Below are 60948 nucleotides of genomic sequence, written 5' to 3' on the forward strand. Positions count from 1 at the left end.
GGGAAATATGGGTTTTAGTTTTCTTGCTGAGAGTTAGGTGAGAAGTTTGATATCAATATGATCGTATGCTGAATATGAAGCTAGTGCCAGCTGCTGGTTAGCTCAGCACAAATGGGAAGAGGCTGGAATGGCCGACATCTAATCGTGCATTTAGGCAGCTTGTAATTGGGAAAGTACCCACTTGGAAACATCCCACTTTTGAGTGAAGAGTGTTCACAAACAGGCAGCAGGGTGGCAAATGGGAAAACAAGCTCTATTTCTGCTGTCAGATTGAGCGGCAAACAACAGTGACAACATCCATTCGTTTGTGAACTGCTGTTATGAGGTCTCAGAGTTTGAATTTTAGCCTTTACTGTCTTGCTAGCTCGGAGTGCTGGAAGCCAGAAGTGACCATATTTGGACAATCATGGAAGGAGTGAGTGGTAGATCTGATAAATGTCATTAGAAACTCCAGGACACTACGTCCCGCCCACTGATATCAGAAACCCGACAGCAACACAGGCCTCTCAATCAAACAGATTTTTTTGAGACTTATATTCTAATCAATGGGATTATTTTCAGATAGACCACCAGAAAACTAATAAGAAGGAGCGACTTTAGTAAACAACACCATGACAACTTGTGGAAAAACTGTATTGACTTTGTATTTCATGAGAGAAGTTGAATGGGACTCCATGGAACAAGAGGCTATTTGGAGCCAATCCCTGGTGGCTGTTGTTGGTATTGCACTTTAAGGCACTTCCGCATCGGCCTCATTTTAAAGACCCAGAAGCTACGTCCACTCTTATATACAGTCCATGTGTCAGATACAGAAACGTGAATAACAACCTGGTCATTATATATATTAACCAGCAGAGGGATGAAATGGAGCTCAGAAGGTTGTCATTTTATGTTCACTGTAATTTTTACACGTTTTGATGTTCTGCCGTTTTCAACACTGAACACAGCCAGCTTAATTTGTAGGCTAGGCTAACCAAGTCTGGCTATTTGACCTTATTTGCAGAGCTTCTACATTTCTTCCTTTCACCATAAACACTGCCATGTCAAGTGATGTCAAATCCATTTCTCTGAGCTCCCAAAACCTCTTCCCACTTTCCCAGTGATATTCCTAGTTTGAGAGACATTCTGTGTATTTTTCCACTCAGAGGGTGGAAGTTTCCCACTTCCCAGTTTGTCATGAATAAGTCTGTTTGCTCCTATGCTGTTTTATTCTCTGTTTTCTTAAAACTTCCCAGACCACAAAAGTTTCTTGAGGGCACTAAATTAGGAATCTTTACAGTGCAGTGAAGGTGAACAATTAGATCAGCTTTGCCTGCATGCTTTTGTGCTGTTGCTCATAATGATTTTCCCTGCAAAATTGGATCGTGAGTTGTTATTGAGGCAATTTTCTGAACCGGAACGTCTCACCTGACACTTTACCTCCTACCGGTTCAATGAGCTGGTTCACCTGCTGATTCCAGGCTGCCACATGCAGACAGCAACATACAGTAGCTGCTGATGCACATGTGCAAAGCCCTCAATGCAGTCCAAGTTTTTTTTTTTTAATGTAAATCAGGAAAATTCAATAAAAAAAATCCCAAACTTCAAAAAGTGTTTTGTTTTTGCCACCTACTCGATAATGTACAGTCAGATTCATATTACTGTGCTCTATTATGATGTTGGATTTGAATTATTCACAACTGCATCATTAAATGCTCAATCATTTCTTGAAAGAAAAAAAGCAATAATCAAAGAAAAAAAACTACAATTTCTATTTTTGGCCTTAAAACTTCCTGCAGAAATAGTGACTACACCTGTACATAGAGTACTTGTGGAGAACATTTCTGCCAGGAAAATAAAGAATGACGACGCTTGATTGTAATGTTCTCTGACATTTTGCAAAGAAAAAAGGCCCACTTACAGTTTTATGGTGATTGCATGTGCGAAAGAGGGACGGTTCCCCTGATGTGAGTCTGTAAGAGGAGCTGATGTGTGAAGTGAGAAATAAACATCACTCATCACGTTGAGGAAAAGTGTTAACACGAAGAAACTGCAGGCGCCATAATGGCTTTCTGCAGTTTCTTTGATGCTCTGAGCTCAGATTAAAATTGTATTTTAGATTTTTCTATGTTTTTAAATTATGAGTAGACTGTACACTCTGTGGTCACATAATAGCATTATAATGGGCAGTTTCATGTTTAATTACCAATATTTCAATTCTCACATCACATGTTAAGCATGGGAGAGTGCACTCTTTTGTGTGTGTTTTGAGATATCTTTTCCTTCAGTGCATTTACTCTTTCATGTTTGGACAAATTGATACATTAAAAAGTCTAAATGTAACTGAAGCAAACAAAAAGTAGCTCATGAAGAATAATAGTCTGGTTCTGGGTCAATGGCATGCATGCAGGGAAATAAAGTGAATGAATAAATAACATTTTAAAAATATTTTCTTGTCAATCAAATCATTCTATTTCAACAATAAAAGTATTGGCCTTCAATCTGCTATAAAATCTTGAAAAGAGCTAAAGAGGTCAATTTCAATTGTCTGCAGCTTTTATTCTTAATTCTTTTTTTTTGTAGACTTTAATTGTTCTCCTTGGATACAGTCTATGACAATGATTTCTGCTTCCTTATGGTTCAAAACTACATTGTTCAATAAAGCCTAGGAAAAAGGGCAATAAATCCAAAAACGACTATCTGGAGAAAAAAAGCAAAACATCTTTGTACAGTTTCAATTTTGTGTTTTATAAAGAAGCTCTTATGGTACCATTTAAGTTTTACCTCAAATGAACAAGAAAATACCTTTAGTTTACAGTTCCACCAATCAAATGCTTCAGCTACTTAACAGCCATATTTTCTATTAGGTCGTTATCTCTGCCAATAAAATGTGTTCATCTGATCTGTGCTTTTCATTATCCACACAGCAAATCTGACTGAATCATTACAGAGCCCGTTATCTTATTACACCAGTGAATAAACCCACAGAGGCTGTGGTGAAACAGGGCTATTGTGACAGCCGTGTAATGCCGAAATTATTTATCAATGGCTTTTCTTGTTTGGTGACTTTAAGCTGATGCGCTCAGTTAAATAGGCCTACTGTTTGTTGTTTGGTATTGACTCATCAATCCTCCATTTGTAGTGTGCCTGGTGCGACAGATTGAACAGAAGTTGTTCAGTTATCCACGTTTCACTTTTCAGTTGCATGTCTGATGTCTGTGTGTTTGGGGTGTTCACTACAGTGTTTGGATTCAAATACTGTATGTTGACATGGTGACATATTGGGACCCTACTACCACTGAAGAACATAATGAATCATTCAAGGGCTCAGACTTGGTTTTAGGTTACAGTGATGATGAAGATTTGAAGGGTTGACGTCAGAAGAATTTACAATTAGTAAGCAGTGTGAGAATACAAATTATTCAATACAATGTCCTCACAAGCCCAGTAAAAATCAACACGTGTTTGTTTCAGAGCTCAAATGTCACTGAGCTTGTTTTCCACATGTCACGACATTTTCTCTCTTCCCACTTCCCCTAATTGACATAATGGATGAATACAATTTTCAAAAGCCAAACTTGTTTTTGTCTTCCTTTTTCCATTTAGTTTGAAAAATCAGACAGATTGAAGATGTCTGTCGACCATTTCTTATTATAAAAGGTTGGTATTTTGTCTTAATTTTTGGACAGACATTTTGGACATCAGTCCCCTCCTTTGCATAATTAATGGTGTGTTCATGAGCAACTGGGAAGTGGGAAAGTTCTGCCCCTTGAGTGGGGGCAATAGAGTATCTCTAGTGGGAGACTTTCGAGAACTCTAAGTAGATTTGGCATCACTTGATATGGCAACATTTGTGGTGAAAGGTAAGAAATGTTCTTGCTACATGCGAACAAATGATGAAATAGACTTGGTTCGCCTGGCCTTCCTAGTCTAGAACTGTGTTAAATGTTAAGTATAAAAAATGGCAATACATCAAAATATGTAGAAATACATTTTGTCCTCCTGAGCTCACTGTGTTGGTTTATTTGGATGATGACGAGGTTGTTTGTCACTTTCCTGAATTCTGACAGCAGAAATAGAGCAACACTTACGTGAGCCCTTATGTGAATGCTCTCCTTGCAGAAGTGGGACGTTCCCAAGTGGGAACTTTCCCAGTTCCCAGCTGCCTGAAAGCACGATTAGTTCATGTCCTGAGCTGGCACGTTTCACTTGTTGTGTAGATAGATTTTTTTTTTTTTAATATAAAATAACTTCACATCACATAAACCTACAACATTGAAAAGTACATTAAATCATTTCAAATTTTAGAAAGCATTTTATGTATATCTTGCTGTGATTTGGTTGAGAAGATCAATACCACTCTCATGTTTGTGCAGTAAATATGAAGCTGGAGCCAGCAGCAGGTGAGCTTAGCTTTTATGATTATTACTTTCATTGTACTGACTCTGCCTAAAGAAAGCTATAGCTGGCTATGATCACCTTTAAAGCTCACTTTTGAACACAGTTTGTCTTTTTGTACATAAACCAAGATGCAAAAACAACTTGTGGTTTTGCCAGGGTTTGTGTGTGATTCTAGGCAAAATAATGTTTATTTTTATGCTGGTTTTCATTTATATTTTAGTGACATTGGCAAAAACATTGTATGCATGTGCATTTGACAATGCACCACACAGTCTATATCAGATGTTTGCTTCATTAGCTTGGTGCAGAGCTGTCATTTATGTCCGAGACCCTCCGACTCTGCAATGAGTTTTATTTGACAAACGCTCTATTTGGCGCATATATAAAAGCTGGCAAACAGTTCTCTCTGTGAACATTAACATATGTGAATGCTGACAAACAATCCCTTATTCGACGCACCTCAAACTGCTGTCGGGGTAAAACCCTAAAAAAGTGACAGATTACACAGTTTCTAAAATTCAGACAGTTGTAACCATCATTGTAGTGACTATGCATATAAACACTGCCCTAAAGTGATATACATCCGCTGCCAAATATCCAATATGACAATGCAGCAACTCCAGGCCTGCCAGGCTGCAATACGCTGCTGCTAAAGTCACAAACATTTTGGGAAATTAGTTTTTCCTGAGAACTTGGAAATGCAGATTTTCCTACAAATTTATGTGAATATTGTGTTCATCTACCTTGAAAAAGGATTACGTGAAGATGCCAATAAATTGGACTTTGTGATAATAGTACATTCATATGCTAAGGGCCAATCTGATTTTATTGACCGTATAGGCTACAACTGCAATGTCACGGGTCATTGAATCTGTGGTGTAATGGATAACTTTCAGTGACGTCAGCATAAAGTGTGCGTGGAGGGTTTGGCTAAGATGTTTTGAAACCTCTATATCAAAACAGAGTTGCAGTGTTTTAGATCTTGACTTCTGATTAGATTCAAACCTGTCAGTGACCTGAGAACAGGTTGTAACAATTTACACCTTCACATCCTTTCAGTTCAGTCTCTGATCCTTCTTTCTTTTTTTATTGACAAGCCTTGCTGCCTCATCCTGTATATGCTCCAAAACCGAACCGTATCTTTTCCCTAATGGCCCCGTGGCCCATGTTGCACCTGCCCTACGATATCCCATCATGTGTGAGCTCTGACTGTGCCTGCTTCTCGGTTTCATTTGCATCCTGCTGAAACAGTCCTACAAATTTGGCTGTTAAATTTTTAGACTTCATTTTACATTTGACCCTCACGCACTTAAACTTTGCAATTAGTTTGGATAGGTTTATTTCCTCTGCCAATACAAAGCCGAGCTAGGAAGGCTGTTTGGTAGTGAAGATTGCACTTTGTAATCTCCCTCAAATCTTGCTCGGCTTTTGCAGCGAAGAAATCCAAACGCCTGATAGAAGTGATCTAAATCTATTTGGGCATCCTAAATTATAAACATGCAAGAAAACTTACATTGATCGAATTTATTGAATTTGAATTTATAATAGGTTTTCTTTCAGCTGAATGTGTTCATCTTTATCACAGCCAGCGCACTGGGTTTAGAAATACTGGAGATTTCTAGTTTTTTCCCCTCCATGAGTGTGTTTATCTTTAAAGTTGCACCCTTTGAATAATGTCGGTAATATAACACATTCTAATATCTATATATCTAATATAATCATAAACATGCTATAACAGGCTCTGGATTGGAACAGCTTAGCAATAAGGGACATTTGACAGACCTTACACTCCTACTAATAAAACAAAAGATTTTGTTGAAAACTAGTGAAATATTCCTTTAATGAGAATTTGACTATATATGGATTGAATCTGTCCTCATCATCTATCAAACCTGAAACTCAGGTGACATTTGAGACACCACAGCTCTGATTTTGATGAGGGATGAAGCATCATTATGTTTTGTTGTGCCCTTGTCAGACCACTATAATTAAGGAGACCCTTGACACACACACATTCATGTTCCCATCTCTTCACATTACATTATTATTTCTACCCTCACCATAACCTTATTCCTAACGCTAATCCTAAACCAAGTCTTTGTATTAGAATTTAATTATTATGGAGACTTGTATTTTGTCCCCAAAAGAAAAGCAGGTCCCCAAATGTGACTGTGTAAATGAATTTATGTCCCCACAACATGGCTATTACAAGTACACACACACACACACACACACACACACACACACACACACACACACACACACACACACACACACACACACACACACACACACACACACACACACACACACACACACACACACACTCACCTCTAAATAACCTGTTCATTCAGAGCCTTTATTCTACTTTGTTGTTTTCTTTGTGTCTGAACATAAAACAGATTATAAAGTGTAAGAGGCTTTTCACTCAACCATTCAGCTGCTTTAACACAAAGGTTTTACAACAAATACACAATATTATTATTACATTTCCTCTGTAAAATGAAATCTCTTTTTCCTGCCAAAGTTGAATAAACAGCTTTGTATGAATCTGACCTAAACTAAAGGAGATGGTTTGATGTTAAAGTGATTTTGCAACTGAAAGACCGTTTGAAATCATATTTTGAGACGTGACTATAGAAAAGGAATTATGCTGGAAACAACATTTAAATTATGCCAATGTAAAAATGATAGTTCAGATTGTTGGTCGATAGATAGATAGATGGATGGATGGATGGATGGATGGATGGATGGATGGATGGATAGATAGATAGATAGATAGATAGATAGATAGATAGATAGATAGATAGATAGATAGATAGATAGATAGATAGATAGATAGATAGATAGATAGACAGACAGACAGACAGACAGACAGACAGACAGACAGACAGACAGACAGACAGACAGACAGACAGACAGACAGACAGACAGACAGACAGACAGACAGACAGACAGACAGACAGATAGATAGATAGATAGATAGATAGATAGATAGATAGATAGATAGATAGATAGATAGATAGATAGATAGATAGATAGATAGATAGATAGATAGATAGATAGATAGATAGATAGATAGATAGATAGATAGATAGATAGATAGATAGATAGATAGATAGATAGATACTTTATTAATCCCTCAGAGGGACATTTTTACGTTCCAGCAGCATGTACAGGGCAAAAATATTGAATATAATGAGCTGGAGGAGTCTATTGGAGAAAGTGCTCCGCTGTCCCTGCAGCAAGTGGTGGAGAGGGTGGTCAGGATTATCCAATATGGATAATAATTTCTTCAGTGTCCTCTTCTCCACCACCTTTTCCAGACTGTCCAGTTTGCAGCCAATGATGGAGCTGGCCTTCTTAACCAGTTCTTATGTTTGAGAGGAGGCTGCAGGTTGAAATTGTTATGAGGGACTGAAAATGTGACACCGTTCCTAGTTTAAAAAATTCATGGACAATATTAAACCGTTTGTTGTTGTTTTTTTTCTGTTCTTCAAGTGGCGTTAAAATTCTTTGTCCGCTGCATCAAATAAATCTTAAAATTCTATGTGGTCAAACTGCAACACACAGAAAGACTACAGAAATTTCTGGTCAAGTTTTAATCGGTTGAAGCAATTCCATGTCATAACCAATTCCCATCGCACTTTCAGTTGCTGGAATAATAACATTTTAGAAAAAAGAACGTGTGTAGCAAACATAATTGCTCAATTACAATATGCAGATTGCAAAACAAATAAATTTGGACAACATTTTAGCCAAAAAAACAGTGACTTCATATTCATTTATTTTAACTGTAATCTCTGCAAATGTTTTGTAACAATGACATTCAACAATTATTACATATGTTTTGGTACTGCCCCAAAGGTAGCTTTGTGTTACCTGACCCAAATTTACTGTGTAAATATATGTGGGTCTGGAGGAATTGTTTCCAGTCGTTGCATCCTACTGAACGTAGACCGCGCATGAATTTTGAAACTATTGGAGAAGCCTTTACCTTATCAGGTCGGACTACCAGTTGAAACCAAAACTCTAAAACCGCTGCACATACAGGAAAAAATGCTTGACTTCACCGTTGTCGCATTGGCCACCCACACTGATCACTGATTAGTCCGCCCTTCACGGTGGCTGTGAAAATGGTGAACAGGGTGTCCAGACTGTAATCACAGTGAAAGGCTGTGAGCAACAGTAGGGATGAGCCTGACTTCTCCACTGCACTGATCAGGACCTAACTTAAAATATGGCTGCAAGTATTGTATGAAGTCTGTACAGGACATGCAGACTGCAGTCACTGTTGATTTATGTGCTGGTAAATGATGGTGGTGGTTATTTTACTGTACTGATTTAAAAATGTAATGATTTAAACCCATTGTATTACGGCACAGTGGGTTATCATTAACATGAAGCAATGTCAGACAAGTACAAGACACATGTCAATAGATGGGAAGAGCTTTTGCTTTTTCAATTAGGGTTACTTTGATAAAGAGGACAAAAAAAAGATAATTTAGACAATAACCAAGGAAAATTAAAGATACTTGTCTTCCAACGCGGAGCCAGCCTTGAAAATAAATGCTCTTTGATTTTAAATGTAACCTAAGCTTTGGATGTTGACCTGTTGCATTCACCAGATAAGAGTATAGAAAAGCCCAGGATACAATAAAGGCAGAGAGAGAAAGACAGCGAGGGGGAGATGAGCCTCCGCCAAAACACACCTGCTGGCTGAATAAGTAAAACCATCTAGGAGGAACAGAATGATGAGAGGAAGCAAGACGGGGGAGCAATTCCCACCGACTCTATCATAAATACAAAGAGCAAAAAACAGGCGCATGGGAGAAGGTGTGAGAGCTGCAACAGAGACTTTCTCGTCTCTCCCCCCACAATACTACATCACAGACAGACATCAAGATTGAGAACCCAATGCACACAGACCTATTAAATAAAAGAGACTCTGTTTGAAGAGAAGGGAAAGGGACATTGAGAAACTACAATGCTACAATTTCTTTTCTGACAATTACAGACCAGCTATATTGCAGATCATGTTTTTTAGAAGCTGGAAGGGGAATGATTGAGAGGCCAGCAGAGTGTTGGCTTTTGGAGGGGAGGGAGTGTTGGTTGATGGCGTTGGGGGGCGGAGGAAATGTTTCTGCGAGAGAGCACATAGTGAGAGACACAAGGCAACAGATGGAGGGAAGAGGCCCTGAGAGGCAGCAGTGATACTCCAGAGAGGGGAGTTAGGGGGGGGGGGGGGGGGGGGCAGGGGGGGGGGGGGGGGGGGGGGGCTCTGCGTCTGCCGAATACCCACCAGAACTTTGTCAGGAGAAGCAATACTGTGTATGAGACTTTTAAACTTGAGATAGTGATTTTTAAATATGTGCTGCTGCAAAATTAATGACAAATTTGATTTAATAGTTAAACACTGAGTATTTTTTTGTATTTATTGCCAAGAGAGTGTATGTCTTTATACCAAACTGCATATTCTACAACAACGTAAAGCCATAATGTGCCTGCTGGAGGAGAGGCGAGAGAGCAGCGGAGGAGGGAAATGAAGATGAAGTGTTTGATGTATGTCTGGAGAACAAGAGTGGCCTTAATGATAAAACACTGCCAATGAATAAGTCTGCCAGTGGACAGGGCAGGCCTGTCAGCGTAAGCATAAAAGGTGATGAGTGAGAGCTTTGCACTGTTAAACCTTCATGCTCCAGGATGCACAGTGTTGAAGGCACAATAGGAGGGCCTGAGAATAGAAAACACAGTCGTAATTAAGCGCTGGCATGAAAGTGGCACTCTGTTCAGCGACACTAGAAAAAAAACAACCCAAAAACATGATTTCCTTCTGAATCAGAAACCACAATTTCAGGAAATTGTTTTCAGAATGTGACCAGAATCAAAGACTTGTTTTACAATTTCCGTCAGTGTTTTTAATTTTTTCAATATAATGGAAAATGTGAGGTAAGATGGGATGAAGGTGGGAAAACCAAATTCAGGTTGAAATTTTCATGCATTTCATTCTGTCTTTTTCCAACACCTCCTCCGTCAACAACATTGTATGTTAAACTTTAAGCTGTCTGATTTGATGTTTGTGGGTTTCATGTAATGACTTGATTACAGAATCCTCTTCCTACTTTCACATTGTTCCCTGAGGAACTGCACTAATTAAACATTAGTCTGTTTATAAGTATTTTTAGGAGTAACACTGCATCTAAAACAGTTGTGTAAAGCCGTTTGTTGCTCCAGAGGGAAATATGTGAAATATGATAAATTGCAACAAGTGTGGAGTAAGTAAGAAGAAACTAGTCTGCACATCATCTCTACCTGAGGCTAGCAGTTTAAGGCCATATTAGTCACAACTCCCGTAATACACTTATAGTCATGCATGAATTCGTTGGTACCCTGAACAGCTTCATTCCTCCTGAAAAGTGATTAAATTAAAAGCAATTGTCTCATACATATCTGCATGCCTTTGATATGTCATAAAGTTAAGAAAGTGTGAAAAATATATATTATTGCTTCTTAAACAAAGATTATTCAAAATGGCCTTGGCAGATTTGTTGTTACCCCTGGGAAAAAAAGATAAATAATTTGGTTATAGTGATATTTTAAACTAACTGTTTTCTTGAATCAGTATGACACATCATTTATTTAATCTCGTGTGGACAAAATGGACACTCTGCTGTTTGGTACCACCATGAACACTGAACACACTGAACCTGGACCAGAGACAGCAAAGCAGAGTTGTCTGAGAATATCAGACAGAAAATTGAAGACAAGCATGTTAAAGGTAAAGGCTATGAGACCACCTCCATGCAACTTGATGCTCCTGTGACTACTGTTGCAAATAATATTAACAAGTTCAAGGTCCATGGGACTGTGGTCAACCTGCCTAGATATGGCTGCAAGAGGAAAATCAACTGCAGATTTAACAGAAGGATGGCGGTGATGGTCGACAAAGAACCAAGGAAAACTTTGATATAAGCTAAATTCCAAGGTATCAGTGTCTGATTGCAGCATGCATTGCTTTTTGAGCGCAGTGGCCATGGAAGCAATGGAAGGCAACCCAGGAGGACTCTACTGTTGAAAGAACAACTAAAAAAGAAAGACTGAAATTGCAAAACAATCCAATATTTACAAGCCACAGAGCTTTTGGGAGAACGTCCTCTGAACAGATGAGACAAAACTGGAGCCTTTTGGTAAGTCCAGTTATCTCTAAGTTCACAGACAATGACATTAAGTTATCAGAGGAAAGAACACCACACTTGTGAAATGGATGTTTGGTTTTGTTTTAGGGCTGCTTTGCAGAGTCAGACAGAGGGTGCCTCAAAATTTGTGCAGGACACGGTTACATCTAAAGACTATCAAGGCATTATTTAGTCTTCAAACAGGATAATGACCCAAAACATACAGCTAAAATCACCATAGAATGGCTCAGAACAAAACCACTGGACTGTTCTGATGTGGCCTTCTATGAGTCGTGATCTGAATCATATCAAACGTCAGTGGAAACAACTGAAACGTGCAATCTGGAGAAGACACTTCAAATCTGAGACAGCTGGCTCTGGAGGAGTGGACCAAACTACATGCTGACATGTGCAAAAGTCTTACTGAGAGCTACAGAAGTAATTTGTTGGCAGCGATTGCATCTGAAGGTTGTGCAACAAAATATTAGTTTAAGGGTGCCATCAATTTTGTCGTTGCCATCTTCATTTGTTTTGTTATCTACAATATTCTGTACTTCAAAATCAAAAGAAAAGTCAGATTTATATTAGATATGGAATAAACAATGATGAAGGCTGATTACTTTTGTCCATTTAAAAATTTTTTTTTTTTTTTCTTTCTCAATGTAAGGGTACCAACCAATTCCTCCACGAACACTGACATATCTATCAATGGTTGTGTTGATTTATCATTGATAATTTTTTAATACACTCTCCATCAGTGAGTTTGACAGTGTTACATGAGTCTATTTATAAATTCTTAGCAAGTAACCAAGTAGCAGTTAAGGCTCGGGTTGGATAAATGTAACCTTCAGGGTAGGAATGAAAATCAATTTACTTTCCTCTCAATTGATAAAAGTGTTTGGCTTCAGTAATCTGTCATTTAAGATTAGCCCCTCTGAATATTGCTTGAAGCCACAGTGACCAAAATCAAAAGCTGAACCTCTGCAGATTTTTAAGGAGCTTTATCCAGTAATTTTGTGGATCAACGGAATATTTCACACTCAAATGGCTTTTAGTCTGCAAAGGTTTTCACTTATCTGCAATTTATCAAAACAAATTATCATTTTGGCCAACAGCCATTTTTATCAGACATGAAAATCTGCTTATCATAAACACCATTTCAACAAAAAGAACAAAATCAGTCACCAAAAGTTTGATTAGAAAATATGTTTAGGAAAAATTTATTTGTCCACTTTGTACTTTAGCTGCTCCATTCTGGTTCACCATACTTTCATTTACTACTCGAGGGACTACACAGCGTTCTGATATATTAATACAATAATGCCAGTGACACCGCTATAAAATGAGCTCAGGGAAGAGATGATATTTGATATAACTTATTATATCTAGTGTCTCATTTTATTGTGTCTGTAGTCGTGCTACCATGTTGGCTGTGGGCCTATAAATCGGTTGCTCGGTTTGTCCACCACTTTGATCCCTACTGAAATGTCTCAACAACTATTTGAACTTTTTCACAGATATTCATGTTTCCCAGAGTCTAAATTCTGATCTTTGTTAAACCCCCTGAATTTTAAGCTAGCACCACCAAACTTTGGTGATCACGTGACTTTTCCTCTCATGCCATCATGAGGTTGACATGTATGCTTTTTAGTGAAACGTCCAGACAACAATTGGATGGATTGATAAAAACGTTATAATTTTTCATTTTCTACTTTTATAAATTTCTGAAGTTAGGTTTGTCCATTCTGGGCTACTGTAGAAACATGGCGGTGCAACATGGTGCTCTCCATAGAAGTGGACCCACTCTCAATAGATATTTAGGGTTCAATCTAAGCAGTTGAAAACACAATAATTCTCAGTTTCAGGTGATTATACACATACAAATATTATGATAAATATTATGTTCAATTTCTTCTAAAAAAAAAAAAAAACTCCTTAAATCCCACACACTGAACCTTTAAGTGTGAATTAGCAAACATTATCTAAAATACTAAACAAAAAATTTGAACATGGTAAAAATATGGCTAACATGGCTGTAAACTCTGTCTTTTAAAACAGTCGACTTGGTTGAAATTCACCTCTATTTTAAAATCCACCTTGAGATTTAAAGTGCCTATGTCCACACACACACACACACACACACACACACACACACACACACACACACACACACACACACACACACGGAAATAAATAAACACACTGCAACAATTACCCTTGCAAAATTTGACTGTTATTACATTATAAATGCCAGCCACAGTGTGTCTCTGATGATGTCACTGCACTTACTTCTGCCGAGTAATGACAGTCCTTTGTTCCCCCAGATATATCAGCACACTCACTCATAGATTCACAACAATGTACTCTGTACGCACGACCAAGAAACTTACACCATGAAAACTAGAAATAAGATATATTTTGGAGCTGAAATGGATTTTCATGTGTGTAGTTTGTGATTTTCTCATTTAACATCAGTAAAAGTCATCTCAGGGCAAATGTCAGCTGCCTCCTCAAAGGCTTTTACATCCCTTTGAGTACAGCATGGCCAGTGGTCAGGCATTAAAAGCCTACAGTCTGGTAGGGTGAGGTTTACACAAAAGCACTTCCTCTCTATTGAAACGCACACAATGGCAGAGGCCCTTTTTGAGACTTTTGCTTTGCGGGTAAATTATGCAACTTAATGGATTCATCTCTGGTCCTCTCTGTTGAGATAGATGGGATGGAGGGAACACGGAGAAATGTCTGGGAATGTGGAGAATTATGGGGGATGAAGGGATATATGAATGGGAGCGGAAGAGAGGATGGAGAGGGGGAGATGGGATATCATAGAGGTAAAGATATAGCCACAGGCTTTAAAGCTGTGAATCCTCCTTTCTTGAAGAGATGTGGTTTTTTTTTCTTCTTTTTGCTCTCTTCCTTCTCCACCTCCACCACCCTCCAACCCCCTTCATCACACACACATAAACACAGACACTAACATAAATGCAGAAACACACTCCGATAGACTCTCGGCGACACAATCAATAAAATCCAGACATTTATATGGAATAGCCTGAAGTATAAGAACAGAAGGAAAATATGCTCTCACACTGATGACAAGAGAGCAGAGTACAGGGAACTCTTTAATATCACAAAATGTTCATTTAAATTACCTGTGAATGAATGCCTTTCAGCCTCTACATTCACTTTCTACTTTATTGAGCTCCTATAGTGATGACTTGCCATAATGAACACTAATGTTTGCTAATTCAAACTATACCTGCCTCTCAGAGAAAGTAACATTCATCTCAACTTGCACAAACATGTTCACAGCCTTTAGGCTACTCTGCACCAACACTTGATTTCACAACTTACTTGATATTTACCCATTTATATTTTGTTATGTTGTAATTTTCTTAATATTTACAAGCCATGGTTTACAGACTTTTCAGCTGTCTATGTTTTGAAGTTCTATAACCTACTCACTTGTGGGTTTTTTCATAAATACCTTTATCTTTAGTCTGAAATCAAACAGTATGTGTGAGAGTGTAGGTACAAACAGTTTCAAAAACCTTGCAAATAATATTTAGCAATTTTACCAGACAACTAAAAGCAAAGTTTTGGACTTTGGACTCCGGCACTGATTTTGTATAATCAGTTTGATAATCAATTTGATAAGCATCCTCAATGTCTATACCAATCAGTGTGGCAATAGATTCTCCATATTGTATGATTTCTCTGCTGTATATTTCATTTATCTAATGTCTTATTATTCCATTCCTATTTTTACATGATAAAAATATTAGTTAGCTGTTAATTTGTCATGTTATTTATTCCCAGAGATGTTAAGATTTCACACAATTAAAATAAAAAATAGTCACATTTACACAATGTTCTTGCTGAATAATCTACCGCTGAATAAACTAAGGATTTAAAAAAAAGTATGCAATACAATACAATATGTCAGGAAAGAGTGTGTGTATGAGTCTCTCACAGAATGTATTAAATAGAACTGGATATTGGACATAAAGATGGTCCCCATTATTTGAATGTAAATTTCTTGCCTGGTGCATGAGCCCAATTATACAACAAGTAGTTCCAACCCAGCGATCTGATTGGTCAACTGTACAAGCGCCTTGGTCTTGACTGCATCACTGTTGTGCCAATAATCACATTAAAGAACACCCTCTTGTGTAATATTGCTTAAATAAAGGCTTCTATTTTGCAGGTTTGCTTCCACATTGTTTGGCCCGCTGCACATGCACATTAAGTGTTTTCCCTGCTGGTTCCACTTGTAGATTCCCGCACACCTAATAGACATTGGGATGACGCCACACAAAAAAAAATAAAAAAAATAAAAAAATAGGCTTTTCTAGGGCTCTTGGAGAATACTACAAACTTAATCCAACAGTAACAAGACCAGGTTTGCAGTTGATGGCGTCCTGTCTGCAAGATATCTCAAATTAGGCTAAGTTTCCAGAAGATAAATCTCAGTCTGCTTGTGTTTTTGTGCAAACCTTATTCTACGTTTATACATTTGATATGTCTTATTTGGTCTATTTGCAATTAAATATGGATTTACGTGATTTGCAAATCATTGCATTATGTTTTTATTTACATTTTACAGTGTCCCAACTTTTTTGGAATCAGGGTTGTAATTTACTTTAGTATTTTATAGGCCGATCATGACACTAAAATAACATAATTAATAATAAAACTATTTGTACATTAATAAGATAATTTAAGCAGAAATATTAAAGTGACACAAAGGGTATGTTCACTAGTAACTTGAATTATTTGACAAATTGCTTCATATAAAAGTAATTTGTAAAATAATTCTGTTACTTTTAGAATTAGTAACTGTGACATATTTTTTGTAACTTGGACCACATTGTATACATGTTGTGAACTAAACAGCTGGTAGCTTACATCTTTCGATGATAGCTGTTACGTGATAATAAATTATGTAAAAGAAAAAAAGGTTCTAAAATAAACAAAACACAACAAACTTTACAATATTCTGACTTTGCAGCTTGCTTTGTGCACATGTACGATAAAAAAAAAATATATATATTTCAGTGTGTGGGGTTTCTGATAGGATATTCACTTTAGTTGCAGTACAATAAAAACACCTTTGCAGAGTTGGAAATTGCAAATATGTCAACAAAAGTGAGATGCAAGTTTTCCAATTTTTTTTATTAAATTAGTAATAAAAACAAGTCAAAATCAGAAGCTGAAAAATTTGCAGGATAATGATTTTATATATGGGCAGAAGGTAATATTTCTGACAAGAACATCTGATAACGTTGTTTGAGAGACTGAATACACTAAGTTTGTGAAGACAAAATACAGGGCGAAATGTCAACCAAACATCAGTGATGTGTTTGAAAATATAAACCAATAGAGCAGGTGGGGTGAGGAAAGTGAACGTCTGTTCTCATTTAATAGGAGATAAGCTACAAAACAGTAGAGAAGTGATGGAAGAAGGAATGTTCAACCGATCTTCTGTTTGTTAAATGAAACTGGCATTAAATCAAGACACTGAAGATGGTGGGCAAAAGCAAATAGAAGGAGTTGGAGAGGAGTGTGTACAGATTAAGAGTGGTATTAATTCTGACCCATAATCTCTCTGCTTCTGTAATTGAGGTCGCTCACCAGGGGAGGCTGAGTTTAGAGAGAGACTGCTATACTAAGCTCTGCAAAGGGAGCAAACAGATACAGAGAGGAACTAAGGGGATGCAATCCTCCCCAGACCTTAGGACTGTAGCGTTTGTGTCTGGAGACAAAGTGCAATGAGGCAGTAGGGGACACACCTTAAAACAGAGGACAACCTTAAAATCCTACAGACAACTCAAATCCTTGAAAATTAAACACAAGCCTAAAGAGAGGTCTGGACAGTCTTACTTGAGACCAACTTATCTTGGAAATGGGATGGTCATGAAACTCATCAGCATTTCCAATATAATATACTCTACTGCTATTGCCAAAACTGAACCTATAAAGACAGTTAACAAGGGCTAGACTTCATAGCACAATGACTCCTCTCAAATGTTGAATGTTGTAAAAAGATAACAAATAGTCTTACCTCTCTAGTGGAACATCAAAACGTGTAATAGCTACCTTGGTCCACACCTTAGTTTCACAATAATGTCTCACAATTTGAGTCATACCTACATTTCCCAACTCCTTTTCTATTGGACTCTGTCCACATCAGAAGACTGACCAACAAAGGCAACTGGCAATTCAGACACATACGCAAGGTGACTTGGGTTTAGGCATCAAAGCTACTAGGTTAGGTTTAGGAAAAGATCAAAAGATCATGTTTTGGGTTCAAATAAATGTTACTCACGTAAGTAATGTCATGTGCATAAGTTAAGTTAACCCCATGTTTTTTGTTTTCTCATGGAGTCCAACATTGCTGTCCTCTGTGAAAGTCCTGTACTTGTGTGTCACTCTTTGTGTACTCCATCACATGACTTCCTTCTTTGACAACTCAATCTCAAATGTGGGCATCTCACAATTTTAGAGCCATGGTTGTTGAAACTAACATGTTTTGTGCCATGGAACAATGTGGCTACATGTTTATGTGAAACTGGGCTGTACATAACCAGTGCTACAGTTTGTGTGCTTGTTGAGAAAGGGTAAAATTGTCTTGTATCAATGTTCATAGCTCTCTTAGAAACTCAAATGTTAGTTATGCCAAACCAGAACCAAACTCAAACACGGTTCCACTCATGTACAGGATTTTTGTTGGTGACCCTGAGAGCTCAATGCTCAGCTTAAGAAAATAGATACAAACAGACAATAGACAAAAAAAATGTCAGAAAATATCAATTTTGACAACACATGCAGTCCATTTAGAAAAAAAAATGCTGCAAGGTGAGAACACAAATACAGAAATGCTGATGATATTATGACGGGCTGAGGAGAAGCGAGCGGTGAATCTGCCTCGCTGTGACAAAGAACTTGAGGACACTACGCCTGACCACCTATAGCAGAAACCTGACAGCACACCTGACCTGTCAATCAAACGAAAAGTGAAAAAAGGAATGTGCACAGTGGCTGAAGTATCATTATTTCCCATAACAAAAAGGTTTAAAACATGTAATTTTAGCACACACCAGAACTTACATGCATGAGACTGGTAACAGCTAGTCTTGAGTGAAAGTCTGACTTAAAGAGGCTGCAAAAATTAAATTATTATACCCTTCTGTAGAGAAAGCCAAACTCTGCAGTAACCCTCCCTGCGGTGTCACCTCCTATAATAAAGACCTCAAAACAAAATAAACCAACCAAACAAAAAAGAGCATAGGATACTTTAACTGTCTTGACCGTTCATCGAAATACCAAATTTAGCTTAGTGAGCTCTTATATGGTCCCAGCCCATCAATTCCTCTTGCTGCCTCTGCTCTTAGTTTCTCAGCCGCAGAAACTTCACTCCTCTATTCACTCTGTTCTTCTGCATCTGTCTCAGATCAATATTGTAATAACTGGAGAGAAGAAAGTCTCATCATAATCAATAAGAGCAATGTATAGCTAGGCAGAGGTAGACAGAGAGAAATCATTCTGCCCAACAGCGGAGCTGAATGTTTCTGGCACCTCATTCATTACACTATTGAATAATCCATCGGCTTGTCACCACCACAGAGGAATGGAATAAGCTCTGGTGCGAGCACATCTGCAGGCGCTCACAGCAGGAGGAAGACCTTCGGAGCGCTTTATATTTCCTTTGATTACACAGAAGATTCACATGAGTCTAAGAACATATCAATGTGTCCACAGGAGCGAGTCTGAGTGTCAAGACTGTCAGAGCAAAGTCTCAAGTCTCCAGTTTCAGGTTCTTGAGGGCAAGTCAAGGCACAAGTTTAAACTGGAAGTCTCTTGGGTTTCTGAAAGCTGTAAAGAGTCTTTATATGTGGAAGCTATTTATTTCCTATCGTAAAGTTATGCATGGAAAGTGGAAACATGAAAACCATCATATTTTTTGAGTTTGAAGTCTGTTTACTGAAATTAAATGTTGATTGGCTTGTTTGGTTAGAATGGATGACAATACCTATCATACCAATACCTTCAAAATATCAACACATTAATAGCTCTTTAGTACCTTTCTGTCTACCACTCAAAAGATGTGATGGTACATCTCCAGGGACATATCCTCCCGGCAAACTTCCACCACAACTCTACAGATTTTTGGACCACTTCATCTTTTGAGTTTCTTCTAACAGCTTGAGTTGGCAACAAAAAGCAGGAGTTTCAAAGTCTGGGGTTTCAGGTCTTGAGAGAGCCATTTCATTCTTTACGAGATTATCCATTTGCAGCGATGTCGGTTCACTTAAACCCTGAGGTATGAAAAAAATTGAGGCACCTTAGTGACTTATCACCTGCCACCAAAACACTGAAACCTGGTTCTAGTTTTGGTAGTGAGGTAGGACACTACTGATGATGTTATCAAAGAGGCTCAGGGAACATATTTGCTTTATCTTCAGATCAAATTTGGCCTCGCTTAGGTCCAAATTATTACATCTGGCATACACGGAGCGCACTCCCACCTCCAATAAAATCATTACACGCTGAGCACAGGCGCTGAGGTGGGAGGAGAAACACTCAGAAATAAGATGCAAAGTCATCAACTCAGATTCGTATGTGTCTGACAGACAGAATAAAACACTTCTTAAGAATTGCTCTTGCAGGGCCTGCAGGGCCTGTCAGTTGACTTTGGTGCGCTTTAAACTCAGGGCTAATAAGGGTGTGCTGTTGGGAATTTGTGTGCATGACAGCTAAGCAGAAAGAGAGACTTTGATTAGCTACGGGGCCTGTGCAAAGGGAATCACTGCACAGAGACCAGTCATGAACCTGAAGTGGAAGGAAAAACATTCAAATACCACAGAAGTTCAAGATGGTTTAAAGACATCAGAGCAAACAAACCAAATGGCATCTGATGTAACTCGGAGCATTTTAAAGTTAAATCAACTAATACTTTATGGTTAAAAACTTTAAAAAAAAAGGAAATAAAAGGAAGAAAACAACGACAAACAAAAAAGAGAAACATTTCAGTCGACTACAAATCCTTCTCATCAGCAGTGCAGTCATGTCAAACACTAGAGACTTTTGTGGCATTTCAGCCAATACCACCACGTGAAATCGATTACAGATGTCAAACTGGATTGTGGTGGAGAGCAAAGTGCGAGTGATTGTTATTGTCAGGGTGACATAGGATCAGCTTGTACTTCTACCTGGAAACACACAGAGGAGAACGTGCTCACGCACGAAACGACCTTAACATGTGAGGCTTGACAGCAAATAATCAGAAAACAGGGAATCTCCCATTCTCGTCAGATGTGTTATTTTCAGTCTATTTCACACCAACAGGAACTCATCAAGATGTCGATTCATTTCAGATTGAGAGCTGCAAAAATTATGCTGTGACCACTTTGGTAAAAAAAAAAAAAAAAAAAAAAAAAAAAGTCAAAACAGCAACAGCAACAACAGCAATTCAGGGCTGCAATTCAATCGATCAGCATCCTTTCAGACCCGTAGACCGTCAGATTTATTATTGATCGAGGTTACCTCTGTTTGCACTCTAAGCTTATTAGTGCTAACTTCAAGTCTCCATTGCAGACTCTCTGTGTACACATAATCTTTAAAATATTTGATGCCACTAGCACAACAATGAATAAACTTAGAAAGCTTTAATCTTCATGTAGAATCCAATAGACCAGTGAAAGTAATGGAAAACTTAGTCATTATGCCATCATTAGTTTGATGTAAGAAAATTCTGTTTTTGTGTCTTCCTGAACATGAAAATTAGTTTTTTATTAGAATAGTTAGATTTTTGTCAATTTCCTTCTTTTTGTCCTCATTGCAAGTTCCTGTATTGAATTATTGCTAGCTTTGTGATAACTGCTGGTTCAGAATCATCCATACAGAGGCAAATGTTTTTAATGTTTGTTGCAAGTTGTGAATTGAAGGGGAGGGGATCCTATTTAACATACAGATCATGTCAATGATCTCATGTTGAGTGTTTATGCTTAAATAGTTGGATCTAAAATGTATGGCAATACCTCAGACAGAGCTCTTGGCCTCCTTGTCATCCAGCTGAACATCTTCAGCCTCCCTGGACCACAGCAAAGCATCATGTCACACTATCTGGCTGTGAGCTCGGGGAGTGTGAGGTCTACAGGGAGGATGTGTTGACACAGGCTCTCCAGCTGTTTTTAGACCCGTTTCATACTTGAGGTCAGAAGGTGACTGCATGCCATAGTGATGTGAAACTGTTTTTATTTATTTTTTTCCAATCAACTACTTAGAATGAGTGATGACGTTTTATTTGAATACAACATTTTGTTTTCTCCTGTTTATTTATTTATTTTGTTAATTCAGTGCAGACTGAAATGGGTGGAGAATTGTCGCATAATCATGGACCAATCAGGATTTAGCAACATTTGAACCATTCAATGACAATCAAATCTCAACTACATTTTTATAATCTTGTATTTCTTATGATAAGCTTCTTGAGTTCGCAAGAGTTAGACTATTAAGCAATTGAATAATTTTATTAAACTTAAATTTTTATTGAACAAGAATATTTAACAGAGAAATACTCGGCATTTGAAACCAGATTTTCAAGGCTTTGAACCTGTAAACATCTGCAAAACGACACAGGTTACACACGTTTGTTATGAGCAGAGCCCATCCAGTTGGCCTGGAACATTCAGCTTGTTACGTAAGACGCAGCCCTATCGAATCCTCTACACAGTGTATATGTCTTGGTTTATGGATTTAGAATTTCTAAACAACAAAAGCATAATTTGGTAATTGGCTATAAGTCATATAATACCAGTGATTGGCCCTCTTCCTCATTCACTTTTTGGTACTTATTAGCAATTCATTCATTTTTAGGTTCTAAATAGTTCCTTAGTAATACATTTTTGCTACCAAAAGAAAATAGGTTTTACACATCCATAATTTTGTTCTCCAACAGTTACTTTATCAAATCCAACTGAAAAAACAAGTTCCAGCAAGGTAGATGTGTGGGAAAGACGGTGTATGGAAATTTGGGGGAGAATTGGGGAGGATGTGTTATAAAGGTCATGTTTTGTATTTACATCGATAGTTTGCACCTGGTTGATTTTCTTCCTCGCCTTCCTCCTCCTCCTCCTCACAACTGTGTCAATTAATCTTATTCAAGAAAAAGTAAGCTTGACTTAAGAGCTCCTGACAGAGCGAGTGACAAGATGACAGTCTGTGGAAGGAGTGGAAAGGCAGCGAGAGATTCTCCCGGACAGCTTCATATTACTTGTTATTCCTCTAATGCATAATGATTCTGAAGCTGTTTACTTCTTGGACTTTAATTGGCACAGCTTGTGTAGATGTGCAATGATTTACAATAAGGATCAAGAATGGAAATAGAGTAAAATGGGGACATGTTTCAAAAGCCACTGTGTTCCCCTGACTCTATCACAGCTTTACGAATGCTGAAATTTAATTATTCCTAAAAGCATAGCATGCAATTTTGAGTCTTATGGCACTGCTTTTTTCACATGGCAGTAATGCAGAATTGTCTCTATTAACATGGAAATATAATATTTTCAAGTGGCAGTCATACACAAATTCTTTCCTCGATCAAGGGACTCCCTCCTAGTCGTGGGTCTGTTACTTAAAAGCAGTTGAAAGATCTCAACAGCGACGAAATAAGTCAGAGGAAAGAGAAAACTACGGAGAGTAGTTGCGATTTAGCCCGACATAATTGTGGAGATGTACAAAGAAAACACAAAAGCAACCAGGCCGACACATGCAGACAGATGGCAGCATCTCAAGGCAAAGGCAAAATGAAAGAAAGAAATATGAGTGCAAGTGCAAAGAAAGATGATGCAATAAAGCTTCGACACAACAGAGAAAGATGGAAGTGGAAGAAGGAGATGGATGGATGGAGGGGGTGAAATAAACTAGAAATCAGTGGAAAAAATGTTTTGGAAAAAATGCTGGATGGCAAGCAGCCGTTCATAACTGCGCATTTACAGAAGATTGAGACACGGAGCAATAGAAGAAGAGAGGTAGAGGCACAGAAGTGGGTGGGTGGCCATCAGTGCACAAGCCCGAAGCGATGAAACATTACGGCAGGATAATGAAGATGGTTCTGCTCGGTCACACTCCACATTAGCCCAGAGTCAGACCGACCCCAAAGTGTCAACAAGTTAATAGACTGGGTATCAGTGACTCTTTCACACTGCTGCTCTCCACCACAAACACCAATTATTTACAGGAATTTTGTGGCTAAATAAACATAGATACCTCTACATGAAAATTAATAACATGGTCAGTTTGAGGAACAGCCCTGGGTGGAAGCATTAATGAGCATGGAGAATTGTTTACTATGACGAATGTGTGGCCACTGGCGTGACGCTGTGGGTGTTTAATGATATTTCTCTGTAGATGACACAAAAATAGAGACACGAGGTCTTCTCTGATCTTTTTTCATCGACAAAGGAAATTAAAACATTGGACCATATAGTTAAGCCGCAGCATGGAGCGCATTTGTTATCTCGTGCATTAATTTTCATGTTAATTCATGATTAATTTCACTGAAGATGTTGAGGTAGGACATAATGTTATTACTCAAAAACAAAGTCATTGAGGTAAACAACATGTTTATGTTAACATGATAGTGTCCTTTTGTGGCTCTGGGAGCGAAGGAGGGAGTCAAGTGACGCCGTTACACAACCATTAAATACACATTAGAAGATGTTTGGGTGGATTCATGGGTCAACAAAATACTGCTGTTCATTTCTCACTGACTCATAGTCAGCTTTGTTTCTTTTAACAACGATCTTTCCATAACATTAACTGCACATTTCTTATTGTACCCTGGATGACAAAGATCCTCAAATGCTAATAAAGTGCTTATTTTCACCCGTGATCTTTGCCTAAACCAGCTTAACCAAACCTTTACCTTTAGTACTGTCACATCATTAAAGAGTTAGTTATTGAATTTCCATCTGTGATTCTTAGCGGTTTATCTGCAGCCATTTTACTGCCATCCTTATGTTCTAACGAGTTGTATCCTTGAGTGGGTACAATTTGTTGTATGAGTCATTTAAGTTGGAGTACTTGATTTTGTTTTATGAGAAAGTGTGAAATGTCATAACTATCAAAAATCTGTCTGGTTGGTGGCTTCTGCAGCATGAGCTCTGATCTAAAGTACATAGTTTAAACTGAAAAAAATAATGATTTTGACTGAAAAAAGAAATGGATATACAATTTAGTTTTTATGTAAAAAGAGCAAACAAAATTTAAAAAAAATATGGTGAAAACGTATTTTTTCCAATATCTGAGGCACGATCTGCATTATTGATTTTTAACTATAATGTTCCATTTGATTCAGAGTGCTGTGCAATAAACTGTAAGGCGGTGACATCAAACACATGCAAAACACCATACACCACAAAAGGCTTGTTTTCTTTGTGAATGTAAAATTGCCAAGTGCTGTATTCATTTTGGTTTTCATTTGAAAACGTATGTGGCTCTTTCCTTTAGTGTAATGACCTCATTCACCCTCAATAATACTGCAACAATTGGGTTTCTTTCTTCATTTTCTACAAAACAACAGCCTGCAGGCAGCCATGCATTGCTCCATAGACTATCTATACCTTTATAGAGTCAAAGAATGACACTAAGGGACAGCGGCACTTTGATTTTAACGCTAACATGCTAACATGTTCCCAATGACAACCCTGATATATGTTGATGTTTATGTTGATCGTGTTCAACATCTTAGTTAAAGCTATAGTGTGGGACTTTTACATGCAAATGAATGCCCATTGTTGGCTGGATGAACGAGAACTGGCCAATTCTCTGTGTGCAGATTATTCACACAAGAGACTTGCACTGACTGCTAAATTGACTTCATATAAAATAATTGAACTGTTCTGGACTTTCCAAATGTTCAGAGACAAGTGGACCCAAATCTTATAGTGATACGAATCATTTCACGAGCATTATGACGCTCTAAACATTTTATCCACCATTTTACAGGAGCAACATAGGCTATAGTGAAGCCTGTGACATGAGCGTGTGTTGACCAGTGTTTTTAAAATTTTGACTGAGATAAAAGTTCTCCTCTGCAAGTTTGTAAGTGTGTTAGCACATTTTGCTAATATGCACCAAATACAAAGTTCAATTGAGGCAGACTGGAATGTAATTGATAATTGGATATATTTGGTCACAAATTAAAATGACTGTCAAAGTCATTTTCTTGACCTGACAGTGGTGCTTTATAGAGAGTCAGGGAATCACTGGGGTTATTAAAGTTAATCATGAGGGGGACATATCGGTTCTCATGGCAATTCATTCAGCAGTTGTCAAGACATTTTACTCCAAACCACAAATGTCACCCTCATGACCATGCATCAGGGGATCACTAGAGTCTGTGTAATCCTGTGGGAGCATTGATGTCTGTGCAAAATGTCATAGCAATCCAGCCAATAGTTCTTGAGATATTTCTGTATGCATGGGGCCACAAAGTGAAGGACCAATAGAGTGACACGGCAGTCAAAGAAGCCATCATATCAAATATATTAAATATATATCCTGACTCCCTGTTTTTTAGATGATGGTAACTCCAAATGTACCCATTGAGAAATCATTTGTTTGTTTGAGTCACACTGAATAGTTGTTTCCCACAAATTTCCCATGATTCATTGCTTGTCTCCATCCACAATGAGTATGATTTATTGTGATACATTCCTATGACATTACGATGAAGACTAGCTGGTTGCTCCTCTGTCCTTTAAGGCACTTTTAACCCAAAGCCCTTGAGCCATGAACTTCAATTCAAATCACTGATGAAATATACCATTCTTTGTGCTTGAATATTTCAGATGCCACACAACAAACACAAGAACAATGTGTGATCTTGTACAGAGTTGAGGAATAAAAGCCACATGGCATATTTGTGACGCCTACATTGATCCTCATGTTGACACAGGAATTGTCTCTGGAACAGTAACAGTAGTGAAATACTGTTTTCTGACATGATGATAGTAAAATCATATTCTTCTGACACAATAACTTCAAGTGTATCTTTGAGTAAGAAACTGGAGGGGCTCTAAACCCACTGTTTATTTTTATTCTGCAGCAGTAAACATTCAAAGGAGGCAGCCATAAACAAACCAAGCATCTCTAACTTTTTATTTGAGGCAAATTAAACAGAGAGGGAGCTCTTTAAGACAATTTGCAACCCTCTATCTCAAGCAATTAAGTGAAGATAGGATTGACAGCAGCAGAGAGCAGATGCAGAGATGTGACAGGCAGCCAGACGCTCTCCAGTGCTACACTCAATGCTCCTAATGCTTTGGCTTGAAGATAACTTTACAGATCAGCTATGATTACGTTGCTTATTAATTCCATCAGTCAGCTCTGGCTGGCTGCTCTTTTATTAGCGCGCTTTTTTACTAATTCACCCTACAAAGGCAGATGTGAGTGATGCAAGCAAAGGGAAAGCAAAGGAACGAGAGGCAGGGGGAGCGAAGACAGAGGAGACCTTTGGCAAACTCGGCAGTAATTGCCTCGAGTCATTTAAAAAAGGGTTTTGAGGATGAAAAATTGATCCATAGATCTATTTAATCAAGAGCTGACTCAAGAGATGTCCTTTAGAGCACCTTTGCTTGCAGATAAGACTTAGATAAAAAAATTAAAAAAAATGGGACTGTACGTTTTAGATTTTACATTTGTGACATTCAGAGCAGTGTCACATTAATTGACCATATCAGAGGCCTCTGCTTTTCACCGTGGGTGTCGAAGGATTCGGGATCATTGTCTCATGAGCAGCCCAAACGCTGCATCTGAAAGCCATCAGAGACCTGAGCTGAGTACAGTATTTCATTTTTCTTTCTTTTGCCCTTTTCAGGAATACAAGATGAATCCACTTCAATTATTTGCAATATCACACTTATAGTGATCCTAAATCTTGAACCATAATTAAATATTAATTGCACTACATGATTTAAAAAAATATATATATATATTTTATACACTTTATTAATCCCCGAGGGGAAATTTCTTCACTACAGCAGGGGGGCTTTATAAAGCTATTATAGTGAGTAAAGTTCAAGGCTTTTAAGAAGATTAATGAATTTATTGCCCCGGGTTGTATGTTTCTCTGGTGATCTGACACATCAAAAAGACAATGTTATCACACAGTTGCATCAGAAAATGACTTACGAGGTGTGATCAAAAGGTTCAAAGAAAGTTCCTGCTGCGCACGAATGGAGTGCAGCACAGTAATATGCATGGAGCAGGAAGGGAGCAGCAACCCTGGTGATTAAGTACTCCAACTTACGTCGCTTGGTCAACATCAGCACGTGAGTTACACACGTCTTTGTGACCACTGGTATGTGCACATTTGCCATTTTTCCACGGAAATGAGCTAAGAACCCACATACAATTTCTGTGTCAAATGCCATACATTGTCAACAGAGACCCTTGAAGTGCCCCAGAAAGCCAATGACAAATGAGCCAGGCGAGGTTTTCTGAGGGGCAGAATATCACTGTGAAAGAAGAAGAAGGCAAGTTGGGTCAGGAGTGCAACCAAGTGAGCTTTCTTGACATTTGCGGGGTTGTACACTGTAAATTCGTCCCCCAGGGTCAGCCTGTCAGCATCGAGTACTACTCGACGTTCTGAATTGTCTGAGGAAAAACATTTGGTGCAAACGATCTGATCTGTGGCGCAATGGCACTTGGGTTCTCCAGCACAACAAAGCCCACAACAACACAGTTGTCAATGTTATTGGCTTCATCAGTGATTGGTCACTAAAAGTTTGCTGAAATATTTAACTGCTTAAATTGTTTTCCTTTTGTGGTCTGTGGCGATGTACAAGAATATTGCATTTGAATGACAGGTGCTATATGAATAATGTTGAATTAAATTAAACACCTCTGTCTTTCTACCCACCAAAAGAGCCTGGAAGTCATTAATCTACAATAATTGAATTCAAATTTCAAACAAAAGCTCAGTCACGTGCTTTCGATTTAGCTTCAATAACAGTCTAACCACAGAAAATAGAAACAGGAGAATAGAAGTTTTCTGTCTTTGATGGTAAAGCACGGGCATCTGTTAATAACCCATAAAACTCCATAATTATGAAGAATAGCTGCAGTTAGTTTTAGCTTACCTAATACATAAAAGATGTCACTCAAAATTTAAATATAACTACGAGATCAAATGCTTTCTGAAAATCAAAAAAACCCAAAGGGGAGAAATCAGCTGCCTTGTCATCTTAATGATTCTTTTGTCTGCATTCACATCAGTTTTTAATTATTCTACTAAGTTTTTAATTAATTTGTTTCAAGGCCACTGCGTGTATTTAAGAGCATGAAACATGAAGCGTGAGAAGCAGAGAAAAAGAGATGGACAGGCAAAGAAAAAGAGGGGAGGATGGCTTTTTTGGGGGTTTCTAAAAGAATATAGCTTCCTCAGCTTTTAAAAGCTCAAAGTGTTTTACCATGTCCCCGCATTAGAAACGCCAAAAGCGGTCTGAATGAGAGGGATCGAACAGTGGAATAATGGGGACTCTGATGTTTCTGCTCTCTTCAAGCCTTGATGAGGTCTACAACATGCTGCTTCTTCTCAACCTTCATCTCCAAAAAGAGCAGTTCACTGACAGCGATGGCGCGCAGACAGCGATGTACTGAGCGATGCCTTCATACGAAGTGTCCCGAGCAAGCCGTGTGAACATAACCCAGTTTGTACTCTTGAAACACTCCCTGAGAGAAGTAGCGTGACATGGTCAGACAGTCCCAGCTGAGTCTCCATGAAGCAGGCGCTGAGCATCAGCGTTTTGACATGAATCTTTGCTCGAGTGTTTTGTCCGCAGGGATGTGCCATCTGTTGCTTGTCATTAACGAACTCAAAAAGGCAGATCGGTGCGCTTAATGTTACCAAACATGATAACAGTGCTCGGCGTGGGAACCCTCCATTGAGGACACGAGGTGAGGCCATTGACAAAAGAAGGCAGTGGCTTCCAGCGGGATGTAAACACGGGTTGCGACAATGGAAATGAACCCTTCACACAAGAAGAACGGACTTTGTGTGAGGCGAAAAAAAAAACGCTATGTGAAGATATGGCAGCAGCAGTGCATAACCACACAGCACCTTTACAATTCAAGGGTACTTCAGTTCACCTGTCAGAGTGAAAAATAGTGTGGACTGGAGAGGTCATTTCTAGCTCTGGCACAGGTGTTTTCAGTCTAAATAGTTTGCAAGAGCTCATTTTAAACCTGAGTAGTTGGACATTTAAAACCTCCTAACATGCCGTTTACTCACTTTTATTCCTCATATAGTTTAAATTGTATTATAATAATATACTGTATAAAATGACAATGTGAAAGGAGTCACTCATAATGATGAATCAACAGAGAATTATCACCTCAATCTGCAGCTGCACCCTCGCCTTTAAGGAGCTGCACATAAAGTTTTTTGGTTCACTTTTACAGCTCCCATAATGTTGTTTTAGTCCGCAGCAGGCAGCTGTTTTTAGTGAAAAAGCTCCATAAACTGTACATGCTGAGCACCAAACAGCAGACAGATACATAGCTGGTGTTACCTGGAGAAAGGAGGAGGAGACCAAAAACAGAGCTAAAAGAATTGTTACTGGACCAGGTGGGCAGAAGCATAATAAACGATAATGTTCCTCCGTGGCTGATGGGTATGTAAATCAGCAAATGTTTGCTTAAAGATCCTCGTGGCATGTCAATGTTGTGTTCCGAATTTTTTTCAGCTGTCCCAAATTGGCCAAGAAACTCAGTTATTGCAAGTTTAAGATGGTAAAATAATCTTATTGTCTGACATATATGTGTCAGCTGTATTATGTTTGCCCTGAATTTTTGTGGCATAAGGACAATTACCTTAAAAGCCTTGTGTATCCATTTATGTCCAATTCTCATCAGCCTGACATACATTACTTTGTATTTTTAGAAACTCTGGGATCTCCAGCAGAATTTAAAATTACATTTTGTGCATTTGGGCAATGTTTAGCTCCACAGCAAGACTTTGTAATAACTGGCACCCCAGCAGGTCAATGATGCTGAAGGAGTCAAAGAAGCAGAGCCAGCTGCAGAGGCTAGAAACATCAAATATTTAATGGAAGCATTCTGGGCACCAAAAATATTTCTGCCCTTCATCACTGAAATTTAGAAGTCTCAAGTAAACTCACAGGACATGTTTGTTGGCACATTACATCTAAATTAAACTTGGATGTGGTCATCATCAGTCTCTGGTTCAGCAGTGGCTGAAGGAACACTTTGCTTTCTAATCCTGATCAAACACTTGTATCAGTCATTTTTTTTGGAGCTAGTTCATTTTTATTAAAAAATAAAAAAAATAAAAAAAAGTTAATTTGCAGTAATAAACCTGCTGAAAAACGTGTAACACCTTTACACATTGTCTTTTTATTTTTACCTTGAAGCATTACACCATGTGGTGGAGGGAACGGAGAGCATGTGGTCCTGTTATAAATCAGTAATATTTCTTCTAGGTTTCATGGAGGAGAGAGAACTGATACCAGAATTAATGTATAAAGTCATGAATCATAAAATATTAAATAATGTATTTACATAGCCTTGGGTGCAGCAACCCATCATCCCCATCCCCATTCTGGGCTGCCATTTCTGACCTGAATTACATCTGCTGATAATTATATTTGAGTGGCTTATTACATGTCTACATTGAGCTGTGCAACATAACTCCTGCAGTTGACCAGGGACCCAGTGATATGAAATGATTAAAACCTGAATATATAAAACCTGCACTGAGTGAAACCTGAGAAATGGTGCTTATTCTTTGTCAGTCAAAATATGACATAGCATCTGGTTTAAATCAAAGGTGGCTCACACAGCATTGGTATAATTTGTTATGACCAGCTGACTGCATTAGTGCCACCAGCCAAACTCTACTCAGAAACCAAGAGTATGAATGGTATCGCATTACAGGATGCAATAACAGTGGGGTAAAAGCACACTGCTGACAGAGACTTTCCATATGAATTAGTCAGTTACATGTTCCCAGTGTCCTTGGGAGTTGTATGGGTCAGGGTGGGGGTTGGTTTGCATGTAACATTAGAGTTATTGTGTCTGTTCCCGCTCCTCTCAGCACCTGTCCCAAAAGGCAAATTAATCCCGTAAGAAAAATACATCCCTCCCCCCTTGTGTGCACAGACATGACACATCTGTCTCAACCATTATCCATGGCCTGACATGTTTCTGGGACACATCACATGGCACTTTGACATGGAGGATGCAGTTACTGCAGCATTTGGCCTCGCTGATGGAGAGAACAACTAATTTGTGATGCTTCTTCTTCTCCCCCCCACCCACCCACCCACTCTTCCTCCCCTATCTCCTCACATAACCTCGATCAGAACACTTTCTTCATGGTAAAGAAGAAAAGAAAAAGTCACATTACCCTGTCAGTTGCACTTTGGGGTGTAAAGGGGGTACATTTCCTCAACTGTACAGGGTGCTTTTCTTTCTCTGGTATGTAAGTACTTCATCATTTCACGATGGCACAGTGCAAACCAGTGCATGACTACGTCCCTGCGAAGCCAATGTGGTGCAGTGCCCAGTGCTCAGGTGGTGGCTGCCCTAATGAGACATGGCTGTTGGCTGTTCTGAGTCCAACTAAACAACATCATCAGCGGCCAATCAGAAGGTCCCGCACAGGGCCCTGAAGATCAAAACCACAGGGATCGGGGGAGGAGGGGGGGGCATGTCTGTAAAGCTGCTTTCCACGCTTACTTGCACAAACTAAACAGATGTACAGAAATGTTCTGCTTTAAGGAGAAAATATAGCTTTTTTTTTTTCCTTTCTTTTTTTGCACGGAAATATGTTTTCTTTTGCCTCAGACATTTTGGCGGATATTTTCAAGTTCTTTGTTAGTGTCTCCCCTCGCCATACCACTGGAGACAGATCTACTCCACCATCTAATGCTGCTTTGATACACTGCTGCAAAGAGAAAAATGAGAGTAACAGTATCCAGGAATTTTTTTCTAAGGATGAGCACATATCTTCTGATTAGGAACACATACAAACTCATCCACGTTAAGTTATTTAAACCTTTGATCTCTACCTTTGAAGAAATAAATTGGAGCAGCTTTTTCTTTTATTATTTATACACATAGAGAATCTGTACTTATCACCTGCTTCACAAGTACAAACATAATCTCAGTACTTTGGTCTAAAAAGTGACTTTGTAATTACAAAAAAAACCTAAACATAATACTATGCATACACTAGGTTCAACAAGGATGCATTGTGTGGATTTTAGTGAACAGCTAGCTTTAAATTGAGAGTGTACACACACACACAATCCAATCAAGCACATTGTTGGCATATTTTCCCTTTCAATTACACAGCTGTCTCAAAGTTCTGTCTCAGCAGCTCCATCTTGCACTTCACTGCCCCATACCTGCAGGTGGGGTGTGTCGGATGTTTAAGTGAAATGCTATAGAGGCAAGGAGGAAAGAAAGAAAAGACTTCAGAAGTGTGTGTGTGTGTGTGTGTGTGTGTGTGTGTGTGTGTGTGTGTGTGTGTGTGTGTGTGTGTGTGTGTGTGTGTGTGTGTGTGTGTGTGTGTGTGTGTGTGTGTGTGTGTGTGTGTGTGTGTGTGTGTGTGTGCGTGAGCATAACTGTGTATGTGTAAGTGGGGAAGGACTGAGAGGAAGGGATGGACTATATGGCCTGTCTCTGCACCTTTTTCAACCTGCTCAGTGAGCCATGTGCTCGGCCTTGTAAACCGCACAGCTACTTGATTACTTTGTCAGTCTCCTTAAGTGGCTTTTGCTCTGTGGAGAAAATAGGGAGACATGTCTGACAGAGGATGTCCAACAGAGAGCAGAGATTGCGGGGGGAGGGGGAGAATGACTGAAGACACCGCATCCAAATGAAGGCAAATTATATTTTGCTGTCTTGTGAGTGAATAATTGAGTAAAGTATCATCAGTCAAGCCAAGTTCTATTTTTTTTTTACGTACTGGAAGTGTTGTATCAAACTCAACAACCAGAGACTACAATGCAGCACTTCTGTGGAGGACTTGTTCTCACTGCTGTGTACGTAGTTAAAACTCTTCTGTGTCATCCTGCCTTTCCCTTAAGGAGTCCTGGGGGACCACAGACAATTTAGTTCTCATACCAAATCCCACTTCAGTTCTTTGAATAAAATTCAAGCAATTAAGAGGACATTTCAAGCACAGGTACCTCTCAAGGATAGGGAAAGGAGGATGTCGTTGTCTGGTTTGTGCAGGAATTAAGATGAAATTAGCAGATAATTTTAGTCCAGCGCTTTGAAAATAACACATTATCAAAAAGGAACTTATTTTCATCTCATAATTTGATCTCCACACTGATTAGAAATAAACAAAAATCTGTTTTAGAGAAACACAAAAATTTGGAAGTGGTGAATCCAGTTAAACAGTGCCACCTGTTGGACAGAATGAGGTACTCAGTTCTTAATGCACTCCACCAAACGGCCAAACTTCTGCTCACTGTACAGGATTTCTGCTCAATAAAACGTTGAACTCAATTAATTTGTGAAGTACATAATGTAGAGGCAAATAATGCTGCTTCACATAATCATCCATGACACCTGCTGTTTAATGTGTAAAGAATAACTCCTGTACAATACGTTTGTGATAAGAGGATTTATATATTTAGTAACTGGGATACTAAATAAGATTACGCTCTATACTCATCTACGTCTGTGAAAATTCTCTATCATCCAGGTCATGGTGTATCTAAGTGTTAAGCGAGATTGAAAGAAGCCATTTATGTCTGAGTTTTGTGATTTTGCATTGCACACTTGCATTCCTCTGCTCTATTAATGCACAAGACAACCGTGGGCATCAACCTGAAAAGGTCTGTGACCATATAACACTTTTTCCATCTGTGGTCCCCGTGTGTGAAAACGATGGTGTGTTTCTGGTCCGAACTTTACAAGAAGACATTTTGGCTATACAATCAAGTACATGAAGAATGAGGCTTCAACGCGATCAAAGTGCATTTGGCAGTTATCCCGTTGTTTTAGTGGCAGCTCAGACTGTGAACACCTGTTAGTCTACTGTTTCAAAGGCACATGCTGGTCCTGGATTTACTGTTTGTGCTCGACACTTTGTCATTACATACATTTGAGTGTTTGGAAGGGCTGGATATAGATTCCCTTTCATTTCCAACTTAAGGACTTTTGCACAAGGCAAAGGTTTGTCTGATCTGCCTCAGTGTCACTGAACTTACAGTTAAAAACTTCAAAGTTACATTTTAATTTAATGAGTGTCTATGTGAAAGCTAAAATGTGACATGAATCATTATGCTATACTGAAGGAAGAAAGTGATTTTATTATTATACACATTAAAGACGCTGTGCTCGTACTTCTGTGCAGTGTGGTGGAAATCCCAAAGCCATTGATGCCGCTGATTTTTACAGACAAGGAGATAATGAGCTATGTCAACTCTGTACCAGTGAAGCATGGCCGAACACAGAAGCCAGAGACAGAGAAGCCATAATGTTCCTGTTCTTTCAAAAGTCATTGCTCAGATACATATTGATGTTAGAAGCAACTATGGTTTCTGTGCAATTAATTGCAGATATTACAAACAGAACAGTGGCAGGGTTTAGCAGAGCAGAAAGAAATTACACTTTGAATTAATAACACTATCAAAGCCTACGATACAGATTGTACCAATTGATGTACAGTATATAATCTCAGACTGAACTCAGGATTTCCATCAAGGCTTTGTTTGTTCATGAAAGTGTGGCTATCTGTAGAGTAGAACAAAGTGAGATCAACCTCAGGCTGTCTTTCACAGAGCCACGCAGGCAGGTTTGTGGTCTCACTAGTCAACAGCAAAAGATCAACAAAGGAAGGTTTTAAACTGACTGCCGTTTCGTGGTTTTGTTACTGTGAATAGTAGCAGGGATATATTAGGGGTCAGTAGCAAGCACTTAAACACTGGATGTCATGCTATTGCTGTGCAGATGGTATATAGGCCTGTATGGTGACATGATGGAAATAGTGGAAGAAGGAGGAAAAGGAAGATTTGTACCTGCTAAAAAAAATACACTGAAGCAATAAATTCTCACAATAACCTGAACAAAGGTGTGCAGACAGCCTAGAGCAAAGCAAGGGGTTGTGTATCCTCATTAAATAATCAGAGCTCAGAGTAAACGTCTTCAGAGCATCCAAAGCACTCGACTTGGTCATGCTGAAGTCTCATCACAATGATTTAATTGGACAATGAACATCCCATTGCTTTACTCTAATTTCAGTTCCCATCAATTATTTTAACCCTGATCCTTTGGGTATACAACCCTTAAAAACCATCAGGGATAACGCTAATCTGCAGCAGGGTTAAACCCCGGCTGATGGTGAGGATATCCCACATTTGAAGTTTTGAGTGTGTAATAACTGTAAGCTGTGGGCTAACAGAGCTGTAAGTAAGCCCTGTGCTAACAGAGGTCTCAGCCAAAGGCTAAATATAGACCGAAAAGTCTTCCTCATGCTGTGATGTCTTTATCCAGCGTAGGATTGCACATGAAAAAAATAAAGCAGCTGTTTTCAAATAAATATGCTGAATAGTATTGTTATGAAAAACAATTAGATATATACAAACTAATGTACCAATTGTTACAAAACACATATTTTGGAAGGTAAATATAATTCAAGCAGCTCAATTTTTAAACTCTTGATATTGCAGAAATAATTCCAGCCACAAAAAATAGCGACAGAAAAATTCTAAAAAGAACAAATGCAATATGGTAGAAAAGCTTTACAAAATAAGTGGTAGATGTGTTGTGTTAGTTAAGTGAAGTCAGTGTTTTTTTTTTTGCAGTCAACCGGGCTACGTAGTTTCAGTTCAGTTAGAGCTCCACTGTACTTTTGTTTTACTTACCTGTAATCCAAGTGGAGTATCCGGTGTGTCCAAATCCACGGAGCGTCATTCCTCCTCGTCCTTTTTCAGAAATCGGTCATATAAAAAGATCAACCTGCAGGCATATCGAACAGGAAATTTCAATTAATGCCATTTTTTTTCTAAAATATGCAGATTGTCAGTGACAAATAAAATAAAACACCACAAACATTTCTGAAGCGATAAAACTTGTTTTACTTGTTACTTGACAAAATGTTTTGTTTTTTTCATTGTCATGAAAATAAACACCATCTCTGTTTATTTTAAGCAACCACAAAAATATTCACATGGAAGGATAATCATCAAAAGATATCAAACAGTGATCCTCCGCAATCCTTTTGTGAATATGAAATACCAAAACTCTGTACCGCTGTCTTGAATAACTTTAACATGAACAATTAAGTAGTAAAAACAATTTTATCTTATAACTGTAACAAGCATGCTTACCAAACTGCATTTCTTCTTTCCCAGTTTTTCACCCTTTGACCTCTTCGTCCTGTTCTTGTTTAGAGTTGGGCAGCTCTCATCCATGGTGGTGCATTACTGACATCTGCAGGAGTGAGTATACTCCTACAGTGTCAGATTTTCCCAGCTCATGTTGACTCTGATCTTTTTCATTTTTCCATCCTGTCCTTTTTTTCCCCTTATGTAAAATTTTCCTGCAGTAACGTGTTCTAGTGTTTCTGGTATCTGTCCTTTTCTCTTTGACCTCGGCTGTAATGAAAACTGCCACAAACAACCCTACAGTTGAATTTACCTGTTTGTTTTGTTTTTTTTGGTTCAATTCGTGTGGAGCTGCAAGCAGATCTGGCACGGTTAGGGCTGCAAACGCCGTTTTCATGACAAGCCAAAAACACCGAGTCTTTTATTTTGGAAGGAAAGAGGAAGCGGAAGCGGGACTGGCTCTGTAAAACCTCCACCAATAGCATACCTGCTTGGTAAAATATGAAAATGGCGGCTCTCTGTAGTGAGTTTGGGGACCTGGCACAAATAAAGAAACAACTAATATCGGTGATCTCGCTTTGTAAAGAACGAGGACTTTTACACAGCGCGAAGTGGTGAGACCGACAGGGATTCATGTTCCTCTGAATGCCCGTCTTTTATCTGTGTTGGCTCAATAATGAACTAAAGTCAAGCATTAACGCCAAGTTACCTGTTAGCCACGTTAGCTCTGCTCATTACAAGTCTCATTTTGACTCCAAATTAAAACCTTGGATATCTGTTAACTCAATGCATTACTTCTATGACAGGTTATATTTATCCTGAACGTATTCATTACATTAATACGCAGTTCGTAAGGTGTGTAATATTGTTAATTGCTGTCGATCAGCAAATATAAACTGGACAATATTTCTGTGCTGTTTGTTTGATGAAAGAAGAAAAGAAGAAGAAAAACAAAAATCCCACTTTACTGTAATAAGTGTCAGTGTCACAGTTATGTCACGTGATTCCTGTGTTTACATTTTAGGGCTTCTGAATTGGCATTTGCTTTGGACCCTCTTCCCAAAGATGAATTACCCCCATCAGCTCCTTTTACAGAGGTTTGTACGCTGTCAGCTTCTTCCAGCTCTTCATTGAAGCTGTATGATGTTTTGAATTGAGTGAAATAGTGACACCTATTAATTTATGTTGTTGTTGTTTTTATTTTTTTTATGGCTGTGTCACGTGAAAGTATGTTATACATCATACCAACGGGCTCCAGCCGGTCCCACTGACTCTAACTTTAATCAGGTTTATCTGTCAAAAGGACAATCATTTCCTGAAAAAGCTGGTAACTGTCGTTTTTAGTCAAAGTTACTCAAATAGAAATGAATGAGTTTTTGTTGGGGACCTACTTTTTTCAGTCAGAAAATTGGTGCGCGAGCAAATCTTTACAGGATGTTGTATTATCTCCTAAAAAATAAACTACAACGCCCATGTTCATTGTGATGTAGTAACTAGTCAGTTAATACAATGAAAGTGGCTTTATAATTATCTTTCTTTTTTTTTTTCCAGTGATCCCATGACTCAATAAAGATGATTCAGATGACTTATTTTTCATTGTCTGTCCCAAATACAGGAAGATGCACAAGATCTGGATGCACTCACACTGGCCAAATCATACTTTGACTTGAAAGAGTATGACCGCGCTGCTTACTTTCTGAAAGGCTGCCGCAGTCAGAAGGCTTATTTCCTCTATATGTATTCTCGTTATCTGGTAAGATTCTGTAGATGTTGGGCTTGGCCAACATCATTTGATCCTTTCATTTAATTCATGACACTATTCATTCACGATTATTTTTATGAGTGAAACATTTTGAAAAGTGTCCTTGTTCATCTTTAGTCAGGCGAGAAGAAGAAGGATGACGAGACCGTGGACAGCCTGGGTGAGGACTTGTCTGTTTGGAGCAATAAAAGAGAACCGAGAGGATGTTTTCAGCCTTTATCGCTGAACGTTTTGTATTTTTCTGTGTGGCTTCAGGTCCTCTGGAGAAGGGTCAGGTGCGCAATGAAGCTTTGCGAGAACTAAGGGTTGAACTCAGTAAGAAGCACACGGCAGGAGAGTTGGACGGCTTCACCCTCTATCTGTAAAAGCTTTCCCTCCAAAATATATAATCCTTTGTGACATTATGCAGCGGAGTAGGGTGGATCTCTCATCCACTGCGTCTTATTTGTGTGTGAAAACACAGGTACGGTGTGGTTCTACGGAAGCTGGATCTGTTGAAGGAGGCCGTGGACGTGTTTGTGGAGGCAATTCATGCACTTCCTCTTCACTGGGGAGCGTGGCTGGAGCTCAGTAACCTTGTCACCAATATTGAAATGGTAAAAACCCTGTACTTACATGTATCTCGCATGCATGTGTATCCCAGAGGATTATTGGTGCTCATGAATGCGAATTATGATAGTTATTGTATTTCTGGAATGGCTTATGTTTTATCACTTTTAAACGTAACTCTACGGGATTTTAAGATGTTTGTCATTTAGTTGGTCAAATGCCCGATCTCTAGACGTGAATGAAAGTGAAATACATCCTCCTTTGGCCCACGCTACATCTTTCTAACAAGTGTCATGAAAATTGGGTCAATCCTTTTTCCGTAATTTAGCGGACAAACAAACTGCACTGAAAACATAACCTTCTTGGTGAAGGTAGAAATAAACATCTTCATATTTGGTCACTGTCGAGCCTGAAGTGATTCGATCCATCTCTTCCTCTGTCCCCTCAGCTAAAGTCACTGTCCCTGCCAGACTGCTGGATTAAAGACTTCTTCATGGCCCACATGTACACAGAGATGCAGATGATCAAAGAAGCGTTGCAAAAATACCAGAACCTCATCGAAGCCGGCTTCTCTAAGAGCACCTACATCATCTCACAAATCGCTGTGGCCTACCACAACATAAGAGGTTCATTTTCTACTTTTTTCAAATGGGCTTCTGAATGTCTGAAAAATGTTAAGTGAGCAGATTAAAGTCTCACGGCACTCATTTATTTCAGATATTGACCAAGCTTTGGCTCTGTTCAATGAGTTGAGGGACCAGGATCCGTATCGCATCGACAACATGGATACATTTTCTAATCTCCTATATGTCAAAGTAAGTTCACCACCTGTAATGTGACACCGCCGAAGATCTAAAGCATACGAGCCGACACACAACAGGGATGAAGACGGGGTTATTTTTCGTAGACCAATTTCTGAATTATGTGAAGAGTTCACAGGTTGTCAGCAGAGGACTGAAGTAAAAACTAATGTAGAAAAGAGTTGACATTTTATGGAAATAACATTACAAAAGCCAGTACTGAATGCATTTTTGATTGTGTTGCTGATGGAAACACTTTCTGCTACAGAGCATGAAACCTGAGTTGAGCTACTTGGCTCACAACCTGGTGGAGATCGACAAGTACCGAGTGGAGACGTGCTGTGTTATCGGTAAGCATTGAGCCAATCAGATCAAACGCCGCTGTTTATAACAACACAGTGTTTCCTGCCGTTTTTAAATCGGAGGTCAGTGATTAGTTGAAAACATTTCATCCAGAAGCGGTAATATTATTTCAATAATTGATTGTTTTAACTGTTAAAATATAGAATATTTAGAGCTTCACCACTGCTTCTACATTAGACTGTTCATATTTTCTCTATTTTAAAAGAAAATGAATGAATAAATACAATTTCATCATTGTGCTTTTGTTGTCCTGCTAATGAGTTTGAAATCTGAAAATACCTGATGCTCATATATATATATATTTTTTTTTTAAATTTTATTAATCCACATGTAAATCTAAATGATTAATTCAAAACAAAACGGACGTTGAATTTAAATTAAGCCTGTCATCCGTGTCTTCTATCAGCTTTTTGTCCTCTTTACTGAGGGCCAGAGTCTTGAGATGTCACGGCAAAACCCAATCTTTCTTGCATATTTGCCAATTAGTAATTTGTCTCATCCACAGGTAACTATTACAGCTTACGCTCTCAGCATGAGAAAGCAGCTCTCTACTTCCAACGAGCCCTCAAACTGAACCCTCGCTGTCTCGGTGCCTGGACCCTCATGGGCCACGAGTACATGGAAATGAAGAACACTTCCGCCGCCATCCAGGCCTACAGGTCAGACCGCATGAATACTGAATAACATGTTTTTTTTTTTATTTTTATTTGCAGAGATTCAAACCAGCTGTAATGGTATTGTGAACATTGCTTTCCTGTTTTTCAATCAGGCACGCCATTGAAGTGAACAAGCGTGACTACCGTGCCTGGTACGGTCTGGGTCAGACATACGAGATCCTCAAGATGCCCTTTTACTGTTTGTACTATTATCGAAAGGCTCACCAGCTCAGGTTTGGACTTTGACCTATAAAAGACATTTTATGTCGGCGTTTTAGAGAATGAAAATGATTTGGAAACTAAATGTGTTAAAATATGTCATGGTTATTTATTTTTTATTTTTTTCTAGACCCAATGACTCACGCATGTTGGTTGCACTGGGTGAAAGCTACGAAAAACTGTCACAGCAAGTCGAAGCCAAGAAGGTACACGCCTGGTTTCTGTCCTAAATTCATTGAGGTTTCCAGCTCCATTTTGTATTATATCATGACATCTTTTTTTGTGTGCAGTGTTACTGGAGGGCGTACTCTGTCGGGGATGTAGAAAAGATGGCTCTACTTAAACTGGCAAAGTAAGTGTTTATCACTTCATCCTTAAGTTGAACAACTGAAGAAAACCTTTAAAAAAAAAACAACAACACATGGGATGTTTCCAGTTGATGCTCTGAATGAATGAAGCTCACAAAGAATATCCACCAAGAAAGGCTTAAAGTGAATTGTTTGCCTTTGACAGGCTCCATGAACAGCTGAATGAGTCGGATGATGCGGCACAGTGCTACATGCTTTACATTCAAGACATTTTCTCTTGTGGGGTAAGCAATTTAAAGGGAACAGATTTTTTTTTTTTTTACATCTCTGTCCTCGCAGTGAAAAGCTGTATTTCCTGATTTGGCCTTTAGTCATATTAATTAAGTGAAATCTTAACTCTATACTATTATACTTCACCCTTTCAACTTTGTTGCAGACTAAATTTGTTATGCTTGGTGTGACCGAGCCCAACTGGGCTGATCACATGAATGTCGACGCGACATATTATCAATCATAAATAGGTGTCCTGCTCACATACTGTATGCCATCAATTGCATTTGAATGGAAGAAATCTATTTTTATTTTATTTTTTACTGCGACCTCGTCCTGTCAGGAACAACTGGAGCACGCCGAGGTGAGCACAGCCCTTCGGTACCTGGGTCAGTACTATTTCAAGAACAAGCTCTACGATGAGGCGTCACTCTGCGCTCAGCGCTGTTGCGACTACAATGATGTAAGTGTTCCCTGCGTGATCCGAGCACCCTGTTCTCATTACCGCAGGAGAGTCGGCAGTAGTACTAACTGATGTTCACTCTGTAGGCGCGCGAAGAAGGAAAGGCTCTGTTGCGGCAGATCTCGCAGGTCAGAGATCAGATCGAAACGCCATCAGCTGATCTGTTCGCTCCGCTCTCAAACAACAACACTCCAGTGAGGAGGGTGTCTCCTCTGAACCTCATCTCCTTCACACCCTGACGTTCACTCTCCATTTCACTGGCCTTAAGATGGACAATTTATGTATCCAGTGACATGAGACCGCTCTGGAGGAGGGAGGGGACAGGCGGACATCACCTAAAGACAGTGTTTGAAAGGATTTACATGAAAATAAATTGCATTTATTTGTAAAGTTTGCAATCTGGATCATTTACGTCCACAATAGGACAAGTTCCATTGAAAATGTGAAAGCTATCAAAGCTCTTGCAATAAATGTTGGTAGCAGTCAGTCTAATTTGCATGCTGCAGTCCAGCATTAGATTTGACAAATTTCAGTGAACCAACAATTTTTTTTTAAATAAAGTTTTTAATACACATGCAGTTTTTGTATAGCTCAATCCTCGATCAATAGTGTAAAAAAAAAAAAAAAAGCACTAATAAACATGCTTAAACTCAAAGAGGGGACACCTTGACCACACACACACACACACCCACAACATATAGAACACAAACACGTTTTGACTTGCAGTCACAAGCCGTGCCTCATCAAGACAAGGCTGAATATATGTAAATAGTTGAAATAAAGCATATAAGCCTTGCGAAGAGTGTCTTTGCATTTTTTTTTTTTTTTATCCCACGTACAGGACACGAACAAACTACAGTAAATAAAATATATTTGACAGTAGTTTTAAAAAGTGTACTTCAACTACTCTAAGAAATGTTTTCAGAGATTTTATGAACAGCAGAGGCACAGAAGGTTGATTTTTTTTACACACACATGCACTATTGTAGTCTTTAAGCTGCTCGAAGCTTTACTGCAACTCTTAAAGCATGAATTGTTTTACTGGCATGGATAACAACTGTATTTGGCATAGCAGTGGGTTAACTGCATAAAACGGTATAAAAAAATACTATAAAGTTACCGGCATATATAATTGTTGTTTTTGCATAATATCAGAAGGTACCTCCTAAAGGGCTCAGAACTTCCCCCTGAGATGACGAGGGGTGAGCACAGGGCTGGGAGGTGGAGACTGCTGGCGAGACCGCAGGATCCTGGAGTAGGGGGTGAGCTTTGCTTCCTCGGCAGCCCCCATGTTGTATTTACGTGTCGGGGTGCATGTCGGGAACAGAGACTGGAAAAAGGGCCGTTTTTGAGGGGGACGGTTTTCAGTGTCACTCGGTGTGGTGGCCCCACAGCCCCGCTTATTGCAGGACCCCGGTGTGGTGGAGGCGGCGGCGAAGCCTGAGGGGAGCAGCTGGGAGTGGGCGGCCTGCATCTGGGTCACGGTCTCCGTTTTGTACCTCAAGTCAGCTTTGACCAGCATCAGGCCATTCTGGAGCTCCATCAGGATGTGTTCCTGAGAAGAAGTCAGTCGAGAGGGTTAGACAAGACCACAGCGAGAGGGGGTGGGTGGGTGGATAAAGAGGAGAGGGGCGGGGTTACGTCACAGAAAGTGAGGCAAAATTCAACTGCTGAACATGCAGTCATCACCTGGTGCAGAGGTTAGGACTAGATTTAGTTTAAAAGCTGGCTGTGCATGGAGAATGTTAGAAAGAGAGTAAAGGGAGAGAAAAAGAGTATTTTTAAAAATGAGAATTGCACGTATAACAGATGATTCTTTAAAAATACAAATAATTACAGCTTCTCAACATAGCACCACAATCAGCATCAAAACAAAAAGAGATATAATTACTTTTCATCTGAGCTGCTGTTACTTTATGTGTGGAAACGATTGCTTTAAATCATGGATTCCACCGAGCACATCTGTCACGTCGCACCTGCGACACCGGTTTGTTCCGGCCTCCGTGTCGCTTCGTACTCCATCAGGAGTGCTTCAGAAGCAAAGCATTTTGTCGACTTCCTGATTTAGTCATTTTTCCTTGATCGTTGTGGCTCTAATGTAGGAAACTAGGCTACGCTCTTAAGTTTCTTTTTTTTGTCTATTTTGTCTGGATTTTCCTACTTTGTTGCTCGGTAACTTACAGGCAAAGTTTGCCGTGTTTCAGCTAAAAAGAAAATTCATCTTCATAATTATTTCATAACTATATTTCACATACAGTTCCTGTTAACAAAAGAAGAACACATTTCTGGTCCGACCTAAAGGACCTGGGGTAGATTGACAGGGTTCTCTATGCTGTTCTTGTTTGTGGCGTCCTGCCCAGATGATCTACTTTGTGCAGCTTCTGCCAAAAATAGACTACATGCCTATTATTAGCAGAGCAGAGCTGCAGCACCTCTGGTGAAATTACAAGCTTTGTCTTGAACAGCCATGATCAGCTATGGTGGCTGTGTGGAAACTGGAAGGTGACACAGCCGGCTCCGGTGGAATCCAGCCTTTATTTGAATGTTTGTAGATGTCAAATTTCAGAACAGCAGTGCAAGCACCCTTTTCAGTGATTTTAGAGAAAGGCTCAGTTTACAAATGATTATAATTTCCATATTATCATACAATGCATATATGAGGTTGTACCTGTTTGGCTAGTGTCTTGTATGCATCTGTTACTGTGTGGCGCAGCCGTTCCGCTCCCGTGTTGCGACAGCAGGCTCTTTCACCAGACTTCAAGCCCATACCTAGACGCTGCAAATCCAGGCGCAGCTGACGCAGGTTCTGTAGAAAAAGAGTGAGAATTTTAGTCTCCCCCAGGGTGAAGAGGCTCACATGCAGTTATGGTGAAACAGTTACTGACCCGTTGACCTTCCTCCAGCTTGTGATCAGCAGCACTGGTGTGGGAGCCGTTAGTACCCCGCACTTCTACCTGCATCTTCAACTTCATCAGCTCTGCACAGAAAAGCAGAACAAGGCAGTCAACTACTGTTAAAAATCCTCACAGTAACACACAACCAGAGCAAACGTCCAGTCAGACTACCTTGAGTTTTGGTGAGCAGCTCAGCGCGGCACTGGTCGAGTTCAGCGCGCATTCTGCCGAGTTCATTCTGAGAAGTGAGGCGCTGAGAACGTCGAGGGGCCATGGTGTCTTCCTGCGGAGCCGTCATGGGGGCCGCTTCACCTTGCTTCTTTTTTCCCTCAAGGGCAGCAGACAAAGCTTCAATATCCTCATCGCGCTCCTAAGAAAAAAGGATCAAAAGATACTTGGTGAAAATTCATAGAATATAAATTCTATTAAAACCGCAAGCGGGCCCTCGCGTGTGCGTCCGCTGGGGAGCCACATGCGGCCGCGGAGTTTACCACGCCTGTTACATGTGCAAAGTTATGTGAGGTTTGGATCACCCCTTGACCCTAAACATCCACTTCTTGGTGTCACTGCAAAACATCAAACTTTGCTGCATTGCCATGGCAACGCCCTTTGACAAAAACACAAGGGCTTCTTAATATATCATCATCAATGTTTTAAGGCTATTCTGACACGATGTGATGTCGATGTGATCAACCACTTCACAGAAGGACACGGGTTTGACTTCACTCTCCACTTTCAAGGCCATCCTCAATTCCATGTTTTCCATTTTCTCTTTCAGGTACGCCTTTTTCACACTTTCTGCCTTATAGACAAGTTCCTCATTTACACTTTTGGCCTCTTCAGCAATTCTTTCGAACATTTTCAGCTCTGCCATTAATGACTGGATCCTTTGTTCCTGTTTTTTGATGGTACAGCTGCAATGACACTTTGGGACCTTCTCTGATTTGTGTTTGTAGTTGTTATTTCTTAACTATAATTTTTTTTTTTTTTTTCCAGCCTTTCTAACTTCAGATTACCTGTTCCATAAATGTACTCAACTTTTGGTGGAGGGTCCTTGACAGGCACTTCCTGTTTCATTGCCTCTTCCAGCTCAACCTTAACGTTGTCACATTTTTCCTTTTCTTTAAGCATATCATCATGTTTGGCCTTGTAATTTTTTGCTTTGGATTCCTCAAGGTCTTTTTCTTTTTTACATTTCTCCAACTCCTGTTCTAGCAAAAGTATTTTCTTCGTTAACTCTTCCCTCTGCCCGCCTGGTCATGTCTAGCTCTCTGTTCTTGTCTTTCAATTAAACACATTGCTTTTGATGGTCGAACAACTGGTTGATTTTCATTTCGCTGCGTTTTATATCATTAATAACTTCTCATTCTAAAGGTGTTAAGATTACACAAAATTTCAGGACGGTCTGTCAAATTATGTAGTCGGAGTTCGATAAAGTGTAACATGCCGAAATTCACCACTTAATTCAAAATGGTTGACTTCCTGTTGAGTTGAGGTCATCGTGGCAGGAGACTGTTTTGTAGACTTGGGTATGATACACATGTCCACCGAGTTTTGTGCATGTAGATGAAAGTACCTACGGGGCTGGACTTTCGGGGGCGCTAGCAGGTCATTTGGCTACACCATGCGCGAAACCACTAAAATACGTAATTTTTCGCCAGTGTGCCAAGATTCATGAGTTTTTTTTAGTACGTTAAAGCTGCCAAAAAGGCAACTGTTGCAAGAGAAAAAGCAGAAAAAGAATAAGAATTCCTTGCATTATAATTGGGCCTTCGCACCACTCGGTGCTCGGGCTCCAATTACAATGTGGATACTGACAGCATTTGGGATAGGTCTTCTTTTTTTTTTAACTTAACTCTAGACCTCTGGGACAGACAGTGCCTAAAGTATCACACTCTGCTGATCACTGACTGACCTTCAGCTCCTGCATGTAGAACTTCTTCAGATTTTTCTGCAGGTTAGTGATCTTGTCTTCGTACCTCTCTTCGATCAGAGCCCTCTCAGTCTCCAAGGTCTGGCTACAGGGTGAGAAGACGTCACAATTTAGCATCTATATTCAGCATTTTATTTCAGCATAATCCAGCATTTTGTTATTTTAGTGAAAGGGGACCTTTTCTTTCTCCTTTGTTTTCATAAAGAACAGCCAAATGAATAAGAATAATATGATCGTCTCAAGTTACTATTAATAGACCAGTGCTAGTAAGTTCAATTATGAGGGCACTACTGCAGTTTTGTTTCAAAAGGTATCTTAAAAACTCGAAACTAGCAGTTTGATTTGAACTAAGCTCACCCACCTGAAATCATCTTGCATCCCAGAGATGATCTGCATCATCTCAGAGACGACCTGCTCTCTCACGTTTGCCTCAAGAACTTCTTTCTCTTCCCTCTGCCGCTGCAACTCTCTCTTCAAGACATCGATGGCCTGCAGCAAAGACTAAATAAAGCACAGTCTGTTGTTAGAACAATGAACTCATGCCACCTTTTGAATTCACTTTCAAATTCTTGTAAGAAAAAAAAGTGCTTTCAAACTTTTTACCTTTAAGTGTTTGTTTTTTTAATATTTTGTTATATAGTATATATATTTTGTAAAGTAAAGTAGTTATAAAAGTGTTTCTGGGGATGTCAACAGCAAATATTTAGCTTTCAAATACGAGACGGGGAACTTTACCACTGTATCTAACATGGTGATATCTCCATCTTCGACATCACTTTCATCCTCTTCCTCCTCCAACACGGTGCTTTCATTTCCATTCGCTGTCGGCTCACGGAGCAGAGACAGGATGTAGGCCACTCTGGTCTTTGTGGATGGGCCATGGACCAGCTGAAATGGTAGACGGCATATTTTATTTCTCTTTTCCCTCAATGTGGAACTAAACTAGCCACTTTTAAATGTAGTTAGATGTAGAAGAGTGTCTCCTACTTGGGTAGCAATGGCAGAGAATTTGAGGGCCTGGAGGTTCTCGTCATAGATGGAGGCACATGGATTGATGTTGACCACCATGCTGGAGGTTCCTCGCCCACAGAAGAAGCCCTGAAGGACCCGAGTCAGTTTACTGTCCCTGAAGGGCACCACTTGAGGAGGTCGTGACCTGAGGATTTATTAGAAAACTTACATGAATTCTCTTCTTGACAGAGCTTGGTACTCATCTTAGAATAAACAAATGATATTTTTTGGCTGTTTAACACATATAGTTGCTAGTTTATAGAAAGTGCTATCACTAAACTTGCTTGGATATGAAACAATATTGTAATTATTGCAGAAATTAGCATTAAAATAATTTAGAGAGGAACTGAGCATAAAAAGGTCATTCTTGACTTTGTAAAACAAAAAACCAGAGGATCTAGTTCATTTTTTTCTATTTGACTACATCATCACATCTAAATTTGAAGACGTACTTGTTGTTCTGGTTGAGCCTCAGTGCAGTAATACAGCGGCCCAGTGTCAAAAGGGAGGTGTTGATGTTGCTGGCCTCCTTCATCCTCTCTCCGTTCTGCTGCTCTTTACAGCGTTCAGAGCCAGCCAGGTCACACACAGTCAGTCTGCAAAGGAGACAGTCAAAGCCTTGTGTTGGTATTTTTACAAACTCAATTCAATTAAACAAAACCAAAGTTGACATTCAGAGTAGGTAACAATCAGAAGACTTACTCGCTGATGTGCATGGCCTGGCCTGAAACTGCCTCTGGGTGGACGTGCAGGACTCGGATGGAGAAGATGCTGTGGCTAAAAGAAGGTGCGAAATGAATGAGTAGAGACTTAGTAAGTGCGCTTCAAACAAATGTGTCAAAACAAATCAAACCAGGGTTTCTTTAAAGGCAATAGTTCAAGGAGCTCCTACCTGCGGCTGGAGTTCTGGTTGAGATGAGTGCTGGCGAAGCTTTGGTTACGACGTCCAGCCCGCAGAATCCTCCAGGCTTCCTCAGCACTGCGTACCTGGATCCAGGTGAGGTCTGATGGACCAAGCAGGAAGTTTCAAAGAATGATAATCTTGCAACAAGAAAATGTGTTTTATGTTCAACTGTGCGGATTTTGAAGGATCCATGTGAATATAATAACAAATCTAACCAAAGCAAACAGTGTTAAACCATCATGTTGCAATGGTTCTTCTAATATGGTTGTGATGTTGCACTCACACTTAAACAGATTGTAAAAAAGACTGCAGAAGTTCAGATAAAAAAATACAAAAAAGCAGTTTCTCATTTTTGAACATCATTTCCTGCTCAGTGAAGTGTAACACACCTCAGATGAGAGGCTGTATAATGGAGCTGCATGGGGTTCAAACTGATGTGAAACACAGCAATTGAACAGTTAAATGTAGTAGAAACATTGTGAGTGTGAATGCCTGAGAATTACCTTTCACATAGGGGTTGCCCAGCTTGTCGTCACTAAGCCGCAGCGTGACTCTTTTTTGGGGCCGCAGGGAAGGAGAAGCATCCAGCAGGTCGTACAGGAACTCATTGTAGATCTCGTAGAAGGACACCCAGATGGAAAACTGCACCCCTTCCTCCAGGTCGTCCCCTCCGCTGCGAGAAAGGCTGTCTGGCTCCAGACAAACACTGTCAGTGTCTGCAGAGAGAGGGGAAATCGATGAAGGACGTTTTCTTTAAAGCCAGTAATGATTTTAATGGAATAAAAGCAGGAATCTAAACTGAACCCTGCTATCATCACATTAAAAGTTACATAAGAGTATGAACACGGCTGTATGGATACTACAAATAGAATTTAATTTGTTGTGTTTGCACTAGTAAAAAAAAAAAAAAAAAAAAGCAACCATGTAGTCATTTTGCATGATAATGCACCATTCACTCATCATACTGCATCTAGCATTCTTCCTAACAACATGTGGTGTATTTAGCCAGGAGCTTATTAAATAGTTGGGTGTCTCCATTTAGAATATACGCTTCACTTCTCACCTTCAAGCTGGGTGGCAATGTTACTTGTAGAGGACAGACCTCCAATGCCACTGTCCCAGATCGTTGTGGTACCACTTCGACCAGAAGCCAGATTCTCATCCTGTAACACACAAGAAGAGTTTGTCAGTCCAGATATTTTTAATTCCTTTAAGACCTTCAAAACTAGTTTTTCTGTTTACCTCTTTGAGTAGAGAACTTCTGCGAATTTCTTCCACCCTGACCTCGCTGGGGTCCAGCTGCCTCACATCCTGATACATGACGGGCTTCAGGTCCAAGCTGCCATAGAGACGGCCCTGCAGTTTGCTGAACATAGACACTAAAGCTCGGGGCAATAGGCCTGCATCTCGACCACTGCCTGCGGGTCAGAGTTTCACATTTATGGTTTACATTTTAGGCTTCGAACGGCCTCTATAACATTAAATACTTGATCAACACACACACTTCACAAAGCTGCAAACAAACACGTCAATCAAATCCTTGCTGATGTGTCAAAGTGTCATCATGTATAAGAGAAAAATCTTACCCTGAATGGTGTAAGTCTTTCCAGAATTGGTGACACCATAAGTGTAGAGGAGCCTGTTTTCTCCTCGAAGCACATCTTTAACCATCATCTTCATTGTGTTCTCATAAAACTGCTGCTGTGTCGTCTCCGGACCAAAAATCTATAAAAGATGAGTAACGAAAAAACATTTTTACGAGGTTCCATGTTTTGAAATTAGAAATTGCTGCAACGTTATCTTCATTTCTTATTGTCACTGATTCTATAAACACACATCCTCCCATATATACCAGCAATATTTCCAGTGCCATTAAAAAAAACTACTTTTTTGAGGTGTTATTTACCTCATTCTGCCAACACCAGAATTTGTTTTTTTTTTCATCTTAAAGTCCAACATGTTTTCAGGCTGGCAGGTACTTATGTTTAAGTACAGCAGGTGAACAAATGACCTTCATACCTTGGAGAAACTGAACTTGTGAATGCTCTGGGTGATGCCCCTCTCTGCTGTCCTCATGTTCTGAGAGTCCTTTGGAGCTTTGAGCAGTAGAGTTCCATCATCTTGCACAGCCACGCAATCCTAAAAGGAAAGTGAACCTTCAGCACCAGAGTACCGGTGTAGTAAACGCAATAAATGCTCACATCTAGAAAAGAAAACACCCACTGGAAAGGCTGATGGTTTTAATGTTGGCTTCACTGTCTTACCTGTTCTTCTCCCCTGCCTCTCTCCAGGTCAGTAAGTTGCCGGATGCGCAGAAACACCTTCACTCGCTCAGTGGTCCCTTCCTCACAGCTTCCAGGTTTCACCAATGCTTTCTACAAGCATTCGGGAAAAAAAATGTAATCTGCTGATGTTGACATGGAAGAATTTAGAGATCTATCAAACCACTTGCCAGCCAATAAATGGGAGGTAGAAGACAACACAACACTGGTTTGCATTGAACATGTTTTGTTACACCTTACCGATGTGTTATGAGGAACCTCACTGTGTATAATGAAAACGGCACAGGATACATTGCAACACAAAAAGTGCACACTCCCTTTGACTCTCACCGGGGCAGAAACCGATGGCCGGGTGTCCAGGCCGGGGGAAATAACGGAGATCTCTGGTAGACGTGGTCTGGACGGACCTCCGTGTTCTGCTGCCGTAGACTCAAATACGCCCATTTCCTCATCCTCATCGGAGGGGCATCCAGGAGATAACAAAGACAGCGCCATGCTTACCTGTTAGAGAGAAGACAAGTCCTCATGAGTATGCGGTGACTATAAGTACGTAGTATTCACAAACATATTTCAAACGTGGCTGAGACAGAGAAAATGCATGTAGAGACCTTTAAATGTCACTTTGCATAATGAACTCAACATGGGAAAGTATAAAGACATTACATTTTAGAGCGTCAGAGTTTTGGGGTCTGACACTTGGCAGCAGTGCAGGTTTGGGGAGTTGCCCAGCTGATCGCACAGGTACATAATAGCGCCACTCCCGTTTGAATGGTGATCCGGCACAACAAGAGTTAAAGGTGCCAGGAAGACAAGTAGAAACCGGTTCAGCCACACATAATCCACCTTCCCATTAAAGGTTTTACCATACAAAATCTTGCGAAAGACAAAACTATAAGAAAGCACGAAAAATACAAGATGTTGATTGGACCTGCTGCAACAGGCGCATTGGTGCAGAGGAACTACTTTATCGAGATCAATAACACGAGGGAACTATACACACGTTTCTATTTGCACTACGCTTCTCCGGTGTTTAGTTTCTGTTGCAGAAATGACACTTTTATAAATGAGTAGACAGTACGCCGTCACAATTTTATTAACCTATTGATTTTTCAGTATTAAATAATGACTTGTGTTGAGTTGAGGGACGTTAAACCTGAAACGCGACGCTGGCAGTTTGTGCAAAGTGCTTCACAGTTTAAGAGAAATTCACTCCCATGTTGATGTTGAACTTGGCTAACTGGATAAAAAATATATATATATATATATTCGTTTAGTGAACATGTGTTACAGGTTTGTATCATTGAAATATCGGATGACCTACCTCAAACAAAGGTGAATTCAACTCGCCTCGAGTGTCGAAGTGCGATGCGCGCCTGGTTTCCGCTAAGTGTTGTCGGTAGATCACCGAAACCAAAGTCCTTCACTAAACTCGACCGGTGCGACCGTGTATGTCCCGGAACAATCCCAGTTACCTGTAACTGAACCAATGCGTCTCGGTTTTGAAACGCTGCGTTCAGTTTTTGAACAATGCGCTTTTCCCCAAGAGCGAGTCGCCGATTGGTTAAGGTTCACAGCTGTCTGCCCTCTGATTGGCTAACACGGTCTCACAGGGTGCGCTGTGTAAACTGTGCCTACTTTAACAAGGACGGCTTTCATGCGTTCCGTCACGTCACGTGTTGTAAATATTTTCTTCATAAAAGTATCAGAGTATAGAACCACAGACAGACAGAAAGAAAGAAAGAAAATGTAAAATAACTATTTTAACTGTGTCCCATGTACGCCTACAGGAAAAGCAGGGAACTTAAACATATACACTGCTCCAAAAAATAAAGGGAACACTTAAACAACACAATGTAACTCCAAGTCAATCACACTTCTGGGAAATCAACCTGTCCAGTTAGGACGCAACACTGATTGTGAATCAATTTCACCTGCTGTTGTGCAAATGGAACAGACAACAGGTGGAAATGAGAGACAATTAACAAGACAACCCCTATAAAGGAACGGTTCTGCAGGTGGTGACCACAGACCATTTCTCTGTCCTTGTCCTTTCGGGCTGATTTTTGGTCACTTTTGCATTTTGCCAGTGTCCTCACCATTAGAGGTAGCATGAGGCGGTGTCTACAACCCACAGAAGTTGCTCAGGTAGTGCAGCTCATCCAGGATGGCACATCAACACACGCTGTGGCAAGAAGGTTTACTGTCTGTCAGCACAGTGTCAAGAGCACGGAGGAGATACCAGGAGATAGGCCGGGAGACGTGGAGGGGGCCGTAGGAGGACAACAACCCAGCAGCAGGACCGTTATCTGCTCCTTTGTGCGAGGAGGAACAGGAGGAGCACTGCCAGAGCCTACAAAATGACCTCCAGCAGGCCACTAATGTGCATGTTTCTGCTCAAACTGTCATAAACAGACTCCATCCAGAATCCAATCCAGCACATCTGGGACATCATGTCTCGTTCCATCCACCGACGCCACGTCGCACCACAGGCTGTCCAGGAGTGGACTGATGCTTTGATCCAGGTCTGGGAGGAGATCCCTCAGGAGAACATCCGTGGTCTCATCAGGAGCATGCCCAGGCGTTGTAGGGAGTGATACAGGCACGTGGAGGCCACACACACTACTGAGCCTCATTTTGACTTGTCTTGAGGAATTTCCACAGAAGTTGGATCAGCCTGTGATCTGATTTTTCTACTTTTATTTTGATTCTGAATCCAGACCTCCGTGGGATAATGATTTTGATTCCCATTGATCATTCTTATGTTATTTTGTTCTCAACACATTCCACTATGTAATGAATAAAGATTTTCAACTGGAATATTTCATTCATTGAGATCTAGGTTGTGTTGTTTAAGTGTTCCCTTTATTTTTTTTGAGCAGTGTGTAATGTTTTGACCAATTGTCATATATTGATTATGGAATATTTAATTACAACATCCATATTTATTTAACTCAAGATGTTGAATTATGTCTTTTGGAACTCAGACCAAGTCCTGACTATATGAGCTACTTAAAAAGTTATTTACCACCAAACATTGCTCTTTGAAAAATCTTAAACAGCCTGGACTGGGATGTGTCGGCATCTCAAACTAAACAGTTAAATGACAGCAGAAAATTGCATGGGTGCTGTTAGCATGATTTATCTATACAATTACAGTCCACTGCAACATTTTGATTGAAAAAGTCAGAGATTGTGATTAAGAGCTTTTTTATCTTTGTGAATTCATAAAACAAATACTTTTGTGAGTCATGCACATTGATCAAAGTTTATTGAAATTAGAACATTCGGCTTTGAACATTTTTTCACTAAATCCACCATGTCACATTATTTACCCATTAAAATCATGTCCAGGTTCAATGTTTGGCTCCATAGTGGTGGTGATGTTTTGAACACTGACTTGATCGGGTGAATTCCCGAGCCTTTCCTTCTGCACACTGTGCTGAACACCATAACCAAAGTAGATGGCTAGACCTGTTTGAAATAAAAAGTTACCCATGGTCATATGGATATGGTCATATTATTAGATGCTTTTGCACATTTAATAGAAATTTGAATTTTGCAGTGATATTCTTCCCATACCTACTATCATCCACAATGCATAGCGGACCCAGGTGTCTGATCCGAGTTGAACCATAAGATAGATATTGACAAAGGTGCTAAAAACAGGAAGCAATGGCACAAAAGGAACCTGTGGACATGAAAGAGTAGACACCTCACGACAATCAAAATCAAAGCATAGAAAAAATATTCAACTTCCATGTTAAGGACTTTATAGCTGCACAATACTGGATAATATATATATCAATATATATATATATATATATCCATAAAATAAAAGTAAAAGCAAATGTATATATATATAGTGAATAATTTGTTAATATTATGTACAATGCACTTAAGATGCATGTATCATACCATGAAAGCAGCTTCGATTGTGCTCTGCGGTTGTCGCCATATGACCACGGTAACAAAGACCAGCGTCAGTGTGATCACAAAGGCACAAAGTACACTCCACCACTGAAGGGCCTTTAGGAATTCCATAGTCCTTGTTATGAAGGCGCTTAGGATGGCAATCGTAAAGACTGTGAAGAATTAATAATGTAAGTTCCAATAATCATTAAGAATGACATCTGTATACATCCTAATATTGAAGGATGATGTGAAGAAGATAACTTACCCATGGAAACAGTTAAAAAAGTAACATTGTTTGATGTCCGCATGGTGGGTTGGGACGGAGGACTTAACATTCCACTAACTGTAAAGGGTTCTGCTTTGCTTAAACTTGAGCCCTCACCGGGGCCAGGTTCGTACCTGTAAAAGTGTGGACATAAATAAATATATCCAAGCACTGGATTCATATAATATTTATTCCTATTGATAGAGCTGTGACTTAAATAGCGTGTTTCCTGGTTTATATTCAGTTCCAACACACATTAGGCCAATGTTATCTGATTTCGTGATCTTTTGTAATTATCCACCATATATTAAAGTGAAAAAAACATGGCTTCTTAATGTGGAAACTGTTCTTTTTCAGCAAGCTGTTCTAATATGAATTTATCAAAGTGTATGACTACCTCATTAACCAACATTTGGATGATCGCACAAAGAAAATTTCCCTTTTGCTATATAATCTCCACAACTTTAAATCATGTCCTAATTGTTCTTTCAGGCATTGTTGCTCATGTAAAAACCAGTCCGGGGTTCTTAAAACTTTCCGGCCACTATTCAATTTCATACACCAAGGTCCATTTGGAACTGTACACAACACAGACAGTTTATGATAACGTATAAATACTATCAGGCACTATTTTGATGTGCTTCATAAGACAAGTAATACATGCCTTTTTAACGGAAAATATTACCAGACATACTAGAATCTAAAGCTAAGGTAACAGATGGGGGAATAAGTGCTGAGATACACATAAACAACAGCATTTTCCTTTTTGTTCACAATTTTACACACAGGTGCTTCATAGCCCTGCCAGATTTTTCTATAGCCATCATCTATGTTTGTTTTATCCTGAACAAGGTCACAGCCTGCCCCAGCTGACTTTGTGTGAAGGTGGGGTTTTCTATAACACTAGCACCATTCAAAAAGATTAGCTTTTTCACAAACAATACATAATAACTATTGAGAATGGATTGATAATGTCATAGGTACATAATTTATGATGATTCATACCTTAATATTAGAATACATATGGCAACTAGTGTGTAGGAAAAGAGAGTTCCAATGGACATCATGTCAACCAGCGCCTTCAGGTCTAAAAATAATGCCATGATAGCTGCGAAAACATAATTTACATAAACTTTCATTACTTTCTCTACCAATCATTTCAATGAATAACATTTATTCAGTGGGGATGTTGACACTGTTGTTAAAGTCCCAAGTAAAAAATAGTATGCTCTCCAGTAATTCTGCATCAATTATCATTTCAATATAATGCGTGTTGGCAGCCTTAATTCTGATATGGAGTGACATAAAACAGAACCAAAATAGGAACCAAATAAATCATGCTTACAAAATTCAGTTTAAAGACATTATTATCACTTTTAGTCATAGTTTTACCTGCTACAGCCCCTGCAACCATTGTAGCTATGACAGGATTTTGTCTGTCGCTCATTTTACTGAGAGGGCTGAAGAGCAGTCCATCCCTAGCCATGGCAAAGAGAACACGGGGCATCGGGAACATGGATCCCAGTAGGCTGCAGGGAAAAGCGTGAATAACTAATCAATAACCATTTAGTTATACATATTTACATCTGTTTTAATCTGTAGCAGTGATTCCAATGATTTTATGGATGGTACTAATCAGATTAAAATACAAATGAGCCATTCCAGAAATTTAAAATTAAAGTAAATCAAAGTACAATGAACTAATTCTGTTCTGATTGGCAGACTTGAATTGGGTTTGTACATGGCACACTATGTTTCATACCTTGTTGACAGCGCACAGAGGGATCCCATAGCCACTACATACTTTGCAGCGTCCCAACCGATGTACATGAAGGCCATAGGAAGCGGGCTCTGAATGTTGAGCAAATAGTATGGCATCATAAGAGTCAGGGCAGCAGACACACCAAAATAAGCCATGAAGCAGATGAGGAGGGACGCCACTATCCCGATAGGGATCGACTTCTGAGGATTCTGTACTTCTTCTCCTAAAGAAAAAAACATTTTATTGTAGTGCAGTGTGTTTCATAGTTTACTGCTCCCATGGGTAATCTTTTAGTCTTTCATTGTACAGGACACTGTAAATCATTAACGAATGTTTAAAAGGTATTTGTCTATGTGGAGATATGTTTGTCTTGATATTTATTATTGGTATGAACACAATCAGAAGTGAATCTGATCTTTTTTTTTTCACTCACCTTCTGCAAAGGGTCATTATCACTGGCTCTGACTCATGCAACAAGAAAATTGTCTTGCTCACCTGTTGTCGCAATGCAGTCAAATCCAACAAACGCATAAAAGCAAGTGGCTGCTCCGGCTAATGTTCCCTCAAAACCAAAAGGAAAAAATCCCCCTTTGCCATATTTGCTGGTTTCATTCAAAGATGTAAAGTTTCTGTACAAATAACACATGTTGTTGTTTTGGTCAGTCAAGCAGCTTTAATAATATAAATACAACCAAAAAAAAGAAAATAAATAGTCCATACTCATACCCATTTGGGAAAGTAGCTTTATCGATGTACCAGTTGTTAATGTCCCCCTTTATGAAGCCAGTGAAGATAACAAATATCAACACTATGACGTTAAGTACTGTGAAAACCTTATTTATAATGACCGACTCTTTAGCACCAAATGCAAGAACCCCTAGAAAAAAAATACACAGAAAACATAAAGTTAAGCATGGCTGTGGAAAATCATGTCAAGTATGGAAAAATATTCAGTATTCATGGAAAATATATTCAAAAGTTTGAAAGATCATCACTTATTGTGTTTCATTCCTTCATTTTTAAAACATAAATTATACTAATACAATCGCTTACATTTTGTAAAAGGTAATAGAGGTTTAGATTTAGATTGTAAAACTTGCCTGCCAAGAGCATTATGAGGCCAGCTGCAAAGAAGTCTGGGTAGGAAGCCAATCCAGGTAAAGCCATCGGAACCAGTTTGCCCAGAAAGGTGGCAATGCCATTTCCAATGAGATCATCAAAGGTGCCACTCCATGCTTTGGCAACACTTGAAGCCCCTTAAAAACACAAAGGGATACAACAGGTTTACCTACATTTTAGGTAAACAGTGAGGTCAGTGATGTTACAAGCAAACATAAAAACTGTAAACAAAATGACAAATGATAATATTTCCCAACCAGTCTCTTTATTCTAGGCTTACACAGTTTACACAGAAACCTGACGTATTTACAAAGACCTTCCAAGATTACATCACCCATCACATCCAGTGCATGCATTCAGTGGAGAATTATTGTTACCTATGACATAAGACAGCAACAGGTTCCAGCCAGTGATAAAAGCCCATATCTCCCCCACAGTCACATAGGTGTAGAGATAGGCAGAGCCAGTTTTGGGAACACGAGCTCCAAATTCAGCATAACAGAGTCCTGCAAAGATGGAGGCCGTGGCTGCTATCAGGAAGCAGATTACGATACTCGGCCCGGCCACAGCTCTGGCCACTTCTCCTGACAGCACGTACACGCCAGCTCCCAGCGTGCTGCCAACCCCAAGAGCCACCAGGTCGATGGTGGTCAGGCACCGCCGAAAGGCGGACACCTCGCATTCAGGCTCCAGAGGCTTCCTACGCGTCAGGGTCTGCAGGTACTGCAGCATCTTTGCTCCAGACATCTATCAATCAAGACATTTTGTGTTAAATCAGAGGATTGTTTAAGGCAAAGCCACACAAAAATGCAAAGTTGAAAACAAGTTGACACAAAAATGAGGTACAGTGTATAAACCTTTTCACATCAAGTTTCACTATAAAAATAACTAGAGACAAAAACCTTTTCAAATCAAAGGAAGAAAAATTCTTAATACAAAGTCTATAATGTTGATAATAGTTCCAAGAAGAGTCCAATGTCCCCATTTGAAACATTAAACACAAATCAATAGTTTATTATCTTAATCTTTTTTAATTTACTTATGAGTTTATTTCATTAATATCATTATTCATCATAAATTATTCCTGTTGCAAAGTTTTGTTGCTGCACATATTCCCACATAATTTTAAACAAAAAATACTGTTGAAGAATGTAAGCAACAATTTTTCGTTATATTTGTCAGGCTTTTTTTTTTTTATTCTTGTGATAATTTCATACGTCATAGGCTATTTACTGTAATGGACCCTTGTGAATGATCAGAAAGAAATTAAAACTGATTGGAGCTGTATGTATATTATATATATAGATATATACTGTACCGTATGTATATATATATATATATATATATATATATATATATATATATATATGTTGACTGTGTTTATTGGTTTGTTGTATATAATATATATAGATATTTAATTTACTGTATATATACTGTATGTACTGTGCATTTTATATTTATATTTTTTATTTTATTGCTTTTCTATTATATTATTCTATTCTATTATTATTTTATTCTATTGTTTCTATTATTGCTCCTGTATGTATGCTGCTGTGGCGAAAAAATTTCCCCTCGGGGATTAATAAAGTATATACCTACCTACCTACCTACCTACCTATTACAATACATTTATTATTTTACTGTATTGTTTGTCATTAGTCCGATAATTATATTTATTTATTTATATTTTACTTTAAAATGACAGATATCTGTTGGAAAAATTACTCAGAGGCTTGGTTCAAAATCAAACATATCAGACATTTATTCTTGCAAGAAGGAGCAAATACATGCACCCTCAAAGAGAGGTGTCCAGCATTGCTCCCAGATCTCCTCTGTAGGGCAGCTTTTATACAGTGTGACAAACAGTTGACAGTCACCCCCATTCCCTTTGTATCTGCTTTCGTATGGTAATACTGAGTTGGTTGTAGGTCACAAGATAAGGACACAGGGGAGTCGTCAATTGGATGCGGAAAGTAAAACAATAAAAGGAATCGCTTGCAAATAAGACAGAAAACGAAAGAGACTTTTCAGAGCCTGTTGACAAGAGACTTTCCGGAGCCACAATGCAAACAAGAGGAAGAGACAAATCTTTTTTTCCATCAATATCAAGGTTAAATATGAGCTGAACAAACTTACTACACAAACTAAATAAACTGAGATCACATCAGTATAGTGTTTAGGTATTATTTTAAGAAAGACATCATTACCTTTTCAGTTGAATACGGCAGAATATGTGTCTGTGTTTTGACCTATCCAAGTCCACAGTGTGTGGACAAATCCATTCACTGTGAACTCTTCACAGCCTGACATTTTTTACACATTATGTTACATTTCAGACTCATGTGCCATTTCTGAAAAAGACAGGATCAGAATGATTTGTCTGAGGACACGATTGACGTGTCAAGTGATAAAATTCAGTTCCTAAAGCAGAAAGACGTTGATTAAACACTCAATTTAGCTGTTTCTTCATTTACATGGATAGATGGCACAAGAGATGTTGTTGTATACATCAAGTTCATCTTTTATTGTTTTTCCAGCATTTTGGAAG

The 60948-nt window shown here is 39.2% G+C and overlaps 3 protein-coding genes across 3 annotated transcripts; 1 reads left to right on the top strand and 2 right to left on the bottom strand.

Annotated features, from left to right (window-relative positions):
- The first annotated feature begins 37429 nt into the window (after positions 1-37429).
- cdc23 (CDC23 (cell division cycle 23, yeast, homolog)) lies at positions 37430-43213 on the top strand. The gene is made up of 16 exons (XM_069713305.1): positions 37430-37542; positions 37953-38025; positions 38544-38681; positions 38808-38850; positions 38946-39051; positions 39154-39286; positions 39688-39865; positions 39957-40054; positions 40308-40389; positions 40908-41061; positions 41172-41291; positions 41408-41483; positions 41568-41629; positions 41791-41869; positions 42199-42318; positions 42405-43213. The coding sequence occupies exons 1-16, from the start codon at positions 37430-37432 to the stop codon at positions 42555-42557; spliced, it is 1728 nt and encodes a 575-aa protein (XP_069569406.1). The 3' UTR covers positions 42558-43213.
- A 148-nt stretch (positions 43214-43361) lies between these two features.
- Positions 43362-52785, bottom strand: kif20a (kinesin family member 20A). The gene is made up of 19 exons (XM_069713304.1): positions 52664-52785; positions 51673-51843; positions 51325-51435; positions 51080-51199; positions 50647-50785; positions 50303-50478; positions 50124-50223; positions 49564-49776; positions 49049-49160; positions 48859-48933; positions 48609-48752; positions 48133-48301; positions 47881-48033; positions 47507-47646; positions 47128-47230; positions 45384-45582; positions 45204-45295; positions 44987-45124; positions 43362-43873 (listed from the first exon to the last, which is right to left on the bottom strand). Exons 2-19 carry the CDS (start codon positions 51835-51837, stop codon positions 43493-43495), a joined length of 2730 nt encoding a protein of 909 aa, XP_069569405.1. The 5' UTR covers positions 51838-51843; positions 52664-52785; the 3' UTR covers positions 43362-43492.
- Positions 52786-56508: 3723 nt separating this feature from the next.
- Positions 56509-59147, bottom strand: LOC138629534 (cationic amino acid transporter 2). The gene is made up of 7 exons (XM_069713293.1): positions 58778-59147; positions 58382-58537; positions 58008-58158; positions 57777-57883; positions 57282-57504; positions 56912-57048; positions 56509-56627 (listed from the first exon to the last, which is right to left on the bottom strand). The coding sequence occupies exons 1-7, from the start codon at positions 59145-59147 to the stop codon at positions 56509-56511; spliced, it is 1263 nt and encodes a 420-aa protein (XP_069569394.1).
- Between the last annotated feature and the right edge of the window lie 1801 nt (positions 59148-60948).

This window comes from Brachyistius frenatus, unplaced genomic scaffold, assembly GCF_029030835.1.
Source record: "Brachyistius frenatus isolate BFR_SWC_R1_liver_20210118 unplaced genomic scaffold, ASM2903083v1 Contig_117, whole genome shotgun sequence".
Classification (NCBI taxonomy): Eukaryota; Metazoa; Chordata; class Actinopteri; family Embiotocidae; genus Brachyistius; species Brachyistius frenatus.

Bases quoted from the DNA above. Each gene is read 5' to 3' on its own strand.
- cdc23 (XM_069713305.1), top strand. From the start codon at position 37,430: ATGAAAATGGCGGCTCTCTGTAGTGAGTTTGGGGACCTGGCACAAATA. The intron at 41,484-41,567 runs GTACACGCCTGG...TTTTGTGTGCAG, and splicing joins AGCAAGTCGAAGCCAAGAAG to TGTTACTGGAGGGCGTACTC. The intron at 41,870-42,198 runs GTAAGCAATTTA...TCGTCCTGTCAG, and splicing joins AAGACATTTTCTCTTGTGGG to GAACAACTGGAGCACGCCGA.
- kif20a (XM_069713304.1), bottom strand. From the start codon at position 51,837: ATGGCGCTGTCTTTGTTATCTCCTGGATGCCCCTCCGATGAGGATGAG. The intron at 48,034-48,132 runs GTAGGAGACACT...CTACCATTTCAG, and splicing joins TCTCTGCCATTGCTACCCAA to CTGGTCCATGGCCCATCCAC. The intron at 43,874-44,986 runs GTACAACCTCAT...ACTTCTTCTCAG, and splicing joins ACAAGACACTAGCCAAACAG to GAACACATCCTGATGGAGCT.
- LOC138629534 (XM_069713293.1), bottom strand. From the start codon at position 59,147: ATGTCTGGAGCAAAGATGCTGCAGTACCTGCAGACCCTGACGCGTAGG. The intron at 58,538-58,777 runs GTAACAATAATT...TGTGTTTTTAAG, and splicing joins GTTGCTGTCTTATGTCATAG to GGGCTTCAAGTGTTGCCAAA. The intron at 57,505-57,776 runs GTGAGCAAGACA...TTTTTTCTTTAG, and splicing joins TGACTGCATTGCGACAACAG to GAGAAGAAGTACAGAATCCT.